Source organism: Cavia porcellus, unplaced genomic scaffold, assembly GCF_034190915.1.
Source record: "Cavia porcellus strain 051 isolate PalLab524CR breed Dunkin Hartley unplaced genomic scaffold, mCavPor4.1 scaffold_4, whole genome shotgun sequence".
Classification (NCBI taxonomy): domain Eukaryota; kingdom Metazoa; phylum Chordata; class Mammalia; order Rodentia; family Caviidae; genus Cavia; species Cavia porcellus.
This window is the reverse complement of record NW_026947487.1, coordinates 33,445,266-33,517,354: the sequence shown is the minus strand read 5'-3', so window position 1 is coordinate 33,517,354 and position 72,089 is coordinate 33,445,266.

Sequence of the window (72,089 nt, the reverse complement as noted above, 5' to 3'; positions counted from 1 at the left end):
GACTGCCTACTTGCAACATAGGCACTTATGCCGCTGAGCTAAATCCCCAGCCCCCTCACTGTAGTCTTGTAATGTGGAGTAATGCTCTGTGAGAGAGACCACTTCTGTTGCATAATGTTTCAGTTTTCATAATTATTACTTAATTACTGCAAGAAAATTAATATTGTGTACCCTTACACACACCACTTTGTTTTGTTTTGTGTTTTTCTCTTTTTCCTCTTAAATAAAATTAAAAAAAAAAAAAAGAATCTTCGTGATTCAAGAGTTTGGAGAAGTATAGGTTTTTAATTTTCTTTTCCTCTAGTGACGTTTTTCCAAGTAAAACAGTTAAAGATTTTCCCTGAACATACTCTTGGGGTAAGTACAAATGTTTTTGTTTTGTTTGATTTGATTTTTATTGCTTTTTCCCAATTTAAATTGTAGAGGAAAACATTTTATATAGAACATCTCTACAGTGCTCCTCATAATACATACAACACATTTTGACCCCAAGTGGATTCATTTCTTATAAAGAACAACTGCTCAGTTGAGAGAGAGGAAAAAAAAAAAAAAGAAAAAAAAAAAAAACTTTACAACTTTAAGACCAAAGAGAAACCACAGAGACTTAGATTCAGAAAGTTACAGGACTCCATAGAGCCTTTCAATCTATTTTTATTGAATGAGATGAATATATTTGGTGTGGCCCTATACATTTGATGTGGTGCTTCCTATAACTTTCTCCACTGCAAATCAAACTTATGCCCTTGACAAGGAAGACTTTCATGTTTGCAAATGAAGGGCACTAGCTTAATGTTGATACAATATTTGGGGGGGGCAATATTTAAATTATGGAAGAATCAAAGAAAGAAGTGTTTCTTTTCATTCTTTAAGAACACTACCTTGGAATTCTGTATCTGCATAAACACAGCACTATTCTGATGAAAGAGACAAGATAAGAATTTATCAAGGTTGTGTTAACAGCATTACCACTTAGGAAAACTAAAACAAATAAATGTCAGCCATGTATATGCTTCTAAATATAGAGTTACTTTTAGTGTATAAATGGCCATATCAAGCAAATTATTTGAAACAATCATAATTATTACCCCTTCATTATTGTTAAACTCTTTTAAAAGCCTTAAATGTTTTGTGTTTAGAAACTAAACTATTGAAAATCATCTATATTTTTTTGCTAGAAAATTTTATGTTGATTGTTACAATGTCAATGTGAGGGTCATAATTGATATTCAACTATTATATTCAATAAATACAACATGTTCTGAAATCTCCAAGTTGTGTATATTTTCTACAAACTTATATCTAATCCATTACAGAAGTTATCTGTCAATTAACTGTCAACATTATTTTGCAATATATTTCTATATCCAAAAAAGCTAAAAAAATTTGACTAACTTCTTAGTAAAACCTGAGTATACAAAACTATTATTTAAATTAATTTAAAAATATTTTAAAAGTTGTATCCTCTAAGAAAATCAGTTAGTTTACTTTTCCTAACTCATGCTCCTAATTTTTACTTAAATATAGTGTTTTTTTTTATTTTTATGTTTTATTTATTGTGTTTAATGAGAATAAAAATACACTGGAGTCTTTTGTGATATTTTGTGATGCTTCACACTATGTACCTGCTAAAAATGGAGAAAAATGCTTCAAAATGTAATCAAGCGAAACAAGAAAAGTAGGAAAACAAATAAATGTTTGGAAAGCAGACAATGTTCTTGTGAGGGTTATGTACATTTATAACATAATTTTGAGACCCTTGAAGAGTCTATTTTTTGGTCAATACTCAAATTTATTTAAGAATTATGAAATTTGTTATTCAGTTAGAAAAGTTATTTACATAGTAACCAAAATTTGTACTTCTTAACCAGTGAAATACTCTATAATTAGAAAATGGTTTTAACAGGGCACAGTGAATCAGAAGGCTACACTATGGATCCGTCACAGTTTGGTTTAGTTTAGGTTTTTCCATTACCTACATCATTCCTGAGATTAATCTGAGATTCTCTTGGGATATTTAGTCTCTCTAAACATATAGGAAAAATAAAGGGACTGACTCTTAACATTCAGGCAAATAAATATTTCTGCAAAATCATATCTTTAATGATTTTTATTACTTTTTATTTTAAAGGGGATAAAACAATCAAAACCAACCAGTGTAAACATACAGGTCTTCAAAACCTTAAGAAATCAACAACAGTTACCGTAATGCCTTTTTATGGCTTCCACTAGGTGCAGATAACTTCAAATATAATGAAACTCAAACAGATTAGAATATAATAGAAATAATAAAAACAAAATGATGAGTGCAATAAAGAACTTCAGAACAAGCTTATAGTAAATACAAAATTGCTACCATAATATATCTTGCTATCTTTGAAATAACTTTTCCTGCATTGGATTTGATATATTCAAACAAAACAGGGTAAACTCCAACCCCACAGCAATGAAAATTATATAAGACTTCCAAAACAAGCCCATAGGGAATCAGCAATGGCAGCAACACTCAGAAGGAGATCCCCCCCCCCCCCGCTCTGGCCCCAGATATCACACTGTGTACCCTCTGAATCTACATCAGACCACTGGCCCTAAACCTGCAATGCTAGTGAAACACCAAAGCATCACAGGCATTCAATTGCATTTCACCTCCATAGCTATCATCACAGCCTGTGTTTCTTTGGATAATCTGGCCCCTGGTGGTGGGGGCGGGCTTTGTACTTCTTGTTTGCCAGCCTGTACACCAGAAGGGGCTGGGGTCTGTCTATTCCAGTCTCCTGGTGGCCCACACATGGTGCTGTTTCCCAAACTGGGCTTGTTTGCTGGTGTGGCTTTGTTCTCTCTACCCCTGATGTGTGAATGACACTGACTCACAGGGAGAAGCTGGGGTCTGTCTGTTCCCAGCCTGGTGGCAGTCCGTACATAGCACTGATTCCAAGACAGGATTTCACAATCTGAAATGTAAGTAGAAAGTAGCTACAACTCTCTGATCCTAATCAAGGTCCACACAGTCCAGTGAACACAATCCAGTGGCTAAAGATGGATGTTGGCCAACTCTGATGACCAAAGTTCCATATTGTTCACCTAAACTAAATCCTCTCTGCTTCAATAGTTAAAATCACTGTCAAAAGAAAGTCAGAGCTGAATAAAATCAACTTGTACTTATGGCAATAGAAAAACAGATAAATATGACTGAGAGAATATGTGCAATTACCCATGGACACTGAAGATAATTAATGTGATTACTTAACAGAATTCTCCAGGTAACCAGACAAAAGAACTTAATTTGACAACCTCCTCCATTACATGCAAACATGACCTACTTTTCTTAAAAAGACACATGCATAAAAAATACAGAGATGGTATATGAGAAAAATTATAAAAACTGAAATTCATAAAGTGCTTTGGTTAAGATGAGCAACCCTTAACTTATCACTAAGTTCGAAAAAATAAAAATGATAGTGAAAAATTAGAAAAAAAGTCAAGGATAATGATGTATAAATAAATTGTGTTCTGATTCAGTAATTTTTTTTTAGAGAAAAGTGACTGGTGAAATCAAGAACACGATACCTTCATTTTTAGGAAAGAATACTTAGTAATGTAGAATTATATGTCCAAGTAAGTTATAACTTAAAATTTATTGTAAAATCAATACATTTTCAGACACATAACAAAATGCACAATCCAAATTGGTATGGATAAGACTTAACTAACCATAGAATGAATAAGGGTTTTCATAAGGATGTGCTTTCATGAAATAATGTTGATTAATAAACAGCAGAAACCAGTAAACTATCTGATCCTAAAATATACAAACACTAGATTTCTTTTTCAATTTAAAATCAAATATGGAGAAAATTAACTCAAGTTTAGAAAAGGAAGCCTGGTGGTGCAACTAAAAATGCATTTAGAGACTGTATATCTGGTGTTTATAAATGGAGAGAGCGATGTTCAGAAAAAGACTGTACTATGCTAACCAGATTCTCTGTACCATAAAGAAAATGCAAAAAAGGTAAGATTTATTTAAATGGTGCACAAAATAATAGCAGAGATGAGAAATACAACTCTTAGGTAAAACTATACCCTGATTACAAAAAATGATCTTATAAAACTGATTTCTAGAGAAATGGGAAAAGGTAAAAATAAAAATAGCAGAAAACTATGATTAGGATTACTTTTATAAGTATATTAATTTAATAAATTTGAAAATTTAATTATTATATACTTTTCAGATAAGTAAAATCCAAATGAATCAAGAATGAATAAAAATGTTGAATACACAATGATTGTTAAACTATCCAATTGTCAGGACAATTAGGTACTTTACCTTCCTTAGCAGTAAATGTTTTCGAAGTACACTTAGGACCAGGGATATGGCTCAGTGGCACAGTACTTTCCTGGCAAGTGTGAGCTCTTGATTTCTGATCACACTACCAAATTAAGTTAAATTAAATTAAATTTAGTTTTCAAAATATATAAAGTTTCCTCTCAAAAAATGTATATTTAAATTAGGAATGGGCTTGCACAACTGTAATCCCAGCAATCTGGAAGGCTGAGGCAGAAGGATGGCAAACTATCTGCTCAATATCATTACAAAAGAGTTAAAGACTCTTTTTCAATATGTCAAAAACACCACATTACAATGATACACACATACTTGCGTTTATAGCAGCTCAGTTCAGTGTAGTGAAATAGTAGCAGCCTATAGTCCATTATCTGATAAAGGGATGAAGAAAGTGAGGTATAGTTACCGCAGAACATTTTAAGAGCAAAATAAAAGACTGATGATATAAAATATAGGACTTTTATGGAATGCTGGTAGATGGAGACCAGAGGAAAGGCATGGAAAGCAAAAAAGATCAAAGCATAGTATGCACATGTAACCAGTTCCTCAGACTAATGGATTTATTACATGTCTCAAGTGTATACTAATAAAGAAGCTTAAAGATTAGAAATTTGAGTCAATTATTTAAAAATGGATGGATATGAGACTACAATGCTAAGCAAAATCAATCAGACACACATTTATCACATGGTTTATCTTTTAAGAAACCAAATATATTAATAATTTATATAGAAAAATAAAAGACATGACAGGAAACTGGGTGTCAGATTCTATGAAGAAGGCTGAGAAATGAGGCAAGGCAGACAGGACGGCAGAAGGGGAACAGGAAATACAATGACTGAGTTGCAATGTGTGTCTATACCAATTCTCAAAGATGAATGTAATGATTTTGTATGATAAAAATAAATTAATAAAAATAGATTTTAAAATTAAATGAGCTGGTAAATGTAGCTATTTAACAAATAATTTAAAAGATAATTCCTTTTAAGTTTCCTTTTAGGTCTTATTTCTATGCTTATTGAGCTGTTTATTAAGGTGGATTTCAAGGAATTGAATGTCTCAGTAAGTTTAGTTTCAATGGAATATTAATATTGTAATTTCATGATTGCTGCTTAATACCTGGAAGGCTATTTTAATCATATCCTTTTCTTGACATATCTTTAAATGATATTAACAGAGAAAATACATCCATTCACAAATAGATAAATGGAAAAGGAAGCAATGTGAAAAGCACATAGAATTTGCTTGTCATGCTCATTCGTTTTGACACTCCTAATCTATGATTTAAGTTCACTCTCTATAAACCTCATACAGATATACCAGTTTTATGTGGCTCAACCTAGAGATATTCCAGAAAATAGATATTCTTTGTTTCCCCATTTTTGCATTAGCATTTTGTGGTCATAGTGTACAAATCTGTGTATATTAGTACATAAATAACAAGTTACTTTTTATAATACTGTTCTACATTTTAAAAATAAAAATTCTGTTGATCATATTACTATATTAGAACTTATAGGCCTTAAGTTTCTGTTTAGAAATCAACAGACGCCCCTGACCTTAAATTATGTTTGCAAAATGATTATATGGGTTATTTTGCATACTTTACAAGGACCAGTGAATCAATTTCCATAGGAGAGTTACCATATATAATGATAAAAATTGCAATTAAATTTTCTTTGATAAATGTAAGTTTAATACTCTTGAAAACTAACTCAAATTATCTAAAACATGTTCTTTGAGAAAGCTGTTTTGCAATATTTGATCTAAGAAACAATAACTGTAAAAGAATTTGCCTGTCTGTGTCCATTTCAAAGTCTGACCTTGCAGTGGAGAATTTCAGAATTGTTCCTTCTGCTCTACATGTGAAATAAAATTTTAAAAACGTCTACTTCGGATTACCAATACAGTGTTTCTCATACTCATAAGAAAGTCGTATGTGATATGGAAAATAGATGTCACAGATATCCTGCTTGTCACTCTCATAACCAAACTATGATCTCATACTCAAACCATGATCACTGATGGAACTTCAATTCAGTATATTGCTACTATACATAGTTACTGTCAGACACTGACAAATGGTCTGAAAACTTGGTTCAATTATTCATGCCCTGCAATGCAATTGACTCATGTTCAAAAGAGAAACCAAATAATATTTTATAACCTACATATGTTTCATTTTCCAATGCAAAGTATGTTAATAAATATACCTATATTCCTTACATATTTAGTTTATATAGAATGAAAGTGAACTGAATCATGCTTTGACAGTCTACTTAATTCTTAGTAATAGCAAGTTATTTGTAAGATAAATTTAGCAAACTTAATAATATAATGTTTTTCAGAATTTCATCCATAAATTTGCTAGATCTACGCTCTTTCATTAAGTGAAACATAGTTGTCAGGCAAACAAAACTCCTCTGTAGTTTCATTAGGGAAACGTTCACTTTTCCTTGTATAATATCAGGATTTGGAGGGGACTGGGATTTATAGTCCTCCAGGAGCACCTGCTGCCCTCATGGAAGGAATCCATCTGCTTTATAGTTCCAGTGCTTCAACTCAGCATCCACTACCATCTTCTCTGCAGAAGTTGATTTGTACATTTTTCCAGGAATTTGACAGCTGAATAGCTGCCATTCCACTTTAGTCTACTTTGTGCTGTAGTAACAGAATACCACAGAGTAGGCACATCATAAAGATTATACATTATCTGACAATTTTGAGGGCTCAGATACCCCCAAGACTGAGGTACTAGCATTGGCTGTGGGCTATTTTGAAGCAGCATCAGTCTATAGGAGAAAGAGGGCACTCATGTGATAACTAGTCCTATGATAAACATCCTATTAACTCAAAAAGTCTTTCCTCTTTTTTTTTTGCCTTTTTATCGGTACCAGGGATTGAACTCACGACTGCCTGCTTGCAAGGCAGGCACTTATGCCGCTGAGCTAAATCCCCAGCCCTAAGTCATTCCTCTTAATACTGTTATAATGGTGATTAACTTTCAACTTATGCCTTTTTATGAACACATTAAAACTGTAGCATCCTCTTTACCTGATAATTTAGAACACTGAAACAATTATCTACTGGTGCTCTGGAATTGGCCCTTTGACCAATAAATTTCACTCACTGTGTTTATACTTCAGAAATTCTAATCATGACTCATTCTGAATGGACTATGTTTGAATCCTGCCTCAGCTACTGACTGCCTCAGCTTAATATATATTAAGCACAATGCAAATCACTTTCCTTAGGCGAATGTTGAGGATGACCAAGTAACGATAATTCCCAGAATTTTGTTTTTATGCTCTCATCTACTGATTGTACACAATTTAAATGATTTTTCGTTGCCCATCAATTAGCATAGGAAACTGTTGGGAATGTGAAACAATTCTCATTCTGTCCTTGCTTATATTTCTTAAATTCTGTAACAGTATGGTGCTTACACAGTGAAACATTTTCAGAGCTCGTGCCCATTTCTGTCCAATATCGAGTGAAAATACTCATTTTCCTACTTAAAATTCATTCTTTACATATAGACTGAGGTATACTCCAAGTAAATCTACAGATTTACTGTAGTAAATATGGGTAACTTTTTTTTAAATTAAGAATCCATAATCTTTCTACTTTTACATTTCAAGTATTTATCCTTAAATCTTTTGTTGAAATACAACCCGCTACAGAAAACTAGACTATGAGAACACAGTTTACGAATGCCCTCTTTCTCCAACAAACTGATGTGTTACACAACTGTGTAACCTCCAATCAGGCTAAGGAGCAGATACCTAGCTAGACAAACTGAACAGTAACTTTCTGCTCTTACCTTAAATCCTTTATGTTCCTAGTTCCTAAGCATCAGTTGCTATTCATTATTAAAACTTTCATTATATTTTATCAGGGACTTTTCCAAATATCTCTGCCAAATATTTTTCACATTTTACTACCAAATAATCCAGAAAAATGATAACAATGCTGTTTCATTGTTTAAACAGTTGGATTGTTATATTTCATATAATTTGTGGCTAAAACTAAAAAGTGAATTGAATGCTACTACTAGATTTGTTGTATAACCCCAAGTAGATTTGTGTAAATCTGGAAAACTGGTTATATCAAGATTACAAAGCAGATTCTATAGATACTTATTTAACATCGTACTAAAAAAAAAAAAAAAAATAAGAGTCTGAAGAAAAACAAACAAAAAAAAAAACACATAATGTATTCTTCTTGTATCATTTTGCCTGACAGCTTGCATATTGAATGAAAGCTTATAGTGAGAATTAAAATTGTACATTATCTATAAAGAATCCCCTTGTCATAGTTCATTTCATAGCAGCATTCAAGGGCAATATTTGTCTTCTCTTCTCCTATTCTGATTATATATTATTCTGATATATATATGAACACCTTGCTATAGTTTGTGTCAGGTGTCCCCTCCAAGCTTCATGCAGTCATGGAGGCAACTGAGTCTAGCATCTGTGATTGGTTCATTGTCTAGTGCTCAGATCAGTGGTGCGAGTGCTGCATGCACTCAGGGGCACGGACCAGCATACAATACACTGAGGGAAGGAGGTATGTTTTCAACTTTTTGCCCTCTTTATCCTGTTTACTGTTGCAGCTGGCATGAGTGGCTTCCCGTTAGTCACACCATCTTATCCTGGAGCCAGCTGAAGCCTCCAAAACCTGAAACCTCCCAAAACTCTAAGCGACATAAACCTTTCATTCCTTCATTTTTGGAATCAGGTATTTTGTCTCAACAATAAAAATAAGAAAGCAAGATACACATCTTTTCATTTACCAAATTATTTGTGGATTTTAAACTATCTTGCTACAGTTAATCCTGTTTCTAACTACTTGACAGAAAACTCAGGGGCTGATCAATATAACACAGTAATGCTCCTTAATGACTCAAGTTCAAGTCATCAACTGATCATGTTCTTTGTGGTGAATGTTTACTTTCTATTGATGTGATGTTCTGCTTGTGTCAAATCACTTTAGAGCTATTGTAGTCAGCGATTGCAGGGAGAACAATTACACACAGGAAACAGAATTTATAATGTTATTTTATGATGGTCTCCCAGAGTTAAATACAAGAAAGTGAAGGAAATCTGATCACACATTAAAGAACTAGAGTAGTCACCCAAGGGTCTAGATCCCATAGCAATGTCCTGCATGAGTTCAGCTGAAGACTCAGAATCCATGACAATGCCTCTGATAAGTTCAACTGGAGAGTAGTAGATTAGAGTCCATGATAAGGACTCCTCCCAGTCTGTTTTACAGATCTGCGCTGAGAAGGTCCAAAGTTCAGTGGTGGAAGCTAGAAAATCTATGCCAGTGAGGTGAAGGGGCTGTGTCAGAAAGTTGAGGGTTCTATGTTGGAACTGAGAAGTCATACTCAAAGTAAGTACCAGGGCCTCCAATTCATCTTCAGTGACAATGAAGTCCTGAGCTCTTCCAAAGATGAGAACCTTCAGGTATGTGCCAGAAAGCCAGCATGACGACCTTCTCCTGGAGATTAAACAGCACACATCTTCCCCTCCAGAGCCAGAAAGTGATGCTAAGTGTAAGAACCAAGGTCCCCCAAACTGAACAACAGCCACTCTCAACAAGGTCCTGAGCTCCTCTGTTGATAATGGCCAAATACATATTGAAGAAGCTAGATAAGACCGACTCCTCCAGGAGGACCAGCTGCTTGAAACAGCAACACATAGGAAAACCCACATTGCTTCCTTTTTCTTCTCTACATCTCTGTGCTGACAACTTCCCTCAGGTGGACCATCTACACTCAGCACCATGCTGATTTAATTCAGCTGGTATTGTTGACCACCAGTGTTTAATCTGTAACAGGAGCACATTTATTTGCATGAACAGAGAAGCTCATACACTTTTTAATAGTTATTCTTACATGTTTTCAAACCCTATTCTTATCCTTAGCCTCATGTGCTGTTAAAGCCAGGCGAGTTCCATGAAATTTTGTCTACTGTATTGATCCTGAGTGACAGGCAGAGGCTTTCATATTTCAGGATGTGTTCTTTCCTCCATCCATCAAATTGGACTTGAAAATGCAAATACAGAGTGGAAGGAATGAATGTCTCATTCCCCAGGATCCCAGGAGGCTGCCTGGTGTTAAGGCTGAGGTTCCCACTTTTGCTTCTCTGACAGCTATGCAGAAAGAAGCTTTTATACAGCAATGCTTTTGTGTGGAAACAATAGGTCCATTTATACCCTGATCCAGTGTAAATGTACCTTCTGGCTTAAGATTTGCATGAATAAAAGAAGATAGTTTAGTGACTTCTTAAGAGGACAGAGATGATATACCCCAAGGTGACTTCATGTTTCTAGATGTAGAAGAAAGCCCTGGCATGCAATTCTGTCTCCAAAAACCCATTAGGCTTATCAGGTTTATACCTATTTTTTTTCCATTTAAAGTCATCTTGCATATTTGAGTTGTTTTGCTTCAAATTATTGTTTAATTAAATTCAAGGAAACAGTAAAATGTTTTTTTTTTTAATTTTCCTTTTTGTTATAGGTCCTATTTAGATGGTAAAATGAGGAAGAATCCAATTTTTCTGTGAATTTTATATCTATAATCAAAAGTAATACAGTCAAGGGTGGTGAATTATTGAAAACATTGAAAAGAACAATAATTATGTATTACAAATTTTAAATATTTATAAGTTTTATATGTTTGAACAGCATGGATATAGAGACCAAAATGTCTCTGCATGAACACATTTCCTTTAACATCTATCATTTATATTGCCATTTAATCAAAGCAAATTCTATAAAAAGAATTGATTGTGAAAATCTTTAGTTAGGAAATTATTTGCTAAAATGGAAATGCGCTTTATTTAGCATCATAATTATTGTTTTAATATTATCCTTTGCCTGGCATATCTCAAACTTCAGAGTATTCTGTTTTCAAGCTTTGGTTTAATCTACAGATTGGTATATTTATTTATATATATGCTCTGCATTTTTCTGGTCCAATTTTATAATCAAAGTCTGATCAATTTTAGAATTGCTTTTGGATTTATTTGGCAGATTTCTGGCTGAAATTTAGTTTTCAGCTGTTTTCTATTTCTAGATATCGTTCTTTCAGAAAGTTTTTTCCTGGAGCCAATTTTCACTTTATGTAACATCTAATGAAAATGAATCTACTGGGTACATATCATCAGAAGAAAGATTTCTCATTTCTGATTTTGTGTGGGTTACATTGTAATTTATTCTCCACACCTTTATATTTAAATCTTCCCCCTTCTCTTGCTTTTTATATACTTCAGATTTATTTCTCAAGGACTTAGAAGACATATTTTGAAGTATAATTATCAGGAGAAATAGCATTCACCCCTAAACTCTCTGTATTAGTCTACCTTCAAGAAATAACTTCTAGCAAACAGTATTGGTCTAACGAAGTTTATAAACCTGATAGCTAATAGTTTTCAATCTGGTACTTTTCTACTAATTCATCACAGCATTTAAATTCTCAAATGTTTCTTTTAACAGGGTTGATTTCAGTCTCTTTTCCTTATTGAAATTCTTGTGAATGCAACTTTTTTTCTTGTTTAACTCAGTCATATACAATTTTCTTTTGATGTACACTTTCATTTTTTTATTAGACTTTTTTGTATGCATAGTAACCCTGAAACTATAGAGATATATCTCTATAAATATCAATTTACAAAAGGATTAAGTTCAACATATAGGTTATGCAATGCATGACAATTCCAATATATATTCATATATATATTTGATTATTTGGAATATATATATATATATATATATATATATATATATATACTGTCTTTATCCTGGTGGTCTCTTATAAGATGCAAAAGAATCTTTCAGAAGATATAATTATTTGAGAGGAGAGAAATTATTACAGCTTTTTTTACCACATAAAATAAACAAGATCTTTTTGTAGCTTTATATGTTATCCTTTTTGTAACACCGCCTACTTATGTAAATCCAATAATCCTACTGTAGTAAGAATAATAATAACAACACTGTCATCTAAAGATTTTTGAGTCCCAAGCCTTAAAATCATCCAGTATATGGTCTGGCAAAGAAGAAATTAGTCCATGTGTTTAAGAAGTTTGAAATGAGGTGATTGTGCTGTACCAAACAAGTAGATCTAGTATTATCACAAGCATTATAATCCAAAAGAAATAGAAAGGAGATTCAGAATCAAACAAAAGCTAAGATGTAAAGCTGTAAACTAAGAAGGGTTTAGAGATCTAGAAGTTAGAGAAAGCTTGGAACTATCCATAGGAAAACTGTTTTATCTTTCATTATCCTGAGGAAAAATTCTTCTCATGTTCATTTGCTAACACAGGAGGACAGAGATAATTAAAATGTAAGTCATAAGGCATTATCAATAGTTGTCCGGAATAATAATTAAAAATCTTAAGACAGTAAGAAAAGTTATACCTTAATCTTACATTACACTATTTTCTAGAACAAATCTTTTCTTTTTCTTTCTTTTTTTTTTTTCCCCCTCTAGAACAAATCTTACGCTGCAGTGGTCGCCAGTGTAACCTAAGGCTATTATGGAATAGAAAGTGGCACTTTCTGACACTAAAAAGTTATCCTACATTTTCTTCTTCAGGAAAAGGAATTTGTGTTCTTGGCAGATTATTAAAATATATGATAGTAATTCTGCCTCAAAAGTGAAAATTAGGTAGCTTTTAGATAGAATGATTTAGTAATTTTACCATGCAGGGAAAATGATTTTAGAAGACTGTGATTTGTAATGATCCTAAAAACTCACATTAAAAAAAAAAATCTTATCTGCTGTGTAGTGTAGATGAGATGTTCAGATTACAAGTATGTTAATTTGTGTGGAAAGTCATCATGAGCGTAAAGTGTTCATGGAAGGATACACTACACTTGTTTCTAAAATCTTTACTGAGCTCTACGTTAATGTGTACAGTGACAGAAAGAATCATAATATGTGTCCCTTAAATATTAAAATTCAGTGCCACAGACTTAAGTGAATAGTTGTTGATATATTTTTCCTTTTCTGTGATTATAGGTGACTTTCTGATCCCAATGCAACCATATGCATTTTATTTCATTTTTGGAAAATATCATACATATTCTATGTTCTGGTAGTGTGGTCACAAAAAAGAAAATTGCTTATGAATGTGCCCACACTTGTTTCATTGCCAATGTGCACTCCTTTTTGAATTAATTCATGATCTATTGAAAAATAATTTTATAAATAATTTAATTGAAAGATTGATTTTAGTTAGAGGAATTTTTCTGCTAAACATCAAGCATCTTGCTGTGTTCTCATTTAAAATAAATCCCACTTAATTACACTCATTCAAGAATTAAGTATCATATATGAAAAGTCAGGTACAGTACATGAAAAAATTGAGTATATTTGTGTAACTGAAACAAAGTAAGCAGTAGTATGAAATGGTTGCTAAAATTCTCTAAGAGATATCTATTGAAAATGTGAGGGTTAGTGTATCACATGCCTTTCTGAACAGGTATCTTAGTCTGTACACAGAAATAAACCTTAAATCCTGTGAATTGAGACAAATCAGGAAAACTTACAGCAGCACCTTGCTCCTGCACACTGTGGCACTGGAGTAATGAAAGGTCAAGACCAGCGATCATCTATCTCTATAATTTCACTAACAATTGACAAACACAATTTAGAACCTGCCGAAAATGAAATTGATCTTGTTCTTAGAGAAAAGTGTATCTATCTGTTTAGATTTCTCTACTGTGCTATGATAACAAAAACAATGAAGAATTCACTCACATCTATCTATAACACTATGAAAGCACTATTTTGTAAATGCTTTGAATCAGTTTATAAAACAAAACCTATTTAAATGATATATATTTGAGAGACTTTAAAATATTTTATTTTTCTTTATATTCATTATATGCAGCTTTAATTTTGAGGTAGAAATACATGAAGTTTATACAATTGTAGGGAAAATTGATGTCTTTAGAGTCTTCAGTTCGCTTATGAGCTAAGATTCTTTTGAAATTTTCTATGCTATAATTGAACATGAGGGGATGAAAATTTCAAAGCTTATATTTTAACACTGAGGTAACCATTTTGTGGCTTAGTTGAAATACAAAACAAGCAATTTTGAATATATGAAGTATACATAATTATGGAAAAAGAAGTTTCATATACAAAGAATTGTGCCAATCACAATTAAATGTTAAACATTTAACGAATGCATATCACCTATGTTCCTCTCTCTATACAATTTGTCAACTGAAAATATATTTACACAAACATACAAAAACACATGGTATCACATTTTTGTAATAGAAGAGCAAATATCTTAACAAGTGTTTGTTTTCTAGTGCTTCATAATATACAGCTTTTGAATTTAAAAGAATAGTTTCTGAGAAAATTCAAACAATCAAATACAATCATTTTCACTCATGTAGAAAATACATAATTAAACATACTGAATATTAATGAAATGAGTGTTAATATTTTGAATAGAGTATCTTCGATGTTTTTACTCTACAGAAAAAAAAATACAACTGTGTTCAATTTACGGGTGTTTAGCACACACACACACTCATATTTATGTCTAATTGTTAGAATCTTTTACTTGTGCGGTATTTTCATGAGCTTCAGAATGTAAATCCCGTTTTCATCTTATTCCTTCTTTCAAATAACACAAATAATTTTTTTCCATCCTATTTGATTCAGATTTGGGTTTATAGCACAATTAAGGTGAAGTATATTGACAAAATACATGTTATAACCAGCACCCATTACTTAATTTGTGCAGTCCAGTGTGTAATGAAAATGTCAGACCTCTTCTAAGGGAGCTAAGGGAAAAAGAGTCTTACAGGTACTAGAATGCAAAACTTTTTCATTTCTTTCTAAGAGCCTCTCTCAAATTGTGTTTATCTCATTTCTTTTGTGTCACAAATCAGTCTCCAGGCATGAGGCACTCACAAAACTAGAGTGAGTACAAAAGTTGACAGCTCCCTTACATTTGAGTCTGTTTCTGCAGCTCAAATGCTGGTACAAACTACAGTCAGCGCCCGGATCTCCACACTGTCCCTTCCTGGTTGAGGAATCCAATCTCTTCCTCTCATTTCTTGCATCCTCAACCAATGGAAGATGGTGCAAACCAAGGTTTTACCAGTTCCACCCTGATACATTCTCAGTAAGTGAATTCGAGGTTTGTAAGAGGCTCCCATCCTTGTGGGCTCAGAGCTGAGGGCTGGTTACTTACCACCATTTCAATCCCAGAGATCTCCACTGAGCTGGCTACTCCTGAGGGTGCTCAAACCAGCCCCACGCTGAAAGGAATGTCTGTCCTTCTTCCACTGACACCACTTAATTGCCTACAGTCATGTGCAGGCGTCACATGAGGTAATACTTAGCCAGCAGGTCGCTTGCATATGAAGATCACATGTAGAGAACAAACCAGGGACAGCAGAAGCTATACTGTCTGCATGGGACTCCAATGACATGCCCATATCTGGATGTTTCACAAGCTAAAGAGAGTCCTTCCTTCCTATAATTTCAGCTGTCTTTCATGTTTCAGGTTGTTGACAGCATCTAATCTGCTAATTTTATGTCCATCTTTTTACTGACTAATATTTATCTGAACATTATTTTCTACTATTACAACCGATTATTGAGTATATAAGGGTTGTAGTATTTTAAATTTTCTATGAAGTTTAATTCCTGTTTTTATACGATGATGCTATTCTACACTATTTTGCCTAATTTTCCTTTTTCCTTAGCATATATTTAAAACATTTAAATGTAACATATTTATGAGCTGCAATACAATATTTTGATACTTGTATACAATGTGTAATGATATAGAGTTGAGTTAGCATATTTAGAATATCATTATCATATCTTACTGGAGACTACATTAAAGTGTCTCATATCTATTTTGAAATATACATTACTTGCTATAGCCACTCAAATAATGTTTATTGAGAAATATTTTCTCTCTAAATATTTGAGACAAATGCATGGTCTCAATTTATCTTATTTTAAACTTAATTTCATGAATTACTTTTGTTTTGTCTTGGTTCAGCTTTTGCTTCACTGTTAGTTTTGGTTAAGTTTTTATTTATTTTTGTTTCATTATTATTTTCTAAGTCTAGAATTTCTCTGTATGAGAGTATTTAATTTTTTTTCTATTTAATGTACAAACTCAAAAAATCATGTACCTGAAATATTTTTCCTTTGTACTTGGATATGTTCTAGCCTAGATCATTCCTTTCAAGCTCTTAGTTTTGGAAAGTAATAGTCAAAAATTAGGATTAGAATATTTGATTGTTGTTTATATACACACTGTCTAATGATACCACTAATAGCACCTTATTTCACATCAAGACATTACTCAGAAGTAAAATAAAATATTCAGATGTTTTAAGTATTTATTCCCTTCTCTATTGGTACTCTTTAGTGTATTGGGAAATAAATAAGACATGTTGTTAGAAATAAATAAGAAATTAACTGGCATACTTAATATAAACTTCAAAGTGTATTCCAATATTCCATCATATTGTTTTTATTGCACATTTATAAATGAAATGAATTACTCAACAAATGATTTCTTAAAATATCTATTGACTGCTTAAATAATTTGAGAATGCATTCTAAGCTGTCAAATTTAGCATAAAAATCAAATGAAATGCAAATGCCCCTTTTAACATTGTCAGTTTTGCAGTTGTCTCTTGAAAGTCAATAATTATTTATTCCAATATTTGTGCAGTACCCAGATCTCCAAAAAACTACATTTCATTCGAATTGCTATTTCTTTCAAATTACACAATTCACAAAATTTTGTAAAAGGTATATGATCTTCAAAGCTTTATTTGAGATATTGTGGTTCCTCTGTAATTGTTGTGCTACACCACATGTAAGAATCAGGTGATAGGGGCTGGGGATTTAGCTCAGCAACATAAGCACTTGCGTTGCAAGCAGGCAGTCCTGAGTTTCATTCCCGATACCGATAAAAAAGAAAAAAAAAAAAATCAGGTGATATGAATAACAAAGATGCTATGGTTTAAGCCTAGAATGTCCCCCAAAAGTCTAGTCATGTGCTCCGATGCATGGCTTCCCAAAAGTGATTGATTTATGGATCTTTACATGCAGTGGATTTATCTGTTTAGGATTCATAGCTAAATATGCTGTTGGGAGGAGTGGTTTCTCACTTATCTCTGTATTTTATGATGGCAATAAGGTGAGCAATGTCCTCCCACTGTGTCACTGTGTCATGCCCTTTCTTCCTTGAAATCGCCCCAACTGTGAGCCAAGTCAGACCTCACTTTCTTTCAATCATGGGTGTTAGATATTTTGATTCACCAATGGGAAGTGAGTACAAACAATTTACTTAAACTATATGATAATAATCAGTACTATATTTCCACATTTAAAGAAATGGCTCAAGTATAAGAACAAGACAGTGTGGAAATAACGTTGAAAGAAAAGTTAAATAAAAGCACACAATTCCCTTTTAGTTTGTAATTAGTTATAACTCCTCCTTTACGAGTGTCCTAGTGAGGTGTGATCAAAAATACAATGAATGCTCTTGCCAAGACCATTCAGGAGAAAGACAGGCTCATAAAAATAATCCAGTGTGTCCTCCGCTACCTTATTTGCTGGTCTTGGCAATGGCCCCTTCTGGCTCTTCCTCAAGGAGAAAATGCCCTGAAAGACAAATGGTTTTGAATTGATTTGAGACACCAACGCAGCCACAACAGCATAACTAAGGACATGAAATAAGACTTGCAGTTCTGCTTCATAAAGTGGCAGTAACAGTGGGATGGATAAATGTATTTGAAGTGAGCAGGAATATTTTGAAGAGATTCATAGTGAGGTGTCTTTTACTCAAATAATTTTTAAAAATGAAACATTCATTGTGCATTTCAATCATGCCTTGTATATTTTCTATAAACCTTACTTAATGTACTACAGTTATATTTTTTATTCTAGTTCGTAGTTTTTGTAAAGTTAAAAACAAGAAGATTGAATAATAGTAAATTCATGGGTTTCACAGTGTCCCGTAGTAGAAGATCTATCCAATCATATATTCAACCTGAGGGACTGTTTTCTCTTCTAGAAATAGTTGTCAGAAAGAGGATGATAAATTATAGACCTTTATTTTGATCAAGAAAAATGTGTACATTTTCAGAAGAGTTATTCCTACCGGAACTATGCGACTAGTTTAAATACAAAGACAACAGAATAGACACCACCAAATTTTACTCCTTCATGGTTTCTATGAAAATTGTGGGATAACAGTAATTTTCCATTTAACAGAACAATCTGATAACAGAGGAGTAAGAGAAATTTTTTTAATCTTTAAATTTCCATTTTTTATGCACTACATGCTATAAATTATGAATAAACAGTAAGTAAATGAATTTATTGAAATTTAACATATTTTGAGGTGTGACTTGCTAAAAAAGAAGCAATCATACTATTACTATCCTTATACACTACACATTGAATTTTTGATTTAAATCCAGGTATAAAAATAACATTTTAAATATAATTAATGATCGGTCTATACAAGGCTACAGTATGCATCAAATGCTATATAAATTATGTAAGTAGCAAAATGAAATAATCTATTAAGCTCCCATATTACATTAATATTTACTTCCTTGGAAATTCTCATTGTTTCTAATTAGAAGAATATTGGGAATTGGTGTTTGCTAATCAAATTGCTACTCCTACTCAAGCAAACAAACCTATAATAAAAGAAAGACTTTCTCAAAGTATTAGTAACAAAGAGCACTTTGAGGCTTTTTCTGGGAAAAAGAAGAGAAAATGTTATCAGATACTGTTAAATATGTCAGCCAGGAGAAAAGGAACAATGAAATTAATAATGTGTTCCCTGATAAAACAGAAGCGCCCTGGAAACATTGCAGTTGATAACAGCGAGACTAAGGATCCTGTTCCTGAAAAACAAGGGGAAAAAGTGAAAGTAATAATGATTGTGATTTAGTTACTGCTGAGAGGCTTAGCTTTAACAGAAATGATGAAGGAATCACGAATCCTCTTCTTGTTCAAAGTGAGTGTAATCTAAACAAGAAGATAAAGAGCAAAAAGAAAAAAAAAAGTACACCTCATTATTGTTGATGATACATACTATAAATCAGGAGTGGAAAGCCTTTGTAAATGTGTAGAGGAGCAATGTGTAAAGAAAGAGTAATAATTAAAAGATCCCTAAGCTCCATCCAGATGGTGACAGCCAATTGTAGCTACAGGACTCTGGGAGACTGAGATGGGAGGACCTTAAGTTTGAGCCCATCTTGGGCAACATAGCAATGTAAGGAAACTCTCTCAAACACAGAAAAATAGTAAGAAGAAAAGACTATATGCAGCTCAGTGCAAAGATCCTAGTTTCAACCCCCAGTACAGCCAAAAACAAACAAACAAACAAAGAAAAAAAGACCGAAAAGAAGCAATCATTTTGTTTACAGTCCATATAGTCAGAGTAAATATTTTGTTAGTATATATTGATGTCAAAATTGTATAACAATGAGTCAGATAGAAAGAAAATAGTCACTTACCACAAAAGTCTGAACTGTCACCATTTGATGTTCTCGTTTATAAAACAAACAAACAAAAACAACATGAATGAAGATTTGGCAAAATTGTGTTAAACATGGCATGAATCAGAAAGCAGAAGCTAAGTTCAGTCTGTTTATTCCAATCCAATAATTACCGTCCTGCAATCTAAGCCCACATTGCTGAGGCCAGGCTATTCTTTTCTTCACAGAAGATTAATTATATCTTTGTTCATCATCAAAATATTCTTCCATTTGCAACAATATAGATTATAAGCAAAACAAACAGATTATGTCAAAAATGCATCTATCATACCAGTGAATGAAGAACAGACCATAAATTTTCTTCTTGCTCCTGAATACTGTTCTACGGTTATTATTTTTACATTTTGATATCTAGTTATGAGTAGAGCTAGTATTGCAACTTTGAAATGACCTCTAAGTTATTTGTGTCACTCTTCTTTCCAATTTATGTTGATCATACTCTTGCAATGTTTATTATAGTCGTCTCTATTCCTAAGATTGATCACCCAAAATTTAATTTTATGCAGTATTTCTTAAGTTAGAGTTTCTTAATAATGTAAACTTAAGTCAAGTTTAAGGATACTAAAGTTATTTGGAAATGCACAGTAAGAACAAAAAATGAGGGAACAGATGATTAAACACACTACCTAAGGAAGCAGATGCAAAAGAATATTACAAAATGTTGACCGTCCACTGTCTGAAAAGAAACAAAGTGTAAGAGTCAGTTGTCCTATTACTGGAACCCAATGCCCCCAAACTGCCCTAAAGTAAGGAGCAGACTTTAACTGACTTCATGGTTTTGTGGCATTTAGGGCATTAAAGCATCACTATAGAAGGGTTGAGAGGGCAAAATTGTTTAGTTCAAAGCAACTGGGAAGTAGAGGATTGTAGAATTACTAGAGAAGAGAGTCCCAAGGACTGTGTATAACATCCAAATCTTGCCTTCCCGACCCACTCAGACATAACAAAGAGTGTGCTTTGCTAGCTTCTTGGTAACTCCCATGCCAGTCATTTACCACAATGAAGCTTAATCACCACATCCCACCCTGTCAACCTCACAGTCACACACATCTCCTTAAAAATACTTAATTTCTGATTAAAGACACAGTCGTAATTCCACCTAATGTAGTACATCAGGCCAAATGAAATAAAATAATACCTTTCCCAAAGTACTGTCAAAAGTTCCTAAAGTTCCCTCTGAAATACAAGGCAAACTCTCAAGTGAAAACTCCTATAACAATTATATTTAGTCATATAATTCCAGGTTTCTGTGGCATAAGAAAAACTACCCACCGAAAAAAAAAAAAAAATAGTAAGCAATAGATATGAACCAAGACAGAAACCCAGCACATTGTCAAGACTTACTCCACCATACCTGACATTTGGGGCATAAAGTGCTGTAAATGTGCTCAGGTGAACCTTTCCCTATGATCTTAGTGGTTGCACTTGAGACCTCCTTTGGTTTCAATTTTATACATTTCATTTTGGGATAAAATGTAAAATGCACACACACACACACACACACACACACACACACACACGCACATACATTTTGGTCAGAGTGAAAATACTTGGGCTCAGGCAGGGGTTGCAGGATGAAAGATTGGGGCTATGACTGTCCTCAGAAATCTGGTTTTAAAGTGGAAGAAACAGGCTGTAGATTTAGCTCATTTGTTCAAGTGTTTGCTGTTAAGTGTGAGTTTCTAAGTGTTCCATTCCCAGTGCCAAAGGTGGGGGGAGAACTAGGAAGGGTAATTAAGTATGTTTTACTCATGATGATCATCTAATAGAACACTTCCTTTCTACGAATCTTTTTAAGAATATGAATTTCAATCTTTTGTCCCCTCTGCTTTTTTCCATTGTTTTATTATCAACACTCAAAGGAGCATCAGTCTATCATTTATCCCTGTCAAAAATACGGATCCACAATACATAAGATATTTATGACAGGGATAAATGGTAGACTGATGCTCCTTTGAGTGTTGATAATTACCTTGAAGTTCAGATTTCTGAATTTGAAATTTGTGCATTACTAAAACTATTTCTGATTATTTGAGATTTAAATTTGATTGCATCAACTTGATCAGCTTTGAAAAGTCTAAGAGGATTGGTGGAGCACACTTCTGGTCGTGTTTAAATGAGTTGTAGTAGTCACACTGCAGCAACTACCTCAGGCATGGTTCTCTTCCTTGCTTCACAGTATCCAAGAACTAAGCAGCTTTGTTCCATCACCGCTTTCTGCTGTAATATTTTCATTTTAGAGCATTCTGTCTATGGACTGAACTTCCTGAATCATGAATCAAATTGGTATCTTTCCTTTGAATGTTAGTTGTTGAAATTTTTCCAAGTGAAGGACAAGTATAAAGGTTTGATTCTGTCTCCTCAGAGTCTCAGGCAGTCGTGAAGGAGGGCTTCTAGTTTTCAAAGATTCTTGGTCCTAGGCTGGGATTATGGATGTGAGTGTTACATGAAGTGGGTGTGTTCTACATACACCATTGTGCTCTTGTTGCTTGTTTTCTGCTGCCATGAACTGTTACCTGCTGCCATATGCTACTCTGCCTTGAAACAAGCTGATTGTGGGCTGAAACCTTCAACAAATATGACCTAAATAATCCTTTGCTTCTTTCATTTTGAGTATCAAGTATTTTGTCCCAGCAATGAGAGAAAAATGAACAAGACAGCAAGTAATAATTGTAGATTAGGTATTTTCTTACTTAACACTCTAATAATCCAGTTAACACACAACTCATAGCTAGATTTAACATTAGTGTTGTTCTTTTTTAGAAACATCTTTAGTATATCATTCATAGTCATAGTCTAAACCCTTTGTCATTTATTCCTTAATCGATTACAAATATCACAAATAAGATAAAACTAAATCTAGCAAAATAAATCAACCAAATTTCTTCTTCCTCTTTCCTTATCACTAATATATTTTTGATATCATCACACACATTTTTAAAATTTATAAACCTACATAAGACAGCAAAACCACTCATTTAAAGTCATGCCTCAAAATGCTTTATTTTCTAAGCTCTCAATTTTAGTAGTAATTAAACTTTAATGAAATTTTAATGTCATTAACAGAGTAAGCATAAAAGATAATATTTTAATATTTATAACAGTTTATTTATCTGATTTTATATATTTTGATGCTTTAAAATATAAGGCTATTATGTGCTCATTTGTAACCAAATGCAGAACTTTATTACAGTGTTTTTCATTAAAAATCAGGAAAAAAATGTTTCACAACCTCCTGGAGTGCGAGGTAAAACAAAAATTAAAATTACCAAGATAAAAACAATATTTTCTTCTGACACTAAAATGTAAATATTTTTATTTCAATTTTTGAAAAACAAAATTTAAAATATGATTAACAAGATGCCATCATTCAATTTTATTTTTCTTTCAACAAAGAGACAGAGACTTTATAGTTTACATGAAGAAAAGTTGATATCTTTTTTAGATGTCAACGTTCTACTTTATAGTGCTTTGCTTCACCTTTGGTTTTTGCCCACTGAAAATCTGTCATTCTTTCTGAGTTTTGATTTATGTTAAATCTAGTATTGAAAATTATATCATCCCTGTCTTGTAGGCATTTACTGGTGCATATGTTTTCTTTATATGGAATGGTCAAAGAAAAATTGTACCTAACTTAGTGTAGTAAAGGAACTTATGCAACTCATACCTACTACTGTCAAGGGAGAGAAACTGAACCTAGTTCCTCTGAAAATGCAAGCTGGAGATTTTTCAATTATGGTGTAAACCATGAAAAAGCATTGGAGTACCTAGCACTAAATTTATCCTGGGGGGGACTACTTTGGGAAATTTGTTGTTTAGAGAATAATAACAAGATAAAAAGCTGTACTTTTCTGTGAAGATACAAGTTTTAAAAAGTATTTTTCATCAGTGTTTGGTTCAATCTGGAGATGTGAAATTTGCAGATATAAGGCCTTCTGTACTATTACCATATTGCACACCTTAAGTTTCCATTACTTAAAACTTACTCCATTTTTCAGAACAAAGCATAGTGTTCTAAATTATCTCTATAGCATTCTAACATTACAGAAAACTATTTCCTATTGCATTTGTTTTGCTTTATTTTATAAGTCAGACAGTAGAATATGCTGCCTTTGAAAAGTTTTCTTGTTGATTAGGCTGACTTATAGCAGACAATGCCCACCTCACCCAGGATAGTTCAGTTGCCCAGGCAGTAGTTTCTGTTGCAGTTTCTCTTGCTTAAGTCTCTCAGAAATGGCTGTTCACTGTGATGCACAGCGGGTTACTGTGATGCATACTGTAAGAACCCATCCGCAAAAGACAAGCCATTGTACCTCTGTACTTCCTGCTTGCTTATTCCATCTAAATCTTAGGACACCAGGGACCAGGGTCTGATTTTTGAGAATGATCTAGGTCAGTATCTGTCATTGTAAATAGATCTGCCTTCAGATTCCATGTTTCATTGCAGTGTTTCTGCTTGCTGTTACAGACATAGATTCCTTTACACAAAGTCCTCCAGCATTCCACAATTCTCCTTTCACAGCACGTACACCTGGAAATCTCATGTCTTCTACAAATTTTATTTTTCCTTAAAGAATGTCAGAAATGTTTGTAATTGAATTCCAATTCTAGTGAAATGCAATGTACATAATAGCATCAGTGTTGAATTAACACACTTTATTTGATTTGTTCTAATTCTACCTCACCAAAATTTTTAACTTTATGTTCCTTGACTAAATAAAGTTGATACATCACAGTAGATTTCCAATTTCCTCATGGAAGAGAGAATATAGTTTAAAATGCTATTACCTTTGCCACCATACATTAAATTAACAGTCTTGGAACTGACATTTGAATTGCTCCTGGCTATGGGACCCTTCATAATGTTTTAAAGAGTTCTCACTTGTTTTTGATATATTGAGAGAAACTGAAAACCACTGAGAACAGTAAAACATCTCATGAGCAGTAGCCAAATTCAGTGTATCTTCTTAAATGTTAATATGAATTTTTGAAAGTGTAACATTATGCCCAATATAGAAGTACAACATAAGTCAAATAGACTGATGGGGATCTCTTACATCATTTCCACTACTCTCAGATTGAGTTGACAGAATACCAGGTGCTGATAATCTGTTTTATCAACATAAAAATAATTTTAAATACAAATTACTGTATTAAAATACAAAGTAAATTTTATCCTATTTAAACTTGAATTTCTCCATGAATTATAATTGCTAGCCTCCACAGTATTTTTAATCTATTGAAAAAATAAGATTAGAATACTCGGCATATGTATGTGATTTATTTACGTACTTATTTATGTATTTATTTTGGTCTTGATACTTACATTTCTGGCCTTGCACATGCTAAGCACATTTTCCTCCAGTGAGCTACACGCTTGGGCCTTGAGTACAATGTTTTATTTACACAGTTATAAACAATTAACTGAAAAGACATGAAACTTGTTTGGCACAGTATATGATCCATGCACAAATAAAGATTACTCTTAAAACTCAGGCATACATTAAATCAAGTGTTCGTAATTAATCAAGCACATAAGTAGTTGACTTTTCCACTCCTACATCTTAACTTGTCAGTGTAATTTATGGAAGAAAAGTGCAAACCTATGCAGATTACTACTGTCATACATAGTGTTGGCTGCAGCATTTGTCTATATAATGCTGATAACAAAATCCTTATTGTTAGAATGAATCTTTATACTAACTTCTCACTTAGAACCTACCTTAATATTTCATGTTTTGTTTGCTTAGTTTTCAATACTTCCTTGCTTTCATCGTAGATATTTGCAAATAGCCATTCATTGGTCAAAATCTAATCTCATAATATTTCTTGACACAACCTACTGCCCACTTTTTCTATTTACCTATGCAAGAATCTTTGAATGTAAAAATTCCAATATTGTAAAGTTGCATTGCCTGCTTACTATTCTTAACAAATTAGACAAAAGAAATATTTAGTTCAATTACCTAAATATTTCATATGTACAATAAATTATTTTAATATTTTGCATAATTCTCTAGTGAAGATTTTCATTTTTCATAATTTGACTATTAAATTATTTCTTAACTAAATATTGAAGACAGATAAACAGATATATTTTAATTGGAACTATTAAATTAAAAGTGAGTGTTATTTAGAATTTTATAATAGTTGTTAAATAGTACTGCTCAAGCTTTGTACAATTCACAGTTATATTTGTTCAAATGTTCTCTATTTTATTTGTATCTCTATTTTATCCTGTATTTCTCAGTTACTATTACTGTTATATATAGAAGAATGGTTGCACACTCTTCCTTTTGATATTTATGCCAGAATTTTTATTACTGGATTTATTTGTGTTACATTAAATATCATTGCCCAAGAATTCCATGTAATGGTAAAAGAAGGCATGTGTTTTCTGTTTCAACATAGAAAATTATCTCTTTAATTTATTTAAGATTGTTCCTGCAAAAAGAATTACGTTTTTTATACATAACCAAGCTTTGATAGGAATTTATGGAGAAAGTGTTCAGGAGAAGTAAAAATTGCTCAGATTCTGTATTTTCTACTCTTTTCTTCTTATACAGAGATTCTTCATTTAACAACCAAATTTAACTCCTGTGGCTAGATCAGCAGAATTAGTCATTACACCCAGGGTTGTCTATGTTTGTGTACTACAATATTCAGAACAAAGAAAGATTAAAAAGAAATTCCAACTTGATGACTTTGCTTTTATCTGCATTATTCTTCCATGCATTGTTGTAATTTATAATAGAACATAAAATTATAATGCATGTTGTACTGTATGATCAGCAATAATTGCAGTACTGTATAAACAAGGTATACTGTATAAAAACAGACATTGAGGTTCTAGAACCAAGATGTAAGGAATTGTACAAAAAATAAAAGATGAGTCTTGAGTCTAAACAGTCATTAAAAAGGTGAATTGCTGACAATTATCTGTATTGTGCAAATGATTCAAATTCCATGCCTTCATTTCTCATGTCTTAAGTTATGAAATTATTTAGCCTCTGTTTTTATCCCTAAACTTATAAATGGTCATTTGCTTCAAAAACAAAACTCAGAGACTACATAAGTTAAACTTTTTAATACACAGTGCAGTAGCACAATGGGTTTTGAAACTGCAGATAAATGTTAAATGTGAATAAAAAAGGGGTCATCGTAAACCACAGCAGAAAAACCAAAAGACAAACTGAGCCTTTGCATGAGCAGGCTTTGCCATGCTGTTGGGTAAGAGCCTCAGCCAGAAGAGAAACCATGGGTTCCTGTAAGCAAGCAGGCACACAGGCACAAAAACCAGAAGAGAAACCCACCTCCCTGCACTGATTGGAGGACTCTGGGTGAGGATAGAGCAACTGGGGGCACAAAATTGAGCAATTTGTTGTTTGATATATGTGATGGTATGTACAACTGCTATGAAAATAGCAAGATATATTATGGTAGCCATTGTTGGTTTCCTGTTATCCTGTTTGAGGTTCTGTACCACTTTCTCTGTTGTGCTCTGATTGGCTTTATTCTATTTTGTTTTGTTGCACTGTACTCTCTTTGAAATAAAAAAAAAAAAAAACAGCAGAAAGTATATTGTATCTTACTCATTAAAAATGTAAGCAGCTCCAACTATGTTGATATACTTATCCTAAAATTTTTAGATAATAATCATATTACTTAACATTTATAAAATAACTTTCCTTCAGTAAAAAAATTCAAACTTAATTCTAGATTATTAGCAGAAATTCAATATAAATGGGGTACATACAAATGCTCATATTCAATATTCTTGTGGATTTTATGCATTTGTAATTTTCTACTAGTGGTGATGTTAGATATTGCACTGCAAATACAAGTATCAGAGTTTCTACATTTTTATATTAACTAAGACAATTTAAGTATTTAGCATATGAATCTTAAGAAATTTGTGTTGAATTGGCTCTTGTTTTGTGGACCTTAGAGTAACAATATCATGCAATCATGAACAATCTCTCAAAAAATCATTCATAAAGAGCTAGATTTGAACTTTTGTGACATTAAAGTAATCTAATTACCTCTTATAAATGGACAGTGGTATGTTTGACTTCATTGATTGAATCACTGTTTTCACTTGATGTTTAATCAATATGTATGTTTGTTTAGTTTCCTATGCTTATTAACCTCAATCAAATCAAATCCTTAATGGATTTTTGAAAAGAATGGATTGAATACATATAAATCCATGTTTAGTAACTTATGAATAACTTTAGTGTTTAAATCTGAAAGCAATTTTATTAAAATTGTTCACATTTTGCCATTCATGTCCATACTGTCTCTTTTTAATTTTGGAAGAAAAAATGTAAGGAGACGAAAGTTATGGGAGAATGACTTTAGTGAAGGTAATAAACATGATAACTGGACACAATGCCTTAGTGAAGTCCACCAAACAACAACAACAACAACAACAACAAAATTATTTGAGAGGAAATTACTTAAAAATTTTAAAATATGAAATATATTGAAATGCTTTACTCTGTTTATTTGTTACTTTTCTGACTGTGGTATTTTTTGTCTTTTCTATGTATTTATCTTTGAATGTCTTATTATGAAGTTTGTTCTATGTAAAATACATCCTCCCCATAGGGATACATTTTTAGTGTAAAAATTTTACACATGTATCTCCTCTTTTAGACAAGATGCTTGGCTTGCTTTCCCAGGGAGTAGTATTGCTCATTGTGTTGTTACTTGCTAGAACTGCACTGCCACTAAACAGGACCATGAGAAAAGCATGTCAACCCAGTGCATAAATGGTTGCCAAATCAAAAGTTCCTGAGAGAGGTAATGCAAAATGAAAACCTGAAAGATGTTTTTCACCACAAAATCTCTGTAATTCTTTACACAGCTAAGATCACTGTTTGGAAATAATGAAAGCGTTTTGGATAGATATTCATGAAAGGACTAGAAACACAGCAGACCTGCTGACCATTTTAGCCCTGACATCCTTGGCACTTTTGCAGGCAATAACTAGCAGCAGCTGCCAGCCATGAGGATGTGCACTCCGCAGTAGATATAAACGCAGAATATATCCACAACCAAGGAGAAAAAGGAAAAGAGTGGATCTGGTGTCTCAGGGCTGATAATGGTAGCTATAAACATATAAGAGATATTTGCAGGCTGCAATATTGAAAAAAAAAAAAAAAACATTAAGGAACCTTATTAGTCCCTACTTGCAGAACTTGGGAAAAATGAAGAAACAATATTCGTTGCTATGCAAGTGATTTTTCCCTTGGCAACATATAACAGGGTAACACAGGTGGCATAAATATAGTAAAGGAAGATGATATTCAAACAACCTAAATATTAAATGCAGTCCTTGTTGATTTTTCATTATATTTTAATAAATGTTTGCAAGAAAAATGCCATAGGTTCTTATTGCAGTAACAATCTTTAAAAAAAAAAAAAAAGATTCATTTAATGAGCTTGTAGCAGTTGTTTACCTAAATTCTGTGGACAACTTGTGAAGGCTCATACTAATGGTACTCAGAAGAAATTCTCATGTAAATTCTCATTATGAATAAATAAACAAATAAATAGGAAAATTTGCTGACATCATTTAATCTTGTAAGATAAGCAGTTTCTGGTAATACAGTAAGAACACTGATGTCTCTAAGAGAGTGACAAGAAACTGGAGGGAAGGTTGTTCAAAAATGTATCATAAAAGTTGTAACACAAAGGATAAATAAATGTTAGCTGTAAAGAGCAAAGACATTTGTGAGAAGTGTCCCAGTGTATTTCATTGCATGCTTAAAGACTCAGGATTCAAAAATTTCATGCCATAAAAGGCAATAGACAGTCTCAAAATATCCCTTTACATAGAATTATCACAATTAAGACCAGAAGATATAAGGGACCTAAAAATGAAAGCTAAATTTACACATTAGAGTGTTATTGAAATCACTTTTCTCCACTGACATCCCTTCAAATAAATATAGCACTGAGAAAGGATTCCACTATTTTTCAGATCTGAGAAACACAAATAAGCTAATGGACATTGTTACATTTCCTCCCTAAATATAGTAGAATTGACATGCTTCCAAAATGTTGATTTTTGACCCATTTAGACAAACAAAAGATTATTTTTGTTTTAACTGTATCTTGTCTTTATTGTAATTCAGTGTTATTTTTATTCATTGGCTTTTGGAAATGCATCCTAGGTCATTTGATATTTAGTAGTATCCACAAAACTGATATAGTCACATTGTTTGTATTCATCCTAAAAACCTAAATGCTAACATAAAATATTTTGTCTTGATTTTTATGACTCAATATTTGATTCAAGATCTCATAACCAACTAAATAATAAATGCACAAATTATGTTTCCTTATTATTGTTGGTGACTCACTGATTTCTTAAAAAATAAAAAAATATTCCGTTTTTAAATTCATATCCTCATTGACATACCATATCAGATATGATGGCTGTTACTAAATCACTGCTTTGATCCAAAATATTCTGATTCCTGAATCTCACCTGTCATCACTGAATTAGTATTCTATAACCCTATAAAGCAGAAACAAAAATCTATATAAATTTTCAAAAGCAGTATCTTTTTTTAATCTTTGCATGTTTTTCATGTTTGATGTATGGTATGTTTCTGTACTGTCTCTTCTTCCATTGTTAATGACAGATCTTCTATTAAATGCACTTTTATAATCAACTCTTCCAGGGAACATTTGTAAAATAGCCTCTAAGTTTCCAGTTAGCCACACACAGAATGTCAATTACATTCAGTTCATTCACTGCATGCAGATTTCTATGAGAATACTCTAAAGATATTATTGAAATGACTGTGCAGGTCTGTTATTAACACAGTGATATTATTCATGTATATTGGTCAGCCTTCCCACTCCTGGAGTGAAGCGTTTGACACCTCACCTTAAGGAAACAGAGATGTACTATGTTCACAGTGTCAGATGCTTTAGCCCATGTTTGGCGGATTCCAAAGCAGAAACATCAGTGCAGAAGTGCATGCTAGAGCAAAGATGCTCACTCCATGGCTTGGGGTAAGCAGAGAACGGGGCATGAGTGCCAAGGAGAAGTACTTCCTCCAAAAATCTGTAGGTGAAACATTCTGAAACTGATCCCCACCAAGTCACAGCACAACCAGCTATGAACAAGAATGGATTCATCTCCTGAGGAGCAACATACTTACATAATCGACTCACCTCTCTGAGAGCTTCCTAATCCAGTCAGCTTGGCAGGAATAAATGGCAAACCGTGTTATGTGCGCTACCTTCAGAATAAATAGAGCATAAAATAATATGAGATACAAAGTGACTACTAATCTTAAAATTAGATAAGGCAAAACTCTTCTACAATTTTATGTTATTTTATATTTTTATGTGTACAAGTTTGTGGCACATAATGACTACATTCATTGTGAATAACTGGTATATATGCATCTTAAATATTTTTTTTCTTCCCTTCCTTCCCTCCCAACTCTCATCTCATGATCCTCTTTCAATCTTCATAAAGTCTATATCTCAGTTTCTTATCCTGTGTCTTTTATTTTGTTCTTTAAATTATTTATATGTTGAGTATTTCTTGTAAGAGAACTTACGCGGTACTTAATATTTTATGTCTACTTCTTTGCTTTTGAATTATAATACCAAGGTGCATCCATTGTCTTACAAATGACACAAACTGATCTTTCTTTGTGGGTGAGTGACACTTCACTGAATAAAAATTTTTAAAAAACATTTCTGTGTGTGTCACCTTGAATGACTATACAGTTTTTTTTTTTTTTTTTTCTTTTACACTGCAGAGATGATAGTAGTAAAATAGCTATAAATAAAGCATTAGTATAGGGCCAGGGTGGAACATCGGAGATAAATTTATCTTTCTAATCCAAACAATCAAAATTTTAAAATGATGTGGAAAATGAACAGTTTACAAGATACAAGATCTCAGATGACAAAAAACATGACATTACTGATCAAGAAAAGAAATAACATGAATTCTATATGTAGTTGTCACTCAAAATTTTCAGACTGGTAAATGATGGAAAACCTAGGAGAATCAGATAGATTATTACAGTTAGGTTAAAGTTTCAAAATTTCAGGAATTTTGAAGCAACTAAAGTTTAAAAAATAGAAAGCATCAGGTGAAAAAACTGCAATGAGAATTCTGGAAACTCCACTGAGTTCTCCCTGAGTATTCCTCATATACGCATATGATGAACTGAGATAAAAACTCAGAAAGATCACCAGATAAGGACAGAAAGTGATGCTGTCCAATGTCCATGTTTACCAGGAATATTGTACATTTCCAGCAGCCCTTAGAAAACCCACAGTTGCATTAGATTTCGGGAAAAGTATATAACTGATCTCAACCAAATAATGAAGATTTGTAAGCACTACGTAGAACATCATGCCTTTCCTACTTAGACACTCATTAAAGCAAATCCTTGAAGATAGGACTTTTGAAATTCATTGAACTCCACCACAAAAATAGCCCAAGAATATTTACATGAACACAAAAATTATCAGGCATAAGAGAATTAGAAAAATACAACCCATATTAAGAAGAATATATAGCTAAAGAGAACTGACTACACTTACAAAAATGTTTGATTTACCAGAAAAGCATTTTAAAACATTTATTTAAATTCCATTATATCTGTTCAAAAACTTAAATAAAAATATGAAATATATATATATATATATATATATATATATATGTGTTGGTGACTATATATTTGAGATGAAAATTATACATATATAAAGATTAATAGTACATTAATTAACAAAGAAAGACTTGGAAAGAATACGTAAGAAACAGAAATTATAAAAACTGACACAGAAATGAGTGGAAAAATGAAAGGAATACTATTGAGCTGTAATTTAAGTGGTTTAATGTAATTGAAATTTAAATTACTGGAAGATAAAACAGTGTTAACAGTAAAAATAAAACAAATTTGGGCTATATAGTTCCAATTTTTATTACAACTCTAGAAGTCCATATTCAAAATACCCAGTAGAACTTGAAAACTATTAAAGAAAATTATTCTAAGACATATTACTCATCTTGTTCTAGATCTCTGATAAAGAAAAATATAACAATCTAAATAACAAAGATGTATTTTATACAGAGCAACAAGTACAAGAATTAAATGGTATTTTTTGGAAATGACTCAAATGAAATACAGCAAAGTTCATGTTACTTAAAAACGCAACCATAGAATGGACTGGAAAACAGATTTTAAAGTCATCTTGAGGTCCAGGGATTTAACTCAGTGGCATAAGCTCCTGCCTTGCAAGCAGGAGGTCATAAGTTTTATTCCTGGTACCAAAAACAAAAACAACAACAAAAAAAATCATCTTGCATTCTATGTGCACTTTTGAAAATGATTATAAAGAGGTGCAGGCATATGAAAGCTAAAGGAATTTATCAAAAGTATATATTCTTTTAAAATTGCTGAAAAAAACGTGTTTTCATAAGCAAAACTATATCAAAGAAAAACATGGTTCTAAATAATGAAAAAAAGGGGCTGGGGATTTAGCTCAGCGGCATAAGTGCCTGACTTGCCAGCAGGCAGTCGTGAGTTCGATCCCTAAAAGCACAGCAAATTATTATTTAATAAATTCATACAAAATTATTTTTACTACTTAAACCTCTCTGAAATAATTTAAAGTTCCACCTAAAATGGACAAAAATGACCAAGGCAGATTATAAAACAAAAAAGTAAAATATTTGTCAAAAGTGTCAAAAATGAAGAAGGAATATATTGAGTTATTCATTATAACCAATATTACAGGTGATTAAAAGAACACTGAGTTACCGTCGTACCTAGAAATAATGTGTATCATCAAAAAAAATGTAATAATTACAAATACTATCCAGGATGTGGGGAAAACACTGCTTTGGGAGGGAATATAAGAAAATACAACTAACTTGATAATCATTGTGGGGATTCTTTTTAAAAAAATGAAATTTAATCCAGCTATCCCCTTCTGTATTTTTTTCCGAAAGTCTTGAGGTAGTAGTGTTACATGGCTCCATGCATACCCAGCACAACGCATAATACCTAGGTATTGGGAAATGCACGCATGCCCATCAAAAGATGAATAGATAAGAGAAAGGTGGCACACAATGGAATACTATACTTCCTAAAGAAAGATATAGTCTTAAGACAATTTAGGCAAATGGATGCAAGTAGAAAAATACTCAAAAATAAAATAAATCAGACACACAAGCTTAAATGTTTCATAGTTTCTTTTCTTGAGAAACTCAAGGAACAAAATGGAAGGCAGTTAAGTAGGAAATAGAAAATCAAATGCTTTCTCAAAATACAAATTGTATTTTTTAAAAATAGTTTAACATATATAAGCTAATTTATTTCATTTATTCTATCAGTTTATTTCATTTATTCTAACCTTCTTTGTTTAAAGACCTATTTCTGTGATTCTCTTTCCCTTGTGTCACTGTTTTTGGGTTATGTCATCTATTTTGAGCAACATTTTTTTTTAAATGTTACTCTGTGTAATAAGTGTTGCTATTTTCTTATTATTTGATTATAAAATTTTGATTTTTTCATAGAGTAAAATTAAAAAGTCATTATTAAAATTAGAATTTGATAAGTTAAAATTATATAGTGTGAATCAAATTAATGATTAATAAAGTTGAAAATAACTAATAACAAAAAAGAAATGAACTTATAAAATATTCATAGATTCCAACAGATGAGTGAAAGTGATCATCAAGAAACGAAATAAGAATGAAGCTTAGAGGAAAAATATCAACAAGATGATAGATTTAAATTTGTCCAGAGCAAAAATTACACTGAATATAAATCATCTACATATCTCATGAAAATGCAGGTATTTCTCATTGGACATAAATTGAAAAAAGAAACAAAGCATACAAACCCATAGAGTAAAGGGTGTCATTTTTTAAGACGACCTAAATCTCCTATATAAAAACTTTGAAAAAAAATTTTGGAAATCAACAGAATTGTAAAGAGTAGGAAAAAGCTTGCAGTCATTTTTAGAGATACCAAGATGGCTTCAATGATTGGTATAGAGAAAAAATGACAGTGGTGATATATAAAGATTTAAAGAAACTGGAAATAGAACTTTTAGCATATCTAACAAATTGCAGAATGTACTTTATTTTTTGATTACATGTGATATACCAAGATAGACCATAATATGAACCTTAAGCATTATTAACAAGGATAAAATATTTTAAATTACACAAAGTGTATTATCTGATTCCTGGATAGCTACACCAGACACTAGTATGTAAAATCTTCAACATCCAAGAATATTTAGTAATCAAAACTGTATGATTAAATAGCATGCATAAAGTGAAAAATCAGTAGGAAAAGGGGAAATATTTTGCACTGAATGCCAGCTAAGCAAACCGCATCAAGATGTGAAAGATGCAGCTAACACAGTACTTAACTCTAAAAAATGATTTGTAATTAAATTTAGCTCAAGAAGAAAGCAAGACAGAAAATACTTGAACTGAACATAAAGTAAATTGATGAAAAATTACTAAAAGTCATAAATTAAAGACATAGAAAATAAAAAAACAAAATAAACAAAAACTAGTGTTTTGAAAATATACATGCCATTATATCTAGTCAGAATAAAGAAGACAAAACAAAATAGACTCACAATAAGATTATCAGAAAAGATAGAAACGAGATCACTGAAACTCTGACACAAAGTGAATATAAAGTTTAAAATAAAATCTTCCTGGCAAAAAAATGCAACAGCTGACATAAATTGAAAATTTACTAAAAGGAACCAACTACCAACTGTCAAATAATATAAACTGTAATTATTTAAAATATTTTAAACTCTTCATAAAAATATCTCTAGCCTTAGATATCTATATTTAAGAAATACATATTTCCAAGAACAAAGAATATCAATTCTTTAAAAAAGCTTGCGCAAAATAGAATGAAATGGAATTATTTTATAACATGTACTATGAAACCAACTTCCTGCATACAAAAAAGTATAGAAGAATATTACAAAGAAAGACTATCACAATCTAATGTATCTCCCAACGAAATACCAAAGCCCAAACCAAACACAAAAAACAAGCACACAAAAATAAGAAATAAAAGCAAATGTTAAATATTAATGATACAAAAATCTTTATATATCATTATCAACTGCAGTTTGATATGGAAATACAAATTTACTTTTGTCTTTAATTGATATAATTCAACATATAATCAAATGAAAATTAGAAAACTGTGTAACTCAAAAGATTGATACAGAAATAGTTTGATACAGAAATACAAGTTTGCTTTTGTCAATTGCTGTAATTCGATATGAAATCAAATGAAAATAGAAAAATTATACAAGTATCTCAAAAGTACTGAATATCATTTCATATAATTCAATATACATTGCTAAAAGATATTATCCATAAGTTGGCCTTAAAATTTCCAATTTTAATGGGTGTTCAAAACTCCAAATTCATGTTGAAATTCTGATTTTTTTCTTTATCAGGAATAAAGAAATATGATCAATCTTACATGTCTACTAAATGTTTTCTTGAAACTTCCAGTGGCTTAATAAGCATTAAAAATAAATAAATGCATCCAGCTTGGCTAGGATGTAGTAGAGTAGAATTATTTTTGCCAAAGAAAGTCTCATAAATACTTATAAGAAGAATATCAAAATAAATATCAATAAAAACAAACACAATGCATGTTTCATTTTAAGAAAATCAATCTCAAAATAAATCCTGGAGACAACTCTGACAAATATGAAAATAAATATATTTAAAATAAATTTATTTTTAGTTAGTAACAAAATGCAGAGTAAAACCTCATTGTAATTCTACATATTTATTTGAATGAATTTAATGGACAATTTCAAATGTTGATTAGAATACTGAGAGATTGAAGGTCGCATACATTATAAGTGTAAATGAAAAAAAATAATACAACTATCTTGAAAAACTGCTAAAATTTCATAAAATATATACATTATATGATTCACATATTTTATTCTATGAGACTTAAAAAGGACATAGAAATACATGCACAGTGAAACTCATTACAGCTTTATTAACAATGACCAAGTATTGAAAACAATCTACATATCTCCAAAAGTCTACTGGACAACACTGTGTTTTATCTGTACTATGTAATGAAATTAGTAAGATAATACAGATTAAACTCTAAATATGCAGGTTCAAAGAAGTCAAATATTGTATTATTCATATTAAGAAAATAAGAGATAAATAAGAGATAATAATTTAAATGAAATAATAATAACTGCTATTTGAAAGAAACTTCAGAAGAGGAGAGTTCTAAATGGAGTGGAAAAATTATGCTGGTAATGATGTGAACATTTATTATCTAAAGTGATAACTTCTCAAATGTTATATTCGTCAAAGATTCACAAATCAAGCATCTTAAATATATAAAGCACAGTGTATGTCAATTATATTTCAATGAAAAATAATAGTCAAAATTGAATAGATCTAAATTCGAATTTTCAATATATAAAAAAATGCATTTTGACTCTTGTTTACCACAAAATATAGATAATTTTACTTTCCCCTGTGTGATATTTTGAAAAGATACAGTATACTGCACTGAGAGAGAGAGGGAGAATTACATATAGTAATAATCAAAACTAAGTGCCTGTGGTCCTATTCTTCCCACACACTCAGGTTTCTGAAGTTTCTGAGTTTCAAAATTTAACCCAAGTTCTTGACTAGAGCAAAATAAGATCAGTAATTATTTTTAAAAAATTGAAAAACATGCAATGTTACATATTTGATTTGCAATGAAACATAAATCATAAATTGAAAAGTAATTACCACATAGTAATAAAAATATAGTGCTAAGCATTGTCTATATATTATTTGCTATATTAGACATTTTATTCTGTTATTTCACTTATTTTAATCAAGGACACAATAATATTCATTGCACATTTTTTCACAGTTTATAATGAAACTGCTGCAAAGAGAGTTTAAATACATGGTCATGCATGGCTGAAAGAAGGGGCAAGGTCTTTATTACAGAGTAAAATAATCTACATATATGATTTGAGTATTCCACTTAAATAGATTACAGTAAATTCATAAAATATACAGCAGTAGAGGCATTAAAATTGTAATAAAAATGATAATGACTCCCTACTGACTGCTTGCCATTTGAACATTTTTTAAGCTAAGTGCCATTTTAAATCTATTTTTTTTAAATAATCTGAAGGAGATTCATTCCCAATACATCTCAGGTGTTAAAAAGTGCCTACACTACACATGAAGGATGCCTGAAATGAGTTTAGTATTCTCTAGAATATGTATAGAAGAATTAGTTAAAATATTTGATGAAACGAATTATTTTTGCTTCTAGGTGTTGATATTACATAATTTCTCTTGTGATTTTTGTTGAACTGCTTCCGATGATGCTTCATGACAGTTGTAACTAAAATGTGTGTAAGTATGCTTGGGCTGCTCTAACAAAAACATGCAAACTGAGAGTTACAATCAACAAAACATTGTATCTGAGATTTGAATTCAGTGAGTCTTAGTTCAAGGTAGGTTTAGTCCCTGAAAAGGGTTCTGGTTGATGTGAGGATGATTCTTCTTTTGTTTCTTATATGATGGAAAAGAAAAATGAGCCACTGGGCACTGATTCTCCTCTCATCAACATAATATCTTCCCTAAGGCCCCAGCTCCTACAATAAGCAAATACAGCAATAGGTTTTAGAATATGAAATATCAAGGTGTTTATATATTGGAAAGTAATATTTTTAAAGACATGTAATTACTGGTGCTCCCATTAGAAAAAGTAAAAAATAAGTAAGGAATTTTCTTTGCTATTCTATTTATTTATACAAAGCTAAGCAAGTAGGACAGAAATGTTAATATATGGAAATCGTGTTGGCAATCAGGTAGAGCGAAACCTCAAACTATCACATAATACTGCAAACATTATAAGCTGAATTACAGACATTGTTTACAGATTTTTTCATTTTGTCATAATGCACTTTGGTAAATATTCTGAAGAGGAGAAGTTTTTGATTTTATACCAGGTAATGCAGGTATTGAATTTACTCGGCTTCTCTGGAAGTACTCTGCTTTTTAAATATTCAGCATTTTCTAAAGGACACTTCCTTTTGTGAGTGTACACATAACAGGGAAGTACTTGTCTTTATACTGGGTGACACCCTCAGACCATTTTTCCTTAGATAAAAAAAGTTGCCGAGTCCAAATTGCCCAGGTTGATAATCCCAGGTTGTTAACCGGACCTCAGCCGCCCACAGTATGGAATTACAAGCATGCTATTTTTGAATCTTCTCCTTTTAATGTCTTCACTTCCATAAGCACGCATTTAACTGAAACATGTAAAATATCTCTGGTTTCAACAGACTTTTTAATCAAACATCTTTCTAAAAGCTTACTCTGCACCTGAATGTGAGTATCATTTTTATGGGTCTTTCAGTATAGCATCTGCTTTAGTGAAATTTCATGTAATAGTTGATGCAAATCACTGTTGTTTCTAGAGGAAATACATGAAATGGATGTAATCCCTGTTCACTTTCAAAATTTTCCCATCACGATACTTTGTCCTTAATATGAAATAGAATATGCATTCCTTTTGAGTTCTCTCTCTCTCTCTCTCTCTCTCTCTCTCTCTCTCTCTCACACACACACACACACACACACACACTCCTAAGACTATTTTGCTACATATGTGCAATATTTCCAACTCAGTAACTACTTAATTCCTATATAAGATAAAGGAATTGATTTAGATTCATAGATTTCTTTTTAATTGAGATTCAGGAATCATTAATAGGACCTACACATTCCTCAGCAATAAATAGTTTCTCAACTCAGCCCCAGATTCTCTACATCTTCAATGATTATTTTAAAAATATTTTCTGCAATCTTCTGTTTTAAAGTGTTTGAAACATTTTACATCCCTGAATATGCCGCGATGATTCAGAAATAGGTGTTTTTCATCTTAAACCGAGCTAAATTTCCGTATTAATTTAGTTAGTACATGGGCAGGTGATATAACTCAGTAGCACGGTATCTGCATGGCAAGTGCGAGGTCGTGAGTTTGATTTCTGGCACCAATAAATAACTAAAATAAATCTTTATTCCTAATTTAGTCAACATAAAGGAGAAACAAGATTTTTTTAAAAGTTAAAAACAGAATTCAATCAATAAATGATTTTTCTGAAATATACATTTTATACATTTTTAAACAATAGAAATCAAGCAATGCACTTAATTTAAAAAAAAACAAAAAACAAAAAACAACAACAACAACAAAAAAAAAAAAAACAAAAAAAAAAACGCTTATTGGGGCTGGGGGTTTAGCTCAGTGGCATAAGCGCCTGCCTTTTTTAAAGCAAGCACTCGTGAGTTCGATCCCCGGTACCGATAAAAAGGAAAAAGGCAAAAAAAAAAAAAAAAAAAAAGCTTTTCCACTGTAGCCTTACAGGCTTGTAGTACATATCCCTAAAATAGAGTTCTGACAGTATAACATATTGGCCTATATAAATAAAGAATGCTATAAGTGACATTATAACAAGATACCACTTAGCCAAAAGATAGGAGTATTCCTGGCACAGAATTTGGCAAAAGTTACAAAGTAAAACTGAATTCATTTGTAAACTCACTAAGATCTATACAGAATATCTCCCAACATTTTGGGTTGCTTTGCTCATTTTGGAAATTGTAAATTTTTCTTTGATTTTTCATATTTTCCACATATATATGATCATTACAATGTTCAAATTTCATATATGATATAACTTTTTAAGATTTACTAGACTTTAATTTTAATTTAACATGCCTTCCCTTTATATAATCTAGTGAAACTGCAATTTTCAACAGATCAAAAATAAAACATAAAAAACAAAAACAAAACAAAATAATAAAGTGCGAGTATATAATTTCTGTGACAACATTCAAGTTTTCCCTTATAAATCTTCTGGTTTTTGTCTTAATTCATGTGCGATTTGAATCAGAATTTAAATATGATCAAATATCTTTCATGTCTAAAATGTCAATAGGTTGTTAGTAACATTTTACCTTTGCTCACTTTCCTACCAATATTTTTGAAAATGTATAAATATATTTATCAATTCTCATTTTTAGAAACTTTTCTTTATTTGCTCAAAACACTTTAATATTTAGATATTTCCATTTTTTTCAAATGCAATGGATAAATGTTAAGAATATTAATTTAAAAATGAAATAAAAATTTTATTCTTAATTTTAAATTCATTTATAACATACTAATTTATAGATCATTCCTTTAAAAACTATTTCTTTGAATTTTGCATTAACAATTTTTTGTTGTTTATTTTTGTGTGTGTGTGTGTATGTAAAAGCATCTTTCTCTCTCTGAGTTAAAGATACTTTACTTTTTTGTCCTTTTGCAAGTACTTTTCCTAGACTTTCTTTTGAGTCGTATAATAAATTTGCTTTAGAAAAAGTTGATAAAAAGACAAAGAGAATTATAATGAATATAGGATAATTATAATTAAGGTACAATAATAAATGTAATTTTTCATGCAATTAAAAAAATCCATTCTATGGTAACAAGCCATGGCTGAGGTACTAGATTTCTCTCCTCTATGATACAGAATAGACATCAAATATTCTCCTTCCCACTGCTCAACATCTACATAGGTCAGTATTTTTTTGAGAAGTAAAAATAAGCCCACATTCATTGAAGAGATCATGGCTGCAGTGTAAATTCTCTCACAGGCATCTAGTTGGCATTTTGCCATTAACATGTACCGTGAGGCATAATTATAGTGTAGACATTGAGGAATTACACAATTTCCATTAACATTCTCTTTCTCTTTTTTTTGACTTATCAAATTATTTTTTTAAATTTTTCTTTGACATCTTTGGTTATATAAGAAAAAAAGATATATTTGATATCTTTACTTTGTGCAAAATAAAGATACAGCCACACATTCTTTTTAGGGATAGATTATCTGTCATCTATCTATTTGCCATCTACCTATCAATATATACTTATCCATTTATCTAGCTATAGGAATGAATTTTGTCAACTATGATATTTTTTATTTTTAATTTTTAGGCATTGAAATCCACAACAAGGCTTAACAAAAACAGAAAACACCACCACCATCATCACAACAAAAAACACAGCACTTTATGAAGTTGATTTGTAGCTGAAACTGTCATACTACACACAACTGTCTCTAAAACAAGGCTCATATTGCATTTGTCCTAAGGTTACAACTATTTTTTAAGCTTATGGGGAATTCTTCATAGTAACGTATGCCCAGCGGTATAGTATAAGATTAGGGAAGTCCAACCAAAGCTCTATGATTCCAATAGATAAAGTTTAAATGTGGAAACAAGTAAGTAATTTCATTGTGCTTCAAAGATTGTTTATGCATCATAATGTTGGTTACAAGTCTTTTCAAGAATGCAATGTCCTGCCATGAAACAAGAATCTCTGAATTTAGCTAGGAATTCTGAACCAAGTGTTACTGATACACAGAGCAGCATTCCTGATTTAAATAGAAATTGTGTATTCAAACTAGATCCAAACAATTCTGAAAAGATGGAAATTGTGAGAAAAGGTGACTTAGATGAGTATTAAACATACTCCTGTTGTTCCTCCATATATCTCCCACAACACAGATATGAACTCATGGGGTGCTCACTGTCAGCAGAGGAAAACATTGGGCTCCAGTTCACAGCTGAGACTTCATGTGAGCTGGCATCATCCGGGGGTGAGCGTCTACTGACAAGCAGCGTTACACAGTATGGATTATGAAAACTAACCTACCCACAGAACAGAAGATGGAGCACAGGATGTAATTTCCATTGTTAGGAAGGAAATGTATCCAAGGCAAGCAGCTTATGCAGTGACCAATGGATAGCACCAATGAGGTGACTGATTAATTTTAGGAATTCAAGATTAAAATGATTGGGCTAATTGGCAGACTTTCTGGATACATGTCATAGGAAAACAAAGAATCTCTTCTAATATGAGCAATCATTAGAGGGCGTTCATGTGTATGTCTCTTAACAGTCAGGCAGATAGGTACATACTACTGTGATGGCGCATTTCTTAGGTTATTCAGTCATCGCATGTGTAATGGAAGCACTGATGAACCAAGAAAAGGTCATGGTCCTTTTCTTGTCTGCCTTCACAGCAAAGCCCCAAGCACAAATTTATCAGAATAATTAACCCTCTCTGTTAATAAGCACTTTTTTCATCTTTCCGTTTGTTAACCTGAGTAATCCAAGTTTGACTTAGATTCCTCAATAGTTTAAGTGGTAGCTATTCCTTTAAGGAAGTAGGATTTCTATGGATATGGAGAAAAAATATAGAAATGAGAAGTAAAATTCTGGAACAGATCGCTCATTTCATTTGCACAATGGGACAGTATTTTATCATCTGCATGAAGCACACTCTACAAGTTCATCTAATGAAGGACTTCTTGGTTGCTTCTGTGTTTTGGCATAAATAAAACTTTTAACAAAACTCGTGCACAGATTTTTGAGGGAACATACATTTGTAACATCTTTGCATAGGGCCTGGGGATGTAGCTCAGTGGCATAAGCGCCTGCCTTGCAGGTGTGCAGTCGTGAGTTCGATCTCTAGTACCGATAAAAAAAGAAAAAGACAAAATAAATAAATAAACCATCTTTGCGTAACTACAAAGGGTATAGCTACTGTACTTTTTGGTAAAGTTATGTTTAGTATTGCAAAAAATCTTCAAATTGTTTTAGAAAGCGCTTTGACATGTTATATATTCCTGTTCGCACTGAGCCAGGTCCTGTTCCACAACTCACCATCATTTGCTGGACTTGCTCTCATTATGGTAGCACTTTATACATTTTTTTTCCCTCTCCATGGTAATGGATACAAAGCTTTCTTTAACAGAAGGAAGGGGATATAGAAATATTTCCCAGGAAATCTGATGAGTTATTCTGATTTTCATCTGCTTAACCATCTATATCTACTCCGCAGTTTGACTTATCAGTACTACATTGGTCGGATGTGTTTGAGATCTGACTGTGCATGCTTGATTGAATCATGAATAAACACTGGAAGAAAATAAAAACACAGTAGAGAGTCAATACTTCTACTCTCTCTGGGTTTATTCAATTTTATTATTATTATTATTATTATTATTATTATTATTAATTTTGGTTTTCTGTTTGTTTTTGCCTTATCTCAACCTCAGGCAGTATCTGTGACTGTACCGACAACATGACACACAGAAAGGAATCACACGTTGGTAAGCACCAGCTTGTTACACAGAAAAGCTGCACTGAAAAGCATCATGGCTTACAGACTTCTGGCTTCACCAAGCCCTGCAATTCAATGTCTGGAGTGGAAATTAAGATGCCTTTGCCTCTTTATCAGTGCACCCTGTGGCTCAATAACACCAAGATATTCAAATGTGTACCATATGAATGTGACAATTGACAAACTGAGCTCTCCCCAAATTTATGAGGCTAAAATTAGTAGCATAAATATTGTAAATAAGTAAATAAATCTGTGAACAGTTTGCTGTGCCCTTCAGGAGAAGATTGTGGCAGAATTTTAGTGCCAATATGAAAACACTAAGAATCTGTAACATTGCTTTAGAATGATGACAGAAAGTAGGTCTAAAAGATCAAACTGATGGAAACTTGAGGGAATTTTAGTAGTTATGTTTTTAAGGAATTAATGGAGGTTGAGGGAAATACTTTTGAAATCTGGAGAAAACAATATTTTATGAAATTCCTAAAAAATTGAAAACAAACAAATGCTGTGTGTTCTTTGCTCTGCCATGTGGGGAATAAAAAGATCATCTCATGAACTCTTGAAGGTGACGAAGATTTCAGTTGGTATAAATATCTATTGCTTTCAGCAGTAAATTATAAAATATGAGAAATATTTAATTGAGTAGGTATTACTTATGAAAAGAAAATATTGGAGAAAGAGCTATTGAATTTTAAAACAGTATTTGCTTTCTTTTCTTGTAGCAAAAGATCTGCAAACCAAAAAACCATAGCCAAGGTGAACACACAGTCCACAGTGCTGTGAAAGTTTAAGAATATAGCGATGTAGTTCTAAGTTCCTTTGAGCAAAGCCTAGAACAATACTTACTTAAAAGTTATAAAAATCATTGTAAAGCAGTAATCTAAATCTCAACTCAAGATAGGAATTGATGTTGGAATGAAAGGTGAAACTATCAAGTGGAATATACTTGATTACACATGAACCCCAAAATATTTTTAAAGTAATTACACTCGTACAGCCAAAAGTATGTCATGAAAATAACCTTGTGAACACTCAAAATTTTTCAAGCAGAAACAAGCTTAAAACTATATGAAAACTTATAAAAAGCAAGTCTGTGAGAATAATCAATTGTAAAAAAAAACAAACAAACAAAAAAAAACATTACAGGAAATATGTTTGGGTGCTGAACTCTAAACTGACCTGTTTTAAACGTCCATGTCCTCCCCTTTCCCTAGTCTTTGAGAAGTTGGATCGCTCTATGTATATCGTCTCTACTGCAATACAGTACATAGAATTTTTGACTCAAAGTAATCAGTCTTTTTAGTTCACAGGATTTGATTAATAGATTTCCTGGTTTAAAAAAGAATCCAAGGAAAATCATCAACTTATTAACAAAATCCTCAGATACACTAGAGATAAGATGAAAGTGAAAAAACTTCAGAGTAGTTCAAAAAAGGGTCAGTATAGCTTTCCCGTGAGAGGGATGCAAATCATTAGGAATCAAAAGATAGTATTACATGCTTAATTCGCAATGGTTACCATGAAATATGTATATTATAATGTTCTTGTGCAACCAAAAAATCAGGGATTGGGAGAATATAGTCAGTCATAAAGCAGTCTATACAAATTGTAAGCAAAACTTTACAACTTCCATGTACATCTCGTTGAACATTTTTACCTAAAATAAGAAGCCAAAACACCTTGATGGTGTTTATTCTGGGCGAAAGGCCATGATACATATACAGACAGGCTATGTGGGAGACAGTTATACATTCCAAACTCCATTTTCCCAAAGATTACAGCATATGTTAGAAGATTGGTGACAGAAAAATAGACAATAGCAGTGACACATTTTCACACTACAAGGTCTTCCTACAAAAGCAGATGTACAAACAAATGAGTGCACTATAAGAATAACTCTGTTTCTCTTGACCAGGTAATCACAAATTAAACCTTTAAATTCACCATCTGCAATTCAGACAGTATGACCTCATTCTTCCTCTTCATTAAATCACTTTAAAAGGCATCTCTACACATTCCCCCAAGGTCAGGTTAACTAATTAATCTTCATATTAATTATTATTTACTTCATTTCATGCTCATCATAATGTCATAAAGGTGCTGTAGATCATATTGCCATAGCAACTAGCAGTGCTACGATGAAGACCAAAGTTTTATTAAACAGACTTTTGTTTTGAGTTACCTCAATCTACTGGAAAATGAATGTAAACTATTACATAATCCTTTTACATTAAATGATTTTCTGTTAATCTATTAACTTGTGCCAATTTAGGATATCATATAAAAAATTCTTTCCAAATCATGAATATATTTTTCTCATTACACTAAAAGCTCTATGTCATTCTTCAGAGAAAAACATTCATTTATTTCAGTTTATTTCTATGGATCAAACCACATCTGGTGGGAAAAAGAATAGCTATCAGTAGTTCAGTTTATACAATGACATTTGCTATAGAATAAAGTGGTATATTTTGTTTTTAAAACACAGTTGAGTTAGGTACTTATGGCATGGTGTGGCTTTCTTGAGAATATCCCTCAAAGCCTCATGTCCTCAGTTTGGGCTTTTATGGTGAGAGGATCACAAGGACATCACCCTCATCAGTGGACTCTCCCACTAAGGTGTCAGTTTTTGAGTGTCCTGTCCGGTGCATTCTTGGTGGAAGAGATGGAGTCCTGCAGTGTGCTGAGGAAGGTGTCTCTCCCTCTCCAGGTTACTCTTTCATTCTCTGCTTCCTCACTACCATGCCATGTCTGCCACAGCAGGCCATTCCACCACGGTCTTCCTATACTGGAACCGATGGCTGTGGACTGAAACCTTTAAACCCATGATCCCAAAATAAAACTTCAGAACAGGAGTGTTGAGCATTGTGTCTCAGAGATGATAAAATGTCCAAGAGACAGTAGAGTACCTCAGAACATAAGAATCAGAACAGATACCCCAAACAGGGGAAATGGCTTCATTGTGCATGGTCAATTTTCTTTTTTTTTAATGCTAGCATAAAAACTGAGTATTGGAAAAATTATGTTAAAACAGACAAAATAATGTGGCATTTTGTTATAATTCATAATACTAACTAATCATGAAAAAATGATCACAATATTGTTTATTTGTATATATAATACATATTACTAATTTAAGAAATTTATTCATTTTTAGTGCTAATACAAAACCCAGAGCCTTGCAAAATTTAGGCAGGTATTCTTTCACTGAGTTCCAAGCCTCCTCTTGTTCTGTTTTATGATAAACACATCAAAGAATGTATTGATATTTATTATGATAATTTGATGATTAACTTAAATTTTTAACTTTGATTTCAATTATTTACCTATATAAAAACAAAATCATATGCACTTCAATAAATCTGTCACTACATATAATAAACTTTATATGGTCTTTAGTTTTTAGCTACTCCTCTTTTCTTGCAAAATTCTATAATTTTTAAATGATCATAAGGTAATATGTCCAGGAAATTCTGATTAAAATAATTTTCATATTAATGAATTACACAAAAGCACAAGGAATAAACTTGGAAATATTGATAAATTTCTAAAATACATTCACATTAATATGTTGAAGATACTGAATTTCTCCTATATAAATGTTGCCCATTTATGAAATATAAACACCGACTCATGAACTCAATTTGAAATGCTTTTGAATAAAAAGTATTGATTTCATTTTCAACAGACAGAAAGCACTACCTGAAACTCTATTGTGTGTACACTTATATGTATAATTTATTAACACAAACCATAAAGATATGCATTAGCACGTATAAGTTCAATATATTGATGTATTTAAAATTATACTGAATACTGTACTAAATATCTTAAGGACAATTTAATAGTGAAGGAATGATAACAGATGAGGAAATTGAGCCTAATTGTGTTTCAGCACATATACTTGCACACTTTATAGAGAATGAGCATAGATATATATGTGCACATAGAAGACTGCCTAGGTTTGAACTTCAGACTCACCACTTACTGTCTTTGGTTCATATGGCAATTAATAAAACATACATTTTTAACTTTATCTGTAAACTGAGATAGTAATGATATATAATATTTAGCTGAAGTGGGAATGCATATGTATTACATATTAAACATTGTATTTATGTGTATATATCAAACGTGGTGATGCATGATATTTGGTATTACAAGTGTGTAATAAGTATAATTTATCATTTATTCTGGATCCAAGGAAGAACTGATTAAGAAATGAAATAGTTAAAATAGTTGAAATAATTAAACTTATACTTTTCATCATCAACTGAAGAGTCAAGTATGACTCAACTGTGTATTTTAATGTAATTTTAGTTGATTCTGTTTTGGGGATAAATGTTAGCAATTCATACATTTCTGTTTCACATAGATAAGTACAAATTAAAGGTGAGTAACAGACTAAAATTATTTATCACATAAGATTTTGGTGGGTGATTTTTATTAGGTTTTAACAACTGAATCAGGGCCAAAATAAAGTATTCAAAGACCTCCAAACCCTAAATTAAGATTAATTAATCAAATCCCACCAGGAGAAACTGGGGCATTCAGATGTGTTCTCTGCTTGTGCTCTGGCTAGACAATCTGTTCGCATCACATTGACTTGAGAAACACTGCTTCTCAAAACTCTGTCCTGCACTCCCGCTTTGTTCAATATTTATTGATTCTTTGAACAAGTTGAAAGCATTAAAAGTAAAAATGTCAGGGTATAGCTAAAAGAATCTGCCAGATTGAGAGATTAATTAAACAAAAGAAGCAGTGTCAAAATGTTTCAATACCTTGATCATCTTTCAAGTAAATTTTCCCCTAAAGCAAAATGGTTATGATAATCATTTTAATATGGCATACTATCATTAGTAATATGATAGTTTGTTTGCTCAGTGTGTTGCATATTTTGTGTAGTTTATTTTATGCCTAAATTGATTTTGAATTTCTCATTTGTGAATATATCCAGTTAATAACCATTACTTATAAGGTTTCAATTTTACTTTGACCATGTACAATTTTATGACATGTTGAATGGCATCTGTGTCTCACAGGGTGCAGTGATACACTAAAAATGAATCACTGCTCTAGAAAGTAGGTATTACATAGAAATATATTCATTTTCTTATTTACAATGTCAGTCACATAATTCTACTAGGATTTCCATATGGATTTTTACATATTTTTATTAGTGTCATTTCATCTTTTTAAACACTTTTTTATTTGAAACAGTTATATATTGTAATATATATATATATATATATATATATATATATATATATATATAAAACACTGTCCTCTTCGAATGGTTTCAAAACTTCCCAACAAAATACGAACAATATAGATATTATTATTGAAAAATTTATCCTGAAAATAATATTATCTGTGGCTATCTGTGAGTGTGTTTTGATTAAAGCTGTCATCTAAAAAACATTTTCAGATGAGAACTTGAAGAGCTGTACAGAGCCTTACACAAGAATGTGGCAGATGAATTTCCTATTCGCATCTTGTCTGTAACAGGTATTGCAAATTTTAGCAAGTATTCTAGCATTAGGAATGGATTAACTTCTCTGTTGCTGAAAACACCCACGACTCAGAGTAAAAGAGGTTCAGGTTGACTCACCTCTAAGGAGCTCGGCTCACGTTTGGCTGACTCCACGGCAGAAATGGCTAGGGGAAGGAATGATGTAGAAAAACTGCCTCCCTCATGCCATTCAAAGTGTAGAGAGAACAAGGGAGCTGCACCAGGAGACACACTGTCAGAAGAAGTGCTCCCAGAGACAGCTCGCCCACCAGTCTCTGTCTCCTGACAGCATACACAGTCCTGAACTCCTAGAATGATCAGGTTCATCGCTGAGAACAGTGCCCCATGATGCAATATTATTGTAAAACTCCAGATCTGCATACATTAATTTGGGGGAAGGGTTTAATATGTAAACCATAAAAATTGTTTTTCAAAATATATCGTTACTAATTTTATCTTTTTTACCTGTAAAATAGAAGTAAAATTTCTCCCTGTATTCTCTAAGATTAAAATTTGCAGTATTTACTGAATATGTTTACTCTTTCAAACTGTATATTGTTACCTACAATAACTGATAATGAAAAGTCCAATCACATACAGGCAGGCTACTGGGTTTTTATGTTACCTCTGATAAATGAGTACTATTTAGGATATTATTTTTAGGAGGAAATATGTAACTCAGTATTTGTATATTACTGTGGTTCCTTCTTTTTGAGTCACTTCTATCAACGGATGTCCTATTAGTCACTTTTTCTCATAGCTGAGACAAAATATCCAAATCTAAAAATTAAAGGAGAAATGGTTGATTTTGCCACCTAATTTACAGAGGTTTCAGCCAACAGTTTGCTGGCTCCCACCCCAGTGTGGAATGGCAAACAAACATTACAGAGAGGAAACAGTTCAAGGAAGGCAGAGACAACAAAACAGTCAAGCAACAAACCAGCAATGCACACAGAGGGCCTCTTTCTGTCCTTGATAGAACTCCGCTCTACATTCCCTTGAGGCGGGTAGCACTCACACAGTTCTTGGACCTTACTGTTACCCACACTCAGAACTAAGCCAAACCTATCAGAGGACTAACTTAGTAACCACATACCCTTGATTCTAAAATGACAATTTAATCTTATCATGGCATTCTGGCTCCAGCAAACTCTGAAATGTCCCATCTATGACCACACAAGGATTTGGGGTCATCCTGATGTAATCCCTAGCAACTCGCTTCCTCCCTTTTTCTTTCCCCATCATTACATATTGACTTACATCTTCTACATGTTTCCTTGGCTCATCTTTACCAGGAAGCTTCTGGACGTTTTTATGTACATATTTATTCTCTACTTTCTCACCTCCTTCTTTTGTACTTTTCCCCAATGGTTTATGATCACATCATTAAGAACAGTCCAAGAATTCTTAGAAGTCAACAAAACCTACATTTCTTTCTCATAATTAATATACTTTAGTGTTCACTGTTAGCATATAACATGATTAGTTTGAACTTCTTATTGTAACAATCTCTTTCCTTGGTGCTGAGACATCAGTGGAAACATTTGTTCTCCACTAACTTTCCTGCGTACACTAAACTCCAAATTTAGATCTCAAGTTGTTGATATTTTTTCCTTCTATTCTCATCCTTTAAGTAATCTTATCTAGTCATATGTGTTTAATTATATCTTCAATTCATAAATTACATGTAACACATATTTATTATATTGATTTTCTTTAGTAACTATTTAGAAGTGAAACATACTAAAACTTTATTGTTGATATCATTTATATAACAAATATTCTCTCAAAGTAACAATTTCAAAACTTTTTCAAATTCTCATCCAAAAATTCTTGCTACCTATTTATGTTGCTCTGGCCTTTTGTTCCCAAAAGCCTGGAAAAAAATCTTAATTTTTACTATGGCCCACATGGTATCTGTGGCCTTTAATTTATATTTTAAACATACATTCAGAACATCCAGAATCATTGCACCTTCAATAATCAGTTTATTTGAGGGTGCCATTACTTTTTGCATGGACTAAAGAAACAACTTTAAAGTTTATAACTATCTACTCTGCTTTTCTACATTTTTCCTAAAAAGAAGCTTCTGAAAATTTGTTTATGGTCCTTACTCCATAAGAAAAAGGACATTGCTTTCAACAGATGTATCAGTTTTTAATAGGTAAAGGACCGATTGAGCATCACAAATCAATCAGACCACCACTATAATTCAGGTTCTCTCCCTTATCATTGGTCACTTAGAGTATTTAATATTCTCATATATTATTTAACAAATTTCATTATCCTTTAGGGTATTCAATTTTATTTTAAAGAGGAAAAAAAAGAGAATTTCAAAGCAAGATAATAGTAGAGTAACAATTAAAATATTTTGTATCATCATTTTCAAAGTATTTACTCAGATTACAAGATATGAAATATTGTCCAAAAATATTGGCACAAACTTTTCTTTACAATAAAGTAAGAGAAACTACTAGCTTAACTGCCTTAACTATAACTAATTGCAGACACATGTATATTTTGTCTTTTATCTTCATTCCTTTTACCTTTTAGCCCATCACAGTCTCTCTTTCCTGTGAACAGTTTCTTTCAAATTCACAATAACTATCATATATTTTGTCTTATTTAACTCATTCAGATTTTTGTACCAGTAGACAATATGACGTTTACACATGTGGTTCTGATTTATTTCACTTATGATCTTGAGATGCATTCACTTACCTATAAAAGTTAGTTTTACCCTTTTTATGGCTGAGCCATCCTCCTTTATATACAAAACAGAGTTTCTTTTTTATTCATTCCGTGGTTGGTGGATATTTGGGTTGTTTGTAAGACTTAGCTGTCACAAATTGTGCTGTTGTAAATTTGGGTGCTCATATATTGCTTGGTATGGTGTTTTTAATCCTGGAAAGATAGCAGAAGGGAGATAACTGGGTCAAATAGGAACCTTAATCTTACATTCTTGAAATATCTCCACACTGATTTCCTTAGTGGTTATCACAGTCTACATTCCTACCAACAGTCCAGAAGGTTTCATTTTTCCCCACAACCCCACCTGCATTTGTTACTGGTTGATAGCTTGATAATAGCCATTGTTGCTTGAGTGAGATGGAATCTCAGTGTTGCTTTAATTTGCATCTCTTGAATGAACAGTGATGCTGAATATTTTTCCATATATTTATTTTCTATTTGCATTTCTTCATTTGAGAAGTGTGTATTTATCTCAAATGTCCGTCTGAGGATTGGGTCTTTGAATTTAGGATGGTCTGAATATTTTCCAATTCTTTACATGTTATATATATATATATATATCTTTTGTCTGAGGGACAACAATCTATACTGTTTTTCCAACTATGTGGTTTGCCTTTCACTCTGTTAGTGCAAATGTTTTTAATAAGGTGAGATCCCATTTGTATTTCCTATATAGTCTGATTTTTGTTCATGAAGTCCTTGCTTGCACCAATGTCTTAAAGAGTTCTACATTTTCTCTGTTCAATTGACTGTTTCTGTTTTTATATTTAGATATATTTGATCCATTTTGACTTTAGTTTAGTGCATTGCAACAGATATAGGTCTAGTTTTCATCTTCGGCATGTGGAAAGCAAGTTTTTCCAGCACCATTTATTAAAGACACTATCTTTCTTCAAGTGTAAATATTTGATTCCTTTGTCAAGGATAAGGTGTTTAGAGCTTCATTTGTGTCTTCTATTATTTTTCAAAGATCAAAAGGTTTAGATATTTTTCATTGTTGTTGTTATTTTTGAAATACCCTGATAATTTTACCATAGTACCTTTGTATTATAATTTCAATTCAGGGATTGTGACTTGCTTTTATTATATATATATATATATATATATATATATATATATATATATATATCTTCTTTTAGGTTTCTTCTGCTTCCAAATGAATTTTAGGAATGTTTCCTCTAGTTCTGCTAATGGTATTTGGATCAGATTTGGAAGTATTGCTATTTTCACTATATTGGTTCTTCCTATACCTGAGCAAGGGATACCTTTCTATTTTCTGATATTCTCTGTAATCTCCTTTTGCTAAGTAAATTTAAATTTATAGATCATTTACTTCCTTTGGTAGATTGATTCCTAGATTTCTAAAAAAAAAATTTTGGATTCTACTGTAAAAAGTGTAATTGCCCTAATTCTTCTCTCTGCTATACTGTTGCTGTGTACAGGAATGATAGAACTATGAGATACAATAATAACAGTCCTACCAAGGAAATGTATAGCTTTGATTTCTCAGTCAAGAGCAAAGCAAGCTGACATATACACCTGATGTTGAATCTAGAACTTGTAGAAATAGAAGAACAAATTAAACCCAAACTCATACTAGGAGGAAATTACAAAGACAAAAGCAGAAATTAATGTAATTGAGACCTAAAAATAAAACAATCATTGAACAAAAAGAAGGATTCTTGAAAGAATAAATGAAATCAATAAAGCATTATTCAACCTTATCAAAAAGAGGAAGGAAACAATACAAATTCAAGCAATTATAAATGAAAAGTTGGAATCAAAATGTGTCTTGCATAAACCTGGAAATTCATTAATATCTAAGTCAATAACCTGTATTCTAAGAAGATGGATAGCACAGAAGAAATGAACAGAATATTAGACACAATCAAATTGCCAAAGTTAAATCAAGAACAAATAAAATTTCTAAACAACCAGATATCAGCCAATGGATTTGAAAATGTATTTAAATATTATCAACAAAGAAAAGTCCAGGTCCTAATGGATTCACTTTTAAAGTCTACAAGAAATTTAGAAAATTTATACTAGTAATGTTGAAACCGTTAAAAGAAATTTTTAAGAGAAGCGACACTTTCAAAATTGTCCTTGGAAGCAAGTTTAACCCTGTTTCCAAAACCATAGAAGAACCTAACCAAAAAGGAAAACTACAGGACAGTATTCCCAATGAACATAGACACAAAAACCCTCAATAAGATACTTGCAAACATAATTAAAAAAAAAAACTATACAACATGAAAAAATATGATTCATCCTAGGGATGTGGGGATAGTTCAACATGTTCAAATAAATAAATGTAACACACTGTACTAACAGTACCAAATTAAAAAATCACATAATCATCTCAATAGATGCATAAAAAGCATTTGACAAAGTCCAATACCCATTCCTGTAAAAATACTAGAGAAAATTGGAATAGATAGTCTTTAGCTGAGTCTGATAAAAGTCATAAATTACAAACCAATAGCTAACATTATACTAATTGGTCAAAAATTGAAATCCATCTCTTTAAAGTCAGTGGTGACACAAGGATGTCCACCATCACTACTCCTGGTCAGTGTAATTCTGCAAACATAAGCCAACATAACTAAATAAGAAAAAAATATAAAAAGAAAGAGGGTAAGATAGTTGGAAGTTAAATAATCATTATTTGCAAGTGGCATGATGCTCTAAAAATAAAACCTCAAAAATTCTACCAAAAGACTGGAATTTAGTAATTTAAATTCAATAGTATATTTGGATACAAAGTCAACACTCAACAATACTTTTAATGACATCTTACCTTTATCCTAATTTCTATGTGAGAAATAGATATGTTTCATACAAATTCGTTGGCAGATTTTCATGCAACACATAGTCTTTTCATGATCCTTCAAAGGGTCTGAAAAATAAATATATATCTCTTTATTTGTGTGTTTACGTATTTATTTATTTATTTATTTTGGTATGGAGAATGAAACACAGGTCCTTGTGCTAGCCAGGCAGGTGTTATGCCACTGAGATATATTCTAAGCCCAATATCAGTGTCTTTAAAGTCATATTTTGTTTAAGTCTACGTTTTGGCTCTGATTGTACAACCATTTTGTATTCCTCAACACCTGGTAGAAAATATGTTAGCAGTATTAAAATAATTTATGTCCTTCAATATTAATCATATTAGTTCAATCTCCTTGAATTTAAATTGTTTCTTCTTTACAAATTGTCTAATATACTTCTTATGCTTTAGAGACTCATAATATATTTCAAAATTAAATTTACATGGACTTCTTTAGAAGGACATTATGCCCTCATATCCTATAGAAGAAAACTTCCTGGAGGTAGTTTTCAATATTTTTCTAATTTCAGTGAGCTAAAAACTATACAGAACAGAAATGCCATTGCCATGTCTGCATCATTAATATATGCAATTAATGTATTACTATGTTTACATAATATATTTTAAGTATGTAATATACATGTCCTACTATTCTACTACTACTGTTTATATTAAAGATATTATTTATGTTATTTTCAGTTGCATGAAAAGATTGTTTAATGCTTTTAAGAGAAATTTTCATCAAGAGGAAATGCTTGTTAATTTTGGAAAGCTCTATTATAAATCATTTTAAAAGAAATGAAAGTTGGTAAGAAATGTTTGGAGAAGATAGAGAATAAAAACTAACTCTTTCTGACTTGAAACTGAAGAGAAATTTAGCAGCAGCTCTGAGTAGAGAGGGAAGGAAAGTCTATCGCGTGGCTGATTAACATGGCAAACTTGTCATGCTCTTTTGAGAACTGAAATGCCCAAACTCAGAATTAAATCTTCCACTTTGTTTTGCAAATCCAATTATGTCTACATTCCAAAACCATGTGCTATATCCAAGGACAGCATTTCTTTTTTTAAATATATAGGGAGATTTGAATGTATTAAATCTGAAAGGGGTTTGATGACAAATTAAACTGAGCAGTATATCGCAAATAAAAAGACAAAGCTGTACATTAAAAAAAAAATGTGAAAATGACCACGCAGTTTTAAATAGAGGGCCATTTGGAAGACCTTTGAACAACACAGAGAAGTATAAAATAAATCATGTTCAAATTTTAACTTTCAGAAAGATCTCATTATATTTAAATCAACTACAATAGATATTAGCAATAATTTAAATGTCTCAATGAAACGAATTTTGGAGAAAAACAAATGCCTGTGAATCTTTTTGTGAATTAATTCACAATTAATGTAACACAATGCAAGTTGGTACTCTCAAATATTTTTAATTTGTTACTACACATTGTAAAATTCTGGAACAATATGACCATATTCATGTAACAAGCTACCTCTCATTGGGGTTATTCTTCTTACAAATTCACTACATACTTTGAACAGTGCCAAATCTTGTTTATCTTGAAGATTTATGGTGTATAGCAAGATTTTTCTGTTTGTTTGTCCCTCTCTTCCTTTCTTTCTGTTTCTCTGTTTTGCTTTTGTTCTGGGCATTGATGATATAATTTTGAAACCTGAGATGAAAAATGAAAATTATAATAGGAATATTTATTTTTGAATTCCACTTTCTATTTTGGCATAGATAAATTTAACTAGTAAAATATTTTGGATTTTCCGAACAATAAAGCAGATTTGAGAAGGTTTGAGATATAATTTTGATAATAAAATAAGATAAATAACAATGCGTCATCACATTTCCTCTAAAGACTTAGGATTGTGTTTATTCAACCTCCAACTTGAAAAATCATTATTTTTAAAGTTATTGTATTAATCCTCAGTAGTATATGTTATTTGATTTCCCAAACTTATAAAACTTCAATAACCTGAATACATAAACATTTTTGGATTTTTGAAATTGTTTATTATGAATTTTGTGGCATTGTCAAGTACGCAACTTTGTTTTGTAATATGATTCTAAAATATGAAAATATATAAGGTTTATGCTAATTTGCAAATAGTTTTTCTATATATAGTAGGGTATTATTATTGCAATTCTTTCTCCCAAAGTCCCAATGTCATAATTCTTGGTGACCTACAAAAAAGAAAAGTTGAGGGATATCGGTTTCTGTCCTAGATCCCCGATTTCCCAAATGAGTGTATGGCAAAGGTTAAATTAAAAAAGAAACAAATTGTATAATTTTTAGGACTACAAGAGGGTCAAAACCCTTTAATTAAGCTCAAACCTTTGAGGATAAAGACAAAGGATTTTCTGGGTCTGTCCACTTAGATCAGGACCAACGACAAAGGGCAGAGAAATTAAGGAAAGTGCAGGCAATGAAAAGGACCTGGGAGTCACTTCAAGTACATCTCCAAGCAAGGAATCAAGTTGATTCAGCTGCACTGTCTTATCATGAAGACGTGGTAGAAGTGAGACAGTAGGAGTAATCTTTGCAGCTGCAGTCTCTACCTTCTTAATTGGGGTTAGAGCCAGAGTGTCCACAGCTGTGGCCTTATCTTGCCCTTTGAGGTATCTCTGGCTTCTCAGGCCACTACAGGCCTCAGCCAGGACCAGTGATTCATAGAGGTTCACTTACTATGAATCAGCTCCCATCGCCAGGCAAGGGGCCTAGGCCTAGGACAGACTCACAATCATAGAAAGCCAATTAGAAAATTTAAATCCTGCTCAGAGCCCCTTCTTAATGATTTCCAGCAGAGGGATACCTTACAAATATGTAACCAGGACTCTTTCAAACAATCAATGTTATCAAAAAGAAAGAAAATCTAAGATAATATCCATATTTTGCTATAACAATGTCTTAGATTTTCTTTCTTTTTGATGACATTGACAGTTTGAAAGAGTACGGGTTACATATTTGTAAGATATCCCTCAACTTTGTTATGTTTAATATTTTTACAATTTAACCAGAGTAGTGGAAGATCAGAGAATGAATGACGCTTTGGGAGGACGCCTAGACTCAAACTATAACTATCTGGTATTGTTCACAAATGTTTCCTAATGGATATCTTAAGAAAGAATTATTAAATACTTTTGCCCTCTCTCTATGCTTTTCATTGTTATTAACATACTATTTTATGGTGCCAAATTTTTGCATTCCTATGTTAAAAAAAGAAATGGACATTTTGAAATGACAATTCTGAAAAATAAAAAAATGTCCTTAGTACTTGTAATGATAGTTCAGCTGTAAAGGGAGTATCACCAACTTGTGGTGAACTGCATAAAGACAATAAAGTAAAAATTAAAGGAAAACAGGTTTAAGGGAGATTTCTACTGTTATTAGTAATGATTCCTTGGTAATGAAAATTTATCTTAAAATGAATTAATAGAGAAAATGTAGCATGAAGAAATTTTATGCTTTATGCATACTAAATCTATAATACCATGAGTATTAGAGGACGTCCTAATGTTTTTTATTTGTTTCCATTACATTTTTTCTGTCTAACAACTCTAAGTTAATTTATACAAATATGCAATTTGATCATTTTTTGAAGATCATGTAATTTCTTATTAGTTATATTAAAAATATAAGTATTTTGATGTTTTTATTTAAATACAAAATAAAGCATTGGGTATTTGTTTTGAAACAAAAATTTAAAGGAACTTGGATAATGTATGAGTAAATACCATCTTTAAGAAATGGACTGAATTTTATCTACTTGAATATGTTACATTAAGTTGTTACAATTAACAATTTAGAAGACAACCCTATAATTTGTATAGTAGTGGGATTAGCTTGTGAGACTGGACATATCTCTTGGAAATATTCTGGTCAGCTTTAACACTAATGCTATGGTTAAATGAAATTGTAACAATATTTTGGGCATGATAAACCATTTGATAAGTGACAATATAATATCTTGTGAAGAAAAGACTGCTCATAGAGATGATATTGTGAAAAACAAAGTAAAATTGAGGGTGGAGAGCTCCAAGTACTGTGGAAATCTAAAACTTATTTACATGTGAAGATGTAATAAGTGTCAATATAATATTTTATTCAGCATAGTAAAAAAGATACCACAGAAAGACTCCTATTAATGAAAACTTTAGGGAGGTTAGTTATTCCATTCAGTTGTTTAGGACAAATTAGCTAAAGATCTATTATTATATTTTAATAATATAGGAAAATTGAAATATTTAGACATTTTCATCACTTAGTAATTTTCTAGGAATAAGTCAACAGTTTAAAAATTACCATATTTATTCAATGGTGGCTAATTTACATTAATTTACATAATTTATTTAACACAAGCAATTTGTGAAATATTTAATTTTTTAAAAAATCAGTGAAAACCTAGTGTTTCTTTGTCATAGTAGTGAACTTTTTAAAGATGACAATTTGGGAACATTGTCATGCATTTTTTTTCTTATTGCTTTTTATGATAGCTTGTTTTGTAACAAAATAAAAAGCTCTCCAAAACAATTAAATAATAGTATAATACCTTTGTTAGAGAACATGCCCTTCAAAAAGTAGAAAAAACACTTAAATAAAAACATGAATTTTAGTTAATAGTTATAATTGTATTCAGCTCTAGTTCACTAGTTTATATGATTTGTTAAAGTCTTTTGAGAATTGTGAAATGGTAATGAATAATAATTCAATATACCTCTTGAACATTTTCAATCCCACATCAACTTATTTCAGGAAATTTACCATAATAAATTAATAATTTAAGGTAAAACATTCAAGTCACAAGATAGTAATTACACACATTTTTCTTAGCTGAGGTACATGTGAATATACATTTTTGGCAATTAAGTTTCATGAAATTATGTAATTAATTTGCATTAAGCAGTTCAATATATTAAACACAACAACAGAAATTATTTGAGCTTCAATTAGCTTATATATGTTTTGAAACTTATTTTCTTCTTTACCAATTTTGAGATTTTTATTACACTATAGAATTTTATGATTTTAATAAAACTTTTCCTATACAACATAATATATAGATTGAAGTGTTTACTGTTAGAAATGATAATCTTAATATATAGTTTGAAGTGTATATTTTTAGAAAATATAATATTATAAATTCTCAATTTCAATTTTGGGATAAGATACTTTACTGACAAAATTAGGATACGGAACCAAAGATGAGATTATACGGATTTTGGTAGGCCCTACATCCAGTGTTTGATTTTCTCAAAATCAATAGGATGAAAGAAGCCACAGATAATTACAGAAGAGAAACTTGGGTGAGAAATTATGTAAAGACAGAAACAGAGATTACAGTTATTCTGCAACAAGAGACAGGTGTATCAGGTGGTGCTCAATAAAGAAAACAGATTTGATACAAGATACAGAAATATAGAAGGATTTGCAAGAGCGACTTACAATGGATGCTTGCAGAGCCAGGTGCAAGGATCAATGGAAGGCGTGGAGTTCACCGTGGAATCCCGTGTAGTCCATATGAGGAGACTGAAGAGTTGTGCTGGAAGCCAGAAAATGATATTCAAGTGAAAGTGACTGGAGCTCCTGGAAGAAACAGAAGAAAGCCTTTCTTCTTAGCTTTCCTTTGTTTTCCCTTTAAGAGCTGAAGCTCTCGGTTGATACCACTTACTCCCAAGATGGGCCTTCCATCTCCATTAAGTCCCTGCAGCAACACTCAGAACTATGCTGATCCAGTTAAGTCGACATTTCTTACTCATTCTGGCACAGTTACTTAACTATCACACCAACCACAATCAGGGGGACTAATATTTTGAACAAAAAGTGTCACATTTTTAACACCTTGATTTCAGAGTTCTACCTTCAGAGAAAAAGAAGTTAAATTTCTATTGTTTTAAACTACCAAGAGGAAAGCTTCCCGAAGTTTTCACTTGTCCTTGCCCTCAATGGGCTCTGACTCAGGGCTGTCTGTAAATGAGACAGCCTAAATTCTGTGAGGAGAGAATGGAATGTTGTTTCAGCAGAAGCACATCAGATTAAGTCAAAGAATTATATTTATCCACGGTGAACACACAGAAGATTATATCAGCTGATGCAAGGTTTTACACCTATTTCAACCAATTTAGAAATCTCAGGCAGAAAAGTGATTCAAAAGAGATGATATTCCTTGAAGGGAGATAAAGATTCCATTCCACTTAAAACAAGGTGTTGAACATAAAGCCAAAAAATGCAGGCTAGCAGTCTTTGAGGACATTCATAGTGCCTTGTTAATGTGAAAGAATCATGACGGAATATTATGCATGATTGTGTGGCAACATACTAGTCTTAAACATTTCTAAAAATGTAATGTATCAAAGCTGAAAATGATAAAGTATTGAAAAGATCTAAAATAGAGATACAATAATTAATCACAAACCACTTAACAATAAAGTGCATAGAAATAAAACATCTCAGTACTAACATTATTCCAGATAAAAACAATAATAATCTATATCGTTCTCAAAGCCTGAAGATAGAACACTTCATAATTTATTCTATGAGGTGTACAAAACCAAGATATCAAGACAAGGGAAAGTATAAATTGAAGAAACTATAGACTAACTTCATATATCATATAATTTAATTAAATTCAAATTTTGAATAAAGCAATTAAAAATATCAGTCTGTTTATGCTAAAAATTACATCAAGATCAAGTTAGAGTTATTTCAGGAATGTAGTGGTCCTTCCATATATAAAAATTGTTCCAAAAAAACACTCATAATAATACAATGAAGATATAATAGTATCAGCCCAATGACAGAGAAAAGTATCTAATAGTTTCTAAAATCTTGCCATATAACTTTATCAGGAAGTTAGAAATACAAATAAGGTCATACTGATAAAGATATCATGAAACCACATAGCTAATGTCACATTTGATTTTGAAAGGCTAAAATTCATCATCCAATATTAAAATAAAGGAAGGAATTTTGATCTTGCCATTTTATTAAATATTATACTGAAAGTCCAGCCAAGTCAGTTAAATACAACAAATATAATGTATCCAATTTGAAAATCATATGGTTTTAATTGTGTTCTCACAGAAAACATTTTTGAGTCCTTTACCTAGTAGCTAGTTAATACAATCTTATTGGGAAATAGTTGTTGAAGATGTAATGAACCTAAAATGTGGTCTGCTAAATGGAAATTGCTTCAACCTGCTAAATTTTATACAGATTACTTTAGCAAACAAAAACAATAAAGCAAAACAAAAAAAACAAAAAAAAAAAAAAAAAAAAAACAGCTTCCAGAAATATAGCAGGAGCTAAGAACTTCAATCAACACTGTGGTGTCAAAACATTTATAGAAAAAATAATGAAATATAAAGAAAATTTAATTGGCTATAGTTTAATTGGTTCCTTGGTTAGAGAATCTCCTCTAATTAACTACATCTCATCCACTGTAATTAGGTCCTTTATTTGTTTGGTCTGTTGGACCCAGAGCAGCAGCCTAGTCCAAATCAATGACCTTCTACAAAAATTTTATTTAAGATGTCACTTTTGGCTTTAATCCATTACTTGGTATCAATAAAAAAGAGAGAGAGAATTAGGACAAAGAGATACAGACTGACAGAGAAAGCCCTCTAAGATACAGAGTTTGAGTTGCGTGGACACAAGTCAATGTAAATGGTTGCTGGGAACCAGCAGAACTGAAGAGAGAAGCAAAAAATATACCTTCCCTCACAATGTCCAGAAAAAAAAAAAAAAAAAAAAAAAAAAAAAAAAAAAAAAAAAAAAAAGATGAAATCTTAATGAAGGACTCCTGACTTTCAGAATGGTTTTAAATCATTCAAGTTGAGGCAACTTGTTATAATAATTTCAGGAAATTGATGCATATGATTCCGAACATAGGATGGTTTTGCTTACTACTTTATGATGATTTGAAAGAGATATGTACACTAATCTTATTTTGATGTTTTCTAGGATAATGCTACATAGTGCCATCCTCTTAATACTGGAGAATAATAATTAACTTCATCTACTAGTCTGTCACTATTCTAGGGTAAGTGCAGACACTCAGAGGAGTTCTGTGCACCCTACAGTGTGTTGGCTGCTATGTTTGGATGACAGGTTTATAAAATCTGTACATTCAGGGTAGAATAATTGAGGTTACCTAGAAATACTGTTTCTAAAGAAATTAGATATATATCAAAAGAGCCCTTTTAGCAGAAATTATGCCAACTTAACTGAATGTACAATAGACAGAAAGAAATGAAGTAATATTGTTAGACTTATAGAAACCTATAGTTAATAAATTGGCCAATAATGCTACTTAGAATAAAAAAGGAAGCAAAAATACACAGAATGGGTCTAAAGATTTCTTAAATGCCAGTGAATTTAGCACTGCCTCCATTGTTTCATGGGCAGAACAAAGAGTTTGAACCAACACTTTCTTAACTTAGAGTTTAAGAATTATCACTGGTCATGGAAGTGTGAATTCCCCCCCCCCAGTGGACATTCTTTTAGTCTAAGAGGAAACAATGTATGCAAATTGAAGAGGATAAGAGGACAACAAGCTTCTGAGAACGCAGGAGGACACAACATCATGCCATAGTGAATTAAGCTGTCTTTAAAAATTTCCCTCACTGGTTTGGAAATATAGTTTTAAACAATGATTCCTTTACAGACTTCCTTTTTAAATTCCTTTTAAGAATGTTAGTGTGTATTATATGTCTGTCTCATTACTGTATTTTGGAAGTAGATACCTATAATTATTTGTCAAGTTAAGTTGACATACAGGAAAAGCTGAAGGTAGTCCTTACTCAGTATCTTATCCAAATCTGATGTTTATTTTTCAAGAAAAAAGTTCTATATTTACTTAAAAAGTTACTATATAATGTGACCCTACAATTCTGCTCCTACATCTGTATCTAAAATACTTGAAAATAAGTACTTGCATGTTCATAACAACACTTCACAACAGCCCAAAGAAAGGAACAGTAAGAATGTGCGTGAATGGATACATGAATCAGCACATTCTAGCATACGCACACAATGGAATATTTTTCTACTATTATAAGAAGTGAAATGTACATGCTGTTAATCAACTAATTGCTAAGTATCATTGGTCTTTTTTATTTAAAATGACATGATTTTATCATACGCTTGATAATAACATTTGATTAATGATGGACTCCATATAGAATTGTGGTTCTATAAAATTATATTACAATTGAAAAATTTCTATTGCCTAGTGACACTGTAGCTTTTATATTTTTATAGGGTAGTACATTACTCATATGCATGTGGAAAATTTGATACCGAAAAAACTTACTTTGCTGTCACTTGTATCAATGTGTAGTATATTAAATTATAAATAGCACATACTACTTGAGGATGATAAATGACTGTGTTGTTAGATTAGATACTTACTCTAGGATAATTTTTATTAAGTGTTTCAGAGCATAGTCCTTCTACTTATAAATGAAGCCCACTGCTTCCTGAAAATATCTGTTACATATTGTGTTTATGGTTCTCTCTTGATTGCATTCAGAATCCCTGTTAAATGATGTGCCCTATGTTATTTAGGTCTGTGTAACCCATTCTATAAGGTTTGCAAAATGATAAGTTCTTCAATACATTTTTAAAAAAAACTTATCCATTGTTAAGGGATTTGTGATTGCCTTCCTCTTACATGGAACAGTGATGTTTGCCTTCCTGAATTACATATATAGATCTAGACAGGGCAGAGTTTAATGACTATAATACTTATATAGGAATTATAACATATTTATACAATTATTGTTCTATTTCTTTTTCACACTATTTATAAATCATTATTTTAATTACCTCTTTGTATTCTTGTGCCTCTTATAGTTTTTTACTGCCAATATAACCTTAGATTTAACATATGAATTTTCTTTTTAACTTTTATTTCACTTCGAATTTTTCCTCAGCCTTGCACCAGGGTTTATTATGTTTTTTTGCCCTTGGAACATTTAACACATTACCACAAATCATCTCAAAAGAAAAGTATAGAAACAAATAATATAAAATGTAGTTTTCCTTTTCTTTTAATTAGAAAGAAGTGACATTTGTAACACATCCTTTTTCAAACTGCATAGAAATACAGTGGTGATTTCCCAGGCTTTTTAGGATAGCACAAAACAAAGCCCAGAGGAGATGGCTGTGCACATAAGCTAAAGCTCAAAGCTGTGTGGCGTTTATTAGATGGAGAGCTGGGGCTACATGACAAGCATCTTAAAACATGATTTGAAATGAGGCTTACTGAATTCTTCCTGCAAGATGATCCTACTAATAGGAGGGCAGCATGGATCAAGAGCTCTCTGTCCACTTTGGAAGCAGAGCTAGCTGCAAGTGAGCACAGGCTTAGTAGAAGCCTTGGTATTTAAAGAATGCCAACTGAGGACTTAAGAGAAAGAGATGAGCTCAGCAAGCCAGAGGGAACAAATTCTTTCTGATACTTTAATTCTGAGAAGATTTTTTAAACATATTCTGGAAATAAAATTTGAAAGCAATGGAGTTGAAATTTTGAAATTTTTTAAATCCCTGTGAATTGGCTTAATTTCAGTAATACAATACTTCCATTTTATTTATTCCTAGTCTCTGAGGGTTTGACTACTGAAAGTTAACCAAGTATCTATGCAATACTAGGAATTATAAATCATGTGTGTAATATGTAAATCATTATTTGTCTATCTTTTAAATAAGAACTATTAGGATATAGATAAACCCCCTCCCAAATTCCTAAGTCAGGAATGAGTTTAAAGATTTAGGATAGGATAGGATTTAGGGTAGCTATAATAATCAAAAGAAAAGTAATAAAATTTATATTGACCTGTGTGAACCTGGATTAACTTAGGGTACATATTTGGAAAATTAGGCTAGGTTTTATCTTTGCATAATGAATACTTGCTATATTTTGTTTAAATTTAAGTAAAAAATACATAGATTTTGAGCTTTGGGATTTTAAATAGTAATATCATTCTTAGGGAAGGCACATTAGAAATACCACAACAATGTAAATCCAAGGAATGAAATTCAATCATGCCTTCTGAGCAGGAAGTGACAATTGTTTTTAATGTGTTCATAAAGTTTCTCTGTCATCTTCTTACAGTGGAAGATTGCAGATGGTATGGTGCAAGCCTACACTAAAATAGAAACACAAGCATCACAGTCACACTACAGAATGACAGCCATTCACTGTTGATGCTTATAGTAAAACAAATGTTAACAATTTTTCAATGTGAAACATATAAAATTTTGTACTGAATACAAATTAGCATACTTATTTTTTTTTGAGACATTATACAGTTCAGACTGGCTTTGAACTAACACCAATCCTCCAGCCTCAGTTTCCCAATTGCTGGGACTATAAATCAGTATGTTGCACAAAAATTATATATATATATATATATATATATATATATATCCATTTCATTTACTATAATGCATGCATTTTTAAAGCCTATTGATGTATTCCATGTTAGCATCACAGTGCATCACTGAACAAACAGGTAAAATGCTGCCCAGACAAATTTGACTATATGAAAAAGAATTAAAATTAAGAAAATTAAAAACAGAGTACAATCGCTTCTGGCTAAAATCAAGTGTAAAAACAGAGTACAGAATATATTACCACAGGCTTTACAGCTCTGGAAAGGAGGTGTAGCTCTGTCTCAATAATTTGGAATCCAGGCTGAGCTCTAAGGCTGTAATACAAGAAAACAAAAGATGCTGTTTTCTAAAAAAATAGCCTAGAAACATTGCATAAGAGGAAGGAGGGATTTTGACAACAAAGATATACACACTTACCCACTCTGTATTTTCTGAAAAACAAAAACAAAACCCTGCATCATAAAAATTAAAGTCATTTAAATTTGAAGCAGAAAATTATTTACGATGAGATTTGACTACAGAGCACCCTCTTTGTAATATGGAGAAAACAATGTTGGAGTTGTCAAGTTAAAAAAAAAACAAAAAAAACAAAAACAAACAAAAAAAAAAACAAAAACTGGCTGAAAAGTTGTAATTGGCGTGGTTGGAAGATAAAATATAAATGAAATAAAATTGAGTGAATGGCTGGATGCCAGAATAAGTAAAACTATAATAAAAAATGACTTCCTTGTTTCTGAACTGGTCAACTAATTTGAAGATTTTATAAACTAATAAATAGAACAAAGCGGGAGAAACAAGTTTAATTTCCTGTGTGCTAATTCTGAGATCTCCAATGTTCATACAAACAGAACTGCTTTAGAGACTTGACACTGTGAGCATGGAATGAACTCACAGTGGCATAAAATACAAACTGTTGCTCTGTTGTGTTCTGTATACTTACAAATGACCTTTATATTCTCTATTTCAGATGCATGTTTTTCATGGTTGGATTCTTTCTGAGTGAAATGTTCCATGTAAGGAGAAGAGATAAATAATTTCAGAATGAGTCACTATTTTGGGGCACCATGACAATCTTATTGATGAATGGCATTTCAGAAGGATAAAGTCATGTATTTATTCCATTAAAGCAATGCTGAAGAATCTGGCATTGCCGTCTAGTGAGTGGCACCAGCCTCTGCAAAAGATGGGAGTATAGGGGTTTGAGAGTGACACTCAGGAAAGAGGATGAGGGCCAATAACTCTGTAAATGCTGAGATGAATGAGGAGTTGAAAAATGTGTAGCGTCCACTTGGGAGTGCTAGTCTAACAGCAAAGGTGTGCATATACCAGTTGCGAAGTCATCCAAAGAGAAAGACTATATTCAGTGGAAATATACTGATCACATAATTTTTCAATCAGTGTTATGAAAAAAATCCCAAAAAGTCAGGGGCAAATGGAATTGGGAAAAATAAGTAGAGTTAATTAGTTAATAAGATGGATCATAATAGAAAGGAAAGAGTTGATACAGAAATTTTCTTAACTGAAATACTATATCTATAAATGAACAAGGGGGTTGGATGACAACTATAGCTAAATGGAACAGCTAGATGGAAAATCTTTAAAGCACTGGCTTAAAAAGCATGCTTAGTTTCGACTACTTTAGGCAAAGATAACTGTTCATTTGCCTAAATTCATGGAATGTTTAAATATAATTTCAAAATCTACTTTTTAAATGTGAAGATACATTTCAAAGTTCAACCATTCAAGAAATATAGTAACGTTTACTTTCAAGATACAAAATTTAGTAACAGTAATTAGTAAGTTACTCTTTAAAAATAATTGACTGTATATTATGAATGACAATCTATAAAAATTTGTCTACCATACAGCAGAGTAAAATATATCACAAGCCTGGGTCACCATTTTTCTGTTCCTTTGAAGCTTTGAAAGAACACGTGGGGAAACACACTTCATTTTATTTGGTAGATTGTAACACATGCTTTTTAGAATTACTCTACACTTAAGTTATATGTCTTAAGAAGCTTTCCTGGGCCATGGGTATAACTCAGTAGCCCAGCAACTGCCTGGCAAGTACAAGGTACTGAGTTTGATTCTCAGTTAAAAAAAAATAAATAAATAAAAAGAAAAGAAAAGGTTCCTGGTTAGCTTGCCGGTAATAAAAAAACATTCTATCAAATTTTGAATTTTTGTATTAACTTTCTTATTGTATATGTCTGAATACAATGCAAATATTGTTAATATTCTTAACCTTTTATTTAAAGTCATAATTTAATATACACTCATGAGCATTAATTTCTAACATTTAATTTTACTGATCTTTTAAAATTTCTTTATTATTGTTGTTATTTAGTATCCCTGTTTGTTCTAAATGTTCTAACAATAGAAAAGGACAATTACTTGGAGTTCAAAATACTCAGAATTTGAATGTCACATGATAAAAATAATTTTATTTTGTTGAATTAGAACCTTTGGCTGATTTGTTTGCTCTCTATGAGTTAAAATGGTTTTATGTTACATACAAAAAAAATTGTAAAGGTCTGACTTTAATTTAATAAATATTACCTATCTTGAAACACGCTATCCTCTTTATTGGAGAATCTTTCTAGGCTGTACTTGTAAGCACAGAGGTCTGCCAAGCTCAAGCACACTATTCTCAAACTCTTTGAAGTATTCATGTAGAAAAGGTGACCATAGAAGACAAGAATTGTATTTTGCAGAGAACCAGTTAGGATCATGGAGGTAGCTGTCAGTCAACAGCCTGAGTATGAATACATAACTAAAATGAGTCAGGGCCAGGTGTGCTGGCGCACTCCTGTAATCCAGACACTTGGGAGGCAGAAGCAGGAGGACTGCTGAAAGGTCTAGGTCAGCCTGGTAACCTAGTGAGTTAATTGAAGACCTGTCTGACCCACATAGGGAAACCCTGTCTCTAAATAAGTTGTCATTAATATGAAATTTGAATCTCACTCTTATCTGTTGAAATGGACATTTTACTTTTAGATTACAAATTTATCAAATTTTATCAGTTACTGTAATCATTGACTTATTTGTTTAATCTTCCTCCTTAGTGTTCACAGTAGAGCAGCCCCTTCACACCAGATAATTTTGCACTAGCTCACACCGAGTTTTGTTGTACAGGCTGCAATAATGTAGTGGAGCTAAAATAACATAAAGGAACTTAAACTTGAACCTCTAAAATTAGTTATTGATGAATAAATCTCCATGTGAGATCTGTGAACACATTTGAAAGTAATTTGCCCAGTTACTTTTAAATTTACCATTTTTCTGTCATACACAAAAAATTGAAATAAAACTCATTTCATAATTATGGCATAATTTTTTTTTAAATACAGGTTTGATTTTATAACAACAGAAAAGTACAATAATTAAGTATTTAGATCCTACAAAATATAATTTAGTGAACAATGTATATTTATATTAATTTGAAATTTAAAGTTAATAAGTATAACTTATTTGATACTTTTCAGAAAAACTTTCATTAATGTAAAATAGCACCATAAATTTGAAGTTTGAATTTTTTTTAAATTATGAAATTTTAAAGGTGCTTGTATTCAATAGAAATTTTCTTTTAATAGACAATACATCTATCTTTTATAAAAATGCAAAACAGTTATTATTCATATGTGAAATAAGAAAAAGTTTACAATAATGTATTTTGATTGATGAAAAATATGAGAGGAAATATGAGCCAGACAAAAGTACTGTGTGTACAATATCATAGAGTGGAGCGAGATATGATTTTTTAGTAAGCACTGTAGCACCAAAGACGGTGAGGAGATGAAGTGACATATTATGGTACAGAACACTGAAACATGAGTGGGTCCCGTAATCATCTCCTTCATGTAGTGGAGGACAGATTAGTTATCATCCGAGAAGGCCGTGAGCTGTCAGAAGACATTCAGTGTTGGAAGGTACTTTATTACTTTTCTTTAAACCTTTCAAAAGCAGGCACAGGTTTTCAGTTGAGAGTGATTATGTGACAATCAAATAAGTGAGAGAGTCCTCAAGGGATAACTGGTGTGAAACTTACCCTGAATTTATGAAAACGATCGAAAAGTTTGGTGAGATTTAAATGCGAACAATAAATTACAATTATAGGCTGTCGGAACTGTAACAGAAGAAACATTACTTAGATATCATAAAGCCCATCATCACTCACGGTCCTAAAGACAGGGACGGTCACCACCAGGGGCAGAAGCCAAGGTCATTTAGCTTCAATCTGGGAAAATCACTGGTCAACCAAGTCAGTCCGTAAATGTCCATCCATCATCCAGGTGCAGTAATCCAGCCACTATGAAGGAAAATAGTATTTCATGTTCAAGAAGAATTTACTCAGAAGATAAATATTTCCAATGTTAAGTGAAGCTTTTAACCTTATAAACACAATGTACTAGATGTCTCAGATATATATTAAATCTATATAATAAATATATATCACAAATAAATGCACTTACACAGTTATCAGGAAAAAGACAAATTTTCAATTTTGATATTTAGATTTTTAAATATTTTGAATTTTTACATTAAACACAAAGCTTTATTTCATGCATAGTAATGAGTTACTAAAGTCACCATTTTATAAAGTTTTATAAAATTTAGAACAGTTACAAACTTTCCTATTTAAAATTTCTTGGAGAAAACACATAGTAACCTATGTGTTTAAAACCTAACAGGTGAGCTAAAGAAAAAAAAAAAGGAGAATTTGAAGGAATTTATTCTTAGTGACCATAATTTTATGTGACTGGTAGTACATGAGGAGAGTGCAATTACTTTATCAACACAATCACTGAAGATATACTGGTTCATCACAATGATGTACTCGGACCTGTGAGAAGGTTGGCATAGAAACACCTAGCACTGGTTCACAGACTTACACTCTGCCATGTGAGCTAGGGCCAAAACTACAAAATGGTGGCACATATAACTAAGAAAAGGTCTGGTAGATATTATTATGGAAAAAATAAAGCAGAGGCTGTGGAAAGATGGACTTAATACTACTTAATAATATTTTGTGGAAAAATATATAAAATGAGCTGGCAGTCTGAAACACCAGGAATGAGCCAGGAAAAATGCTGTAGATGCTTACACCAAAGCTGGGGCCTAGCAAAGACAAGGTCCCTGCTCTTGGTAGGGCTTGTCTCCTTTAAGAATTGCAACAGGAGAATGAACCCACTAAATGAGTGTGAGAGTGTTCCACATTGGGGCCTGAGAAAATCAGCACTGAAAGTTAAAATGTATCATAAGAGCCATGACATAGAATACGTTCTCATTCTATTCCTTTAAAATACTTACTGTATACAAGAAATGTGCTGGAAATAGAAGGGAGGAAAATACAAGTGTCAGAAGGGAACAGATAGAATTTAGA